Consider the following 72,089-nt stretch of genomic DNA (forward strand, 5'->3'; position numbering starts at 1 on the left):
CAAACTACTACACTGGATATATGTTTGTGAAAATCTAGTAAGGGGGTGTCCAGCACCTGAAGTTCTGATTTCTTCCTGGCCTGTGTCCAAGTAAGACAGGGCAATATGAAAATTGGAAGTTTCTCTATATTGAACTCTTTTGTAGAGACTCTTTTGTTGACAGTCCTAAAATCAGCCATGGTGAAGATTTCTGGATAAGCCCAGTTAAGACTTTTCTGTGGAGAAAGGAGGTGCCACTACAATATTACAATATATAATATACAAGATTCTTTAAGGCCAAGTAATATTCCATTCTTCTTTAAGGCCGAGTAATATTCCACTGTGTATATATACACAATTTTTTTTTTATCCATTCAACTGTTGATTGGCATCTAGGTTCCATAGCTTAGCTATTGTGAATTGTGCTGCTATAAACATTGATGTGGCTCTGTCACTGTGGTATGCTGATTTTAAGTTCTTTAGGTTTACACTGAAGAGTGAGATATCTGGGTCAGATGTTTGTTCCATTCCTGGTTTTTTGAAGGATCTTCATACTGTTTTCCAGAGTGGTTGTACCAATTTGTAGTTCCACAAACAATGTATGAGTGATCCCTTTTTCCCACATCCTTGCCAACATCTGTTGTTACGTGTATTCTTCATAATTGCCATTCTGACTTAAGTGAAATAGAATTGATGTAGTTTTAATTTGCATTTCTCTAATTGAGAGAGATGTTGAACATTTTTCATATATTTGTTGATCATTCATATTTCTTCTTTTGAGAAGAGTATCTTTACTTCCTTTAACCATTTATTGATTTTTTTGCATTAAACTTGGTGAGTTCTTTGTATATCCTGGAAATTAATGCCCTATCTAAGATACATGTGGCAAAGATTTTTCTCCCATTCTGTAGGTTCTCTCTTCATAGGCAGAATCAATATTGCCAAAACAGCCATACTACCAAAAGTGCTATACAGATTCAATGTAATTCCCATCAAAGTTTCAATGACGTTCTTCATAGAAATAGAAAAACTTTTTCTATTTCCATGAAGCATTGAAATTCCTTTGGAAAAATAACAGGCCCAGAATAACTAAAGCAACCCTTAGTGAGAAAAGATAAGCAGGAGGCATCATAATACCAGATAAATACAGTTATCTCATAAGGTTCCATAAACATACATTAGAGAAAAGATAGCCTCTTCAACAAATGATACTGGGAAAACTGGAAATCCATATGCAATAGAATGAAAGTTAACCCATACCTCTCACCCTGCACAAAACTCATCTCAAAGTTGATCAAGGACCTCTAGGCATTAGACAAGAAACCCTGCACCTACTAGAAAAAAAGTCAGGCCCAACACTTCAATATATTGGCACAGGAACTGACTTCCTAAGCAGAATTCCTAATTATTCTATTTTAAAGCAATCTTTTCCACCCCAACTCTAAGAGCAAGGACTGCTGAAATAAACGTGAGCATGTAATTAAATGGAATATGTACCTGGACTGTTGTTATTAGTTCTTTAATTTTTGTAGCAGTATGCTCTACAAATGTGGGCTTTTTAAGGAATTTCTCAAAAGACAAAAAGGACATTTCAAACCTAAGAATGTAACTGTTGAAAAGAGATTTGTCCAGGATATATAACATTAAATTGTCACAATACAAATGACATCTTCATGTTATTTCACAAAATGACATTTTAAAAAAAATTTAAATGCACTTATATGTGACCTGCTGATCACACTGTTGAACATTTATCCCACACCATTAGAACTTTCTATTTTCACAAACTCTTGTACAGAAATAATCAAAGCAGCTTTATTTGTAGTGGCATAACATTGTAAGCAACCGATACTGGAAATGATCATGTTCTTCAGTAGATGAATGGATGGTTTCTAATATCCACACAATGGAATACTATCCAGGAATACAAAGGAATGAGCTGCTGAAACATACAATAGCCTTGGTGAACATTATGATTAGTGGAAAACAGTGTTATAAGGTTTTATACTGCATGATTTCATTTATGTGACATGCTTGAAGGAAAGAAAATGTAGAGATAAAAGAATAAGTAAGTGATTAGCAGAGGACAGGGGTATAGATTGGGACGGGTGATGTATGCAAATAAAAATACCTCAAGAAAATTGTTTTGTGATGTAAGATAGTTTTGTATCTTGATTGTGAGGACAGTTTCACAAATTTCTATGTGTATCAAAACTGTTCAAAACTGCATACACACAAATAGATTAACATGAATATTTTAAAAGGTGAAACTGAATAAGGTCTATTATGCAGTTATTAGCAATGTATCAAAATTAATTTCCCTGTTTTGATGTTGTGCCACAGTTACATAAAGGATCACCATTGGAAGAAAGGATTAGAGTACTTGAGATTCTGAATAATTTTTGAAAATTTCTATGTAACTAGTCCACATTTTAAAAAGGATAAAGTTGATATATTTAGTTGCAAACTTACTGAGTTTCTGTATCTGGTTTTTAAACATTTTTAACATAATAGGAGAATCTGAACAAGTATAATATTCTTTGCTGATGTTGATGTTTGATTTATAGAAAGTACTATATATTTCTGGTATGAAGTCATTGATCACTGCTACACTAAATTGTTCCCCAGGAATAATGTTCCCAGTCCAGTAAATATCACTTAGATTATGTGTACTGGCTGCTAAATTGCAGTTTAAATTCCAACCATACTGATTTGTTTGCTGTCTTTCAATGCTTACCTGGATGGCAACCTCCCATATCACATTTTTCTTACCCTGACCACAATGCCTCTTCACATGCCACAGCCAACCCATCCCCATTGGCTACATAAAAATACCTCTTCTTTGTTTCATGACTCTACAAACCTTTCACATTCTTCATTGTGCATTATCTGAAGTTATTTGTTAGACATCCCTTGCTAACCACACAGTATGTTATTTTTGTTTCACACATTTGTCTACTTAATTGACTCTCCTTTATTTATTGTTAGTAAAATTTTTCTGAAGTTTGGTTAGGCTGTTTTCTAATCTCTTTCTGTTTGTGAAATGTCACCCAAGCTAATAACTTTTGAATGGGCTTGAACCCTCCATCTCTACTACACATTTGCATCTTTTGGTTCTCTCTCTTAAAAAATCTCAAAAATATTTTGTTCTCTCATGTTTGTTCAGCTGGTTCAGTTCTTTGTCATCCTCTGCTCTATCAATTCTATAGTCTGTCTTCTGTCTTGGCCTCCCTCATCCATCATCGATATCATCTCTCTGACACATAAAGAAAATAGAGTGTCACTTGCTCTACGTTCTTTAACTTTCCTATTCCCTCAAACCATTTCTTTGGTTCTGAACTCACACAGGTTTTCATTTTGCACCAAAAAAACTAATTAAGCAGAAGCCCCTCATTGGAATAAGTAAGAACACAAATGGGTCTTTGTGAATATTAGAACAGAAAGCCAGCTTTTCTACCTGCATGTTTAAAATCTAAAACATATGGGTAACTTTCTCATCAAAAGTGCAGAATACCATCACTCCAGGCTCTCCTCAGACCATTTGCAACTAAATTGAATGATCCAGCACTTGCCAAAAGCTCAGCTGAGAATCTAATAGCTGAGAAAGAGGGGCATGTTCGGTAAACTCCATCCCTGAATTAAGTTAAATCGCACATTCGATGTACTTGGAATGTGTTAGTTTGGCTTCTCAGTAGAGAATACCATCACTGAATTCTGATTTGCTGTTATGGCTGCAGATTTTTAAAAAATAGGTTATATTCATAGAGGTAAGATATTAATTTATAAAAGACTTGCTTATCATTCAAAAATCATAGCTAGTGAAGGCATGGATTACAGAATTTACATAATGATAATAAGATTAATTCTGATCTAAGTATTGCCCTGGAAAAAAAGTATTGTAAGAGAAACTTGTTTTAACTCACAGTGTATTTTTGGTATTATATTGATTAATGTGATAATCTATTTTAGGATAAACTTTTGTCATTTCTTAATGATGAAAAGAAACATAGCTGCAATTCTGTCTCCTAAGAGGTTTATGGATTCAAGCACTCCGGATGTGTGTTTAATTAATTTATTTATTTTTTACTTGATAGTATTTTAAATGATTTGAAAGAATCAAGTCCTTCATTTTAAGGACCTTTAACCTTTGAAGATTAGTGTCATACATTTTAAGAATAACAACACACTTGTAAAATCCATATTTGGATCTCCTACTATCAGAAACTCAAAACTTCCAAAACTGAAATCATTATCGTCATTTTATGTTATCCTGGCTTCCCAAACTACTAGTTCTGGTTAATAACTTCAGTATTGTTTTAAGAATCTGCGACTAACCTTCTGGCTCTCAATATGCAAGCAAGCACCATCCTTTCCTACTAGCTCTATACAATGTCTTGCATATATGAGCCTCCCAGTTTTCATGAGAAACTGGGTCTGTGGTGGCACTGGGTCCATGTTTAATTATGAGGATTAACTTAACGCAAAGTTCTATGCCTTCAGACATACCCTTCCGGAGTTTATTCTGTGACAATTGGCCTGATCCTTAACTGGAACCTTTGCTTCCAAACCTTTGCTGGTGAGGTCTGTTCTGGTAATTTCAATCATTTCTTAACAATGACTTTAGTTAGGACAGTTACTGAGGACATTTTAATGAGGTCCTTTCGATTTTAGGAATATTTGTCTTGACTGTTTTGTTTTTTATGTTATTTTAATTAGTTTTTGAGGAAAATAATTCTGTAGCAAAAGCCAGGTCCATGGATGGGAAGAAGATAAGAAAAGAGATGATAAGTGTGATTTCTTGCAGTTTTACAATCCAATATCTCTGTAAGTTGAAAACATGTGAATTTTAATATATCTTTTGTACCAACTAGCTACATTAAAATGTTAAAGTTCATGTCACATTTGATCATTTTCTATTACATTTTTCATGCTTTCCTCAACACCAACCTTTATTTTGTTCATCTCACTGGGTACTGTCTTTTCCTAATCTTTATCCCTAGCTCTCAGTTAAATCACTCTGACCAATACTTCAGACTTGAAATTAACCTTTTCTTGTCAGGTTCTGTAGAATGCTGTCAAAACCTCTCATGATATGTTCTTTTTCAGTCCTTTTTTCATATGTACTGTAAAAAGTGACATATCTTGATAACTTCACTGCAGTCACCTTATAGATAAAATATATGTTACATAAATCTCTGTGTCTCTTACAGTGCTTGACATAATGTTGTGCACATTGATAGGACTCACTAAATACATGATGGGTGATGAATGAATAAATCATTGTGCTAATAAAAGTAGACTGAAAGTTTTGATATTTTACTAGTTTCATACCTAAGTCTTTATGTAGTCAAAATACTGTCTATTAAGATGATCTATTGCTCTAACTTATTTTAAATGTACAACATCTGATTTCATCTTAATAGTACACCAACTACTTAGTAAATATCAAGTTTTGCTGGAAAAAAAGGGAAATGAACCATAATAAGATTAAACTTTTTTTTCCTATGGTAATGGAATTATTACGAATTTTAGCTGAGATCCTTCATGTCAGTACTCATTCCACCATATTAGCTTGTTTTTCTTATTTTTAGTGTAAAATATATATCCACTATTACTTTAAAATAAAACAGTATATCATAAATAATACTTGCTATAATACTTGAGGATTCCTCAAAGGTTTTTGATTGAACAAAGAAAAATTTCAGTTGAGTAACTATACAAATTTTATTTAGTAAAAATTTAACACAGCACTCATAAAATATACTTAAGACATAAGTAATTCCCTCTTTAATTAGTTAATCTGCTGATCTACTTTGAATAAATTTGTATTCAGTAATCACACTATCCAAAGGATAATATGAAAAATGTATTTCTATTTGTTTATAATTTAAAAATCAGTACCAAGTGAAAAATTGTCCTGCAGCACAAAAGTATGGACATTCAAATATTTTATATGCATTATACATAAACAGATACAGTAATTAAATAATTTGTCAAAAATAATAACCTTTGTCAGCTGATAGAAGTAAAATGGATCATGATTTATTTCATTTTTTATTTGTAAAATACATTATGAAATAATTGATATGATTATAGCAAGAGATATTTATAAAATTTTTTTTTATTTTTTAATTTAATTATCAAGTATGGATGAAGTATCCACTATCTGAACTCTTTGTGATTCATATAAGCCTTTCATTTTAGGAACACAAGCAGTACAATTAGATTAATTGACAAAAGCACTAATATTAAGGTAAAAAAATAATGAATTTACTTATGATAAGTTAAAAAATGGCTTTAATATGATGTGATACTCAATATCACAGTATTTCTTACAATAGTTCTATTTCAAATACAAACAAAATCAAGATTATGCATTTTCTTATTCTGAATTATTTTTAATTAAAAAAGTATCAAATTTAGTCTTATTTCTACATATACTTTTGATTTTCTAGCACTGTTCTGAGATACCCAGAAATTCATACTCTTACCATCCATGCTTGGATCTTTTGTCCTGTCATCCCCTCAGTACACAACTGATTGATCAGTGATATGAAATGGCACCTGGGCTTGAGATCCACCAAACTAAGTTCAACTCCAGTTCCTCAGTTCATTGACTGGACGTCTCTATCGACAACTGGACTCCAATCATCATAAAATATAAATATATATGTTTAAAGCATTTTAATGTATCTTAATAATATTCAGCTCTACAAATACATGAAAAGATCAATGATGAAAGTCCTTCTTAGAGTTGCTGCAAGTATTAAATTAAATAGGCATGTAAAATGATTATCAGAACTGTGGGGTAGTGCTGGGCAAGGTGGCGCATGCCTATAATCCCAGCTGCTCAGGAAGCTGAGACAGGAAGATCGTGAGTTCAAAGCCAGCCTCAGCAAAAAGTGAGGCACTATGCAATTCAGTGAGAATCTGTCTTAAATAAAGTTCAAAATAGGGCTGGGGAGGTGGCTCAGTGGCCAAGTGTCCCTGAGTCAAATCCCCAGTATCCCCCCTCCCCCTAAAAAGAACTGTAAGGTGATAACAGTTAATTGCAGCTATTACTATCTCTCATTTTAAACTTCTCCTAATCTGTCAATTTATATACTTCTTCCTCTTCCATGTATATTTTAGCATTAACAGACATATTATATTCTAATTAGTAAAAAGTTCACTTTTCTTTCTTTTCGTATTTAGGCACTAATTACTCACATTAGTCTTTATTATTAGTGTAAAATAAAACTGGCAATTTCACTAATATTGGAGACCTAAATGTGTCCAGTATTGCCCTATAGAATGTTATATTGTGTTTTTAGAAAATCAATCAGATCATTAGTTGTGTATTAGAGGTAGATGAATAGGACATGCTGAAAAATGAAGATGATGATATTTCAGCTTTTACTTTAAATATAGAATTGAGTAAACTGACTTAGAGAAACATTGCACAAAACAAGTATTAATTTTGACTTAATGCACAGAATTTGAGGAAAATACACCCAGAAGAATCAATAAGGATCATGTTGACTTTAACAGATGAGTATAATTCTAAAAATACAAAAAAGGAAAATATCTCAAGTTTTGATTGTAATCAGACAATAATCTCTAAAGATTAAAGTCTTAATAAAATAAATGACTATTTTATTTGAACTTACATGTGTATGTTTTTACACATATAATGAAATGAAGACACTTAGTTGTTTTGATTTTTAAGCTTTAAATAACATTTCTCACTTTGATCTAAATATGCTCTCAGGAATATCTTTTTAAATTCATATTTCAAAAGGATGTTTTCCAGTCATTTTATGCCAGCATTATGAAAAAAACATTAGAGCCAGTGCCTGAAGAAAAATGAGTGGCTTGGTTTTCATTCATTAAATCATAAGGAAAAAAACCCACAAAAAATTGTATGCATTAAACTGCATAAATGATAATACAGTAATCCTAGCTCTAATTCTAACAGGAGCTGTTAAGAACAAACCATATGTTATGTTCATAAATGTATTAAATACACTCAAATGAGTCTCAATTATGGAAAAAGATTTCTAAATTATAATTTTTAGATTATGAATAGAGAGCTGATCAGAATTGAAAACCCAAAATTCCAAAAGTGTGCATATTCTGCCATATCGTTAGTATTCTAGCGTGAGTAAGCAACAAACAACTCCTTTGCCATGTGCCCTTTATATCTGAAAGGCCACCTGCCAGTTCCTTCCCATTTTTCCTTCAATGGGTTATCAGATGAATATAAATTAGTACAGTTAGGAGATTTTCAATAAGAGCTGCATTTCCTACTCCATTGTAAAATGGGTCAGATGGCAGCACTTACTTTGATACTGCCAGTCAGATTCTAAGTCATGAAGTGCAACTTGCAAACCATTGTCCCCAAATGATTATCATAATACACAGGCTAGGCAGCATGACAATGATTGAGTGTCAATTAGTAGAGTCCAATGCAACCAGTCCAAATTGCTAGAGATTTTTAAAACAAAACATGTGTTCCCAATTCCCTTTAATACCCAATTGGCAGCAAGTCACTAGCAAAATCTGCTGCACAGGGCTAGTTGCTAATGTCTTTCTAAAAGGTAATGAGCAGATGTGAAAAAAAGCTGGTCAAGAAAGCACACTGTATACTACTATTTTAGTTAACTCAAATTCTTTATAAGAGTGAAAATATATGCAGATAAACTACAGTGAGATTATTGTCCAATTTTAAAATAACAAGGAGGAATTAGGGGTCCTCTTGTGGAATTGCATCAACTATTAAGAATAGTAGTAATTTAAATATAACCATATAAATTTTTTTAAGTAATTTTTTTGATGTACTGGAGATTGAACCCAGGGCCTCCAACATGCTAGGCAAGTGCTCTGCTACTGAGCTGTACTACAGATATATAAAGTTTTATTTTTAAATGTAATAAATCTTTATTTTTATTTCTCAGTTTAGACGATGGACTTAATTTAAAAACTACACAGTTATTAAAATACTGATCTGAAAAAGAAAGTAATGTCCATCCATTACTCTAAGTTAAATACCAAGTCAGAAAATACCAAGTATTGGTGGGAATATGAAAAAATAGGAAGTCTAATATTTTGTTCATGGGGATATAAATTATTACTGTCACTTATAACAAGCATTTACTGTTATCATGTTAAATTCAAGACATGAAGCCTAACAATCTCATTTCTCTATTTCATAAATTGATATTTATATGTAAGCACCAGAAACATGTATGAATCTTTCATATCAAATTTTAATGGTCTAAAATTGAAAGAAAAATTGCAAATCAACAATACAATAAATAGAGATTTAGACACATCTACTATGGAAATAAAAATATGTTAACTATAGCTACTACCACAAACATGGGTGAATCTTAAAACCAGGCAAACAGAAAGAGTGAAAAAAAAAACCCACAAACAAAGTGCATGTATAAAGGCATGAATTGGCGTAAACATATTCTATATACAAAGATATGAAAAATTGTATTCTATATGTGTAATAAGAATTGTGATGCATCCCACTGTCCTAGAGTTAAAAAAATAAAATCAATAAAACTAAAAAAAATAAATAAAATATAATAAAATAAAATATAACCTTAAAAAAAAAGACTGATAGTAAATTGGGAGTAGGAAAGTAATTAAACAAAACAAAACAAAAAAGCAGTCATTTTGGATGAGTTTAAGTCAGCACACTATTGCCTGTCTACTAAATCCAGCTCACTGCCTGCATTTGTAAATAAAGGCTTACTGAACACAGTGACTAGTCAAAATCTGTCTGTGGTCACATTCCTGCTGAGCTCAACCTTTGCTATCTCCATGCGGGAATGTGGTTAATCTTGTTGCTGAGGCCCCACATAAAGAAAGGCTAAGGTAGCAGGAGGTCTCTCATCAAGGAGATAGAATTTAGTCTTTACTGGACTGGACCTGGATCTTTTTTCCTACTTCCAAATAGAGCCTGTGCAAGAGATTTTGACCCTATATTTATCTAATTAACAATTATTTTTCACATGAAAGTTTATCACACAATTCACCTCCTCAATACAACCTACAAATTTGAGTTAGGTCTTACTGTACAGAAATTGGGAAAATGCTACCTACTGTAACAAATAAACTTGAAAGAAATTAAAATACTTTAAAAATTCTGACTCAATTATAGAAGAATAATTCCAACATACAACTGTATGAAGCATAATACTTAAAATAGCACTCTGCTTCTTTATACCAGGAGTTTTCCCAGGCCTGTTCTAAGTTCTCAAACACTAAAGAGACATAGAACAGGAAAAAAATATGCTAGAATGATATCTGCAATTATGGAAAGGATAAAAAAAATGTGAAAATCTTGGAACTTACAGACAAAAAATGTCAGAGTCTGTAAACAAGTCAAAATAACACCTGGCATTTTGCCAGGGGAATGTTAGAGTTCATAAACAAGTCTGGATGGTGCCTGGCAAAATGCCAGAGGGAGTGGTTTGAGAAGTAACAAAAGTGAGCCATTAAGTGTGGAGATTCCTGATTGGTTGACTAATGTATCTAGTTTATGCTAATTAGATAAGCTGTGTGGAATGTATAAATACTGCTCCTGTCCTGCAATAAACGGCTCCCACTCCTGCTGTATCAATCTACACAAGTTGTCCGTCACCCCCCGGTTATTTTGCTGCAGCCGGACTGCGGCAAAAAAACAATTGCATTAGAAAACAATCATAGCTGACTTTGATGAAATAGGAGAAAGAGAAAAAAAGTGGTGATAAGAACTTTAAAAGTAAAAAAAAGTGACCAGATTCACAAGACTGCAGAGTACATTGTCACCTCCTCTTGATAAACCTAGTGAATTCCATTTATAAAAGTTATTTTCAACTGGTAAAAAAACCTAAGTTACTAGGCATAGTAACACTCATAATCTAACTTATTTTTCTGTTATATCTATAATTAAAATCACAAGTTTTTTTAATAAATTTCCCCTTTCAGTTATAAAAGATTAAAAAACTACTAGTCTTTATATTGAAGACCTAAATGTAATTAAATGGGTCACATTAAGTTAATCTTGTAAATATATCTTGAAGAAATATGTATATATTGATACTTTATTGTAGTTGCTTATGAATTTAATTTCATTGAAAACTGCAATTATATGAGAAAATTTCATGTATTCTGAAATAGAACTTATAATGTTAAAAGTTAGTTAACTCTTCATTAATTGAGGAAAACATTAAGGATGAGGGGAATAAAACGTAAAGACAATGTTAATTGTGTTGAATGGGATTAGTATTGCATAGTCTTACAAATCGTAATCCACTTAATTTTTCATAGTAGCTTTATTAGGAGAGATGGACATAAAGTGAAAGAATTATTTTTATTGACTATCTCAGATACAAAATTCTTAAAGTTTTGAACTTAACAGTAGAACAAAGTATGTGCTTCTTCAGTTTCAGTGCACGTAAACTTGAATATTACTTTCCAGACAGCATTCTTAGTAACAGAAAGAGCTCTAATAGAAAGTCTCATAGTTTGGTTGCTACCAATGAACTTTGCCTAAAATTGTGATTTTTTTTTTTTAAATATGAAAGTTGAATATTTTTCCCTATTGCCAAGTTAAGAACTTAAAACTAAATATTACTGCAGCAGCATTTGTTAGTAGGCTAATCCTTCTGCTACATTCAGTCATGTGCAAGACTGACATGAGGACTCTAAGAAGTATACTTGATGACAGTTCTGGCAAATGGAGATGAGAACTTATAAATGCTCCTGACAGCACCATCAGGAAGTGACTTCTGCATTAACAGCATCTACTCAAATTCTTATACAATTGCTTAGCCTTTGTCGACAATGACTGACCAGAAAAAGAACACAACTAAAAACCAAGTATAACATTTTAAAATGTTAAAAACATTTAAATCTATATCTTTACTATTGCATTTTTTTTTTAGTAGTTGTAACAATTTTGGCATGAGAAAATCAAGTTCATAGATATTTTTTGAGATCTGGAGAAAAAAAATTTAAATACCACTTGGAAATATATCATGTTGGGAGCAAGAGCCAATATGTTCTTAGATTATGTAATTTAAAGCAATAAATTAAGAAATATTGAAGATAGGCTCAACATGATCAATGGATACAAAAAGGGCATTGAAAAGACCAAAGCTGTCTTCTTCTCTTTTCCCTCTGCAGACTTTAATGAGCAGAATTTGGTTATGTTAACCTTTCCTTTTCAAGTCATCATTTACCTTTTAATGATGTTTATATTTCTCTAAATTCCCTCTAGTGACTGTGTGTTTTTCCTCCATGTTGACATAACCTTTAATATGGCTTCACTTCTGTGTGTATCTACAATAACTATGCTATCTTGTGAATAAAATGTTCTGCCTGAGTCAGGAACATATTTTTGGAGTTATACTGTTTATAATGTTTAGCAAGAGCCCAAGTGCACTGTTTTCAGGTAGCCTATTCATTCTGAAATATAAGTAAGCAAATTAATCAAACTCTTAGGACTCCACTACTTCCTCCTAGCATCACCCAGTTAGTTTCCAGTATCACAGCAAAAGCTGTGTGGAAATGCTGAGTGAAGAAGCTCCTCTCTCCTCAGTCACCCTCCTTTTCTATCACCAGCACTGTCACTATCACTCCACCCTAGATCCATGTCATCTTCCTCCTCAACATCGCCTCATCTCCAAAACTGCTATCATCACCTACACCGTCACCTCAACACCAGTAGCACCTCCTCAGTCACAGCCACCGTAGCTACCAGCATCACCACATAGACCTACACTGTCATGTTGTAATAACACATAGTGCCTCTCAGGAGTTGGAGAAAAAAAAAAAAAAAACAGTTCTCCCTTCCTCAAGCAAGGAAATCAACTTTCTAGTCAATTATCAAATTACTAAGAAAGCTAAGAATAGGAAAATTATTTGCATTCCTGATTTCAAAATTACTTTTGCCATAAGGTATTCAGAGAAAAATAATAAAATATATCAAAAGGAGTAGATGAAGGGGGCTAATATACTACTTGAAGAGGCAGTGTGATTTTAATACATTGGTCTTTTCCAAACTATGCGAGTCTTTATGCAATTGTTAATACATTTTAAAATTCAAATCAGGCTTCTACAAGAAACAACGCATGATATTAATGTAAGGGTAGACCTATATTCTTTGACTAAAAAGTAAAAGATGACTCTAAAGTAAAGCACAACGTACCACACTGAAGATAAAGATTTTGTTGTTGCTGTTTTATTTTTGATTTTAACCAACAAAGTTGATAGATGACCATAAAACTGGAGAAATAATGTCAACCTATTAGAGGTCTCTCTGACATAACATTAGTCAAAATTCCTGTGTTTCACAAAAAGCGATCACAATGCAAATTTCTTACATTATTAAGAATAATCTGGATACCTATGTTCATGCATAAAATGACAGGATATTTTAAGAAATCACTATATGCAAACAGACCTAGCAATGGAACTTCACAAATATAAGAAATTATCTCCCAGTTTGGTAGACTATAGGAAGGAATTACCCTTGAAAGAATATGGAATATTTTCTCTCAACTATGGTATTACTTCAAAATTCCTGAAAGGAATTTTAAAAAGTCTTCAAGCATTGTTATTATAAATTTCGAATCTAATAATGATTCTAGTTTAGAAATTTAAAATAATTTGCCATATGACCCAGCAATCTCATATCTAGTATTTATGAGTGAGAAATGAAATGATATGTTTCCAACCAAAAATTTAAAAATTAGGATTAGAAATAACTTTGCTCATTACTGCCCCAAACTGGAAACAACTCACATTACATCCTTATTAGCTTATAAATGTACAATTGTGGTACATCTATATAATGGGACTTCAGCAATAGAAAGGAACAATTTAGACTAAGTGAAAGAAACCAGGTATAAAAAGCTATATATTGTACAATTCCATGTATATAACATTTTACAAAAGGCTGACAAATAAGGTTGCTACGAAATCTAATTTTGAGATTTATTTTTTAAGTAGCAAGAGACAGATTTCAAAATCGGTAAAAATCAGTGAGGAGTAGCTTTTTTATGGCATATGCTATAACATGTAGAATCACATTAAAAACACATAGAACTAATGATCACACTATAACCAAACTAAGCAGAATGACAGTACATTATATTTCATAAAGAAGGAAGAAAATTTTTTTGCATGTGCAAATGTAGGAATTTGGCATGGGTTATGATTTGGATATGAGGTATTTCCCCAAAGCTCCTATTAATGCAAGAGTATTCAGAGTGAAATTATTATATTATGAGAGCTAAAACGTAGTCATCTTTGTTTGAATGGACTCTCTAGGTGGTAATTGTAGGCAGGTAGTGCATGGATGAAGGAGTTGGGGCATTGTGGGCATGCCCTGCAAGGGCGCATCTTTCTTATGGCCTCTTACCTTGCTCTTTCTGTTTTCTTTCTTATACCATCATGAGCTGAGCAGTATTCTGCTGGACCATTTACCTTGAGCCCAGAGCAACTGAGTCAGCCATCTATGAACTAAGACCTTTGAAACTATGAGCCCCAAATAAATTTTTCATCCTCTAAGTTGTTCTTGTTAGGTGTTTTGGTCACAGTGACAAAATAATAATAATAATAATAATAATAATAATAATAATAATAATAATAATTGACTAAAACAAGATGTAAAAGAAATGTGCTAAATACCAAATTATTTCTGAATTATCCCCCCACCCCATTCATATGTTGAATCACTAATCTCCAGTGTGACTCTATTTGAAAATATCAGTTCAGGCAGTAATTAAGTTTAATGAGATCATAAAGGTGGGATCTAAATCTGATAGCATTGGTAGCCATATTTCTCTCTTTCTCTCTCCCTCTCCCCCATCTCTGTTTCTCCCTCTCCCTCTCTCCTTCTCCCTCTCTCCCTATCCCTCTCTCCCTCTCCCTCTCCCTTTCTTCCTCTCCCTCTCTCCTTTCCTGCTTCCCAACAGCATGCTTTGAGGAAAGATCATGATTTGAGCACACAGTAAGGAGGGGGCCATATGAAAAGAAGCAAGTCCTCTCCAGAAACCAAATGCCCAGCACCTTCATCTTGAACTTCCAGCCTCTAAAAGTATAAAAAATAAACTACCAAGTCCATTGTTATATTTATAGCACTTTGAGCCAAGACAATTACAATTATTTTTCTAATTGTAAGACACAAAAAATAAGCGTAAGAGATGAAACATACCTCATTATCAGTTAGTATAAGTAGAAATGAAAATATATCAAGTTGGCATGCTGAAAAGATAAAGATCATGTTATCTCTAAATTTTTTATATTCTCCAAAGGTCAAAACTACTGCATCGTAAAAACTGTAATGTCACAAAGCTTTTAAATTGTGTGTCTTTTAATTCAAGTTTGCAATATATTATTGGAAACCTTAAATTGCTGAAACACGAAATGTCAAAATCAGGCAATGTTATTTGCAAACTTGACAATAGCCAAGACTTTTTTAAAAATATAAACCTAACCAAATGCCAGATTATGATGATGATAAAATTACCTATGAAACAAATTTTTCAGAGACTCACAAATGAAAGAGAATTGCATCAACCAATCTAAGAAATGAGATGATATATATTTCTTTTAAATATTTCAATTTTACTTAGGTTTTTCCTTTCAAACGTGTTAGTCAAGGGGCCTTCTCAACATTGTAGATTTGTATTTAAAATATCATTGAAGTTTAATTTTAACTTTTATTTTAAGCAAAGGCATTGAGAAATTCCTACTATGATGGTTTTATGTCTGTGTTGTGTAAAAAAGTAGCTTGAATAATTATAGTATTAACGACTATTTATTAAAGACTTATTATTTTCCAGATTTTGATATCTCTTCATTCTCATAATATCCCTGTAAGTTTCTCCCTGGTAGTGTCCAGTTCACCAATAAAACCAATATCTGTTCAACATTTACTCTGTACTAAACTGTACTTCACATGAATTGACTCCATTGATGTCTACAGCAACAAGAAGTTCCCCAGAGTTCAGCCGGAATCTATTAGCTAGCCATTACTGGTAGGTAGAGTCTATTCCTCATTTATGGATAAACTGCCCAAACACAGAGATATTAAGTAAATTACACAATATCATACAGCTAGTGTGGGTTGAACTATTCATGCTTTCAATATTAATCACACTATGCTGCAAGGAATAAATTCTTCAAAGTCTTAAAGTGACACCCAACTTATCCAAAATTGACATCAAAATTGATGTATTTTCACTATATACCCTCACTTCATGATATATGCATACTCACTACAATGCCTTTTTAAAATCAGAATATTTAGTAAACCATGTAAGACAGTGGCAAATTTATTAATTTTGTTTTAATACTAGAGTTTTAAAAACATGACATGTGATAAAATATGTATGCAAAGTTATCCATTGCATTCTATGCTTATATGAATATCTGCAATTATGAGTATTATTAATAAACATTTACTTAAGGTTTTAATGGAAGTGTTGTCATGCTGAGTAAAATATAAAACTATACTATATCTTAAAACATATAATCATCATAATTCTATAGATACCAGGATCTTACATGACTAAAGACCATAGTTATCTCATACAAGCTTGAAATATGGGCTGTTTAAACTATCTATTATACTGAATCAAACCGGCATCTGGCCAAAGAACTATGACATTTCACAATGGTTTTATAGGGCAGTCACATGCTCTGAATGGTGCAATAGAACAAGTGCTATTATTGATTTTTGGACAGCTGGTGTTTAAAATTATGGGATTCTTACTATGCTTACCTCTCCACTTCTGGTAGATTCTTTCAAAACATTATAGGAAAATATTTGTCTATTTTTCATAGATTATATTTCTATCATTCAACAAAATTGCATATTGACTTACATTTATAATTATTACTGCTACATATACAACCTTTTTTAAAATGGTAGCAAACATTAATTTTCAAGTAAAATGTGATCTGTCTGTATGTTATAACTTTCATTAAAAAAATTTTCACTAAACTATAAAAACAAATAAAGTCAGAAGGAACTTAACTAAAGCATATAAGTTCCAACCATTCAACTTACCCAAACACTTAACATGTCATAAGCAGAGAACAATACCCTGTTAAATGACTAAAGTTTTAATTCTTACAATTTTACTTTTACTTGAGAAATATAACACTACCTATTCATGGGATACTGTGTAATATTCTAATCTATATATGCATTAAAGGAAGATTTAATCAAGCTAATTAATGTATCAATCCTCAATGATTTATCTTTTTCTTTTTTGTGTGATGAGAAGTTTAAAATATATTTTAGCAAATTTGAAATATGTAATATATTATTAACAAGTGTACTCACGATGAATTACAATATATTAAGTTTATTCTCCTGCTGTAACTAAAATTTTATACCCTTTGATCAACATCTTCCTTTTCCCCATTCCTCTTCTTTGCAAAAGCCTTATCACCTCTTTACCTCCTATTTCTGAGCTAGACTTTTTAGATTTCTCATGTAAGTGAGATCATACAGTGTTTGTCTTTTTGAGCCTGGCTTATTTCACTTAACGTAATGTTTACCTGGTTAATTTATATTGCAAATGAAGGATTTTTTTAAGACAATATAGTATTTCACTGAGTATGTAACACATTTTATCTTTTCATCCATCATTGAGCACTTAGGTTGCTTCCATATCACAGCTATGGAGCATAATTCTAAAATGAACATCATAAGAGTGCAAATAGCTCTTCAACATGCTGATTTCAATTCCTTTGGTTACTTCAATTTCAATTGAAATTATTTCAATTCCTTTGGTTATAAATTTGCTAGATTAATTTTTTAAGAACTCAAAGTACAAAGCTACTAGAAGAAAAGACAGGGAGAATGGACTACAATGCTGCTCTGACCCATGATATCTTGAATAGGATTCCAAAAGCAAGATACCAGACTGAAAAATAGATGGAATTTCATCAAACTGAAAAGCTTCCATGCAAAGGGAAACAATGGAGTGAAGAGACAACCCATAGAATGGGAACAAATATTTGCAACACATATCTGTTAATGGAAAATATTAAAATATTTGGAATATTATATAAGGAATATTCAAGTATTCCTTATATAAGGAACTCAAATAATTCAATTATAAGAAAACAAATAACTTGATTAAAGAGTGGTAAAAGGATCTGTACAGATATTTCTCAAAAGAAGAACTATGAATAGTCAACATGTATACAAAACTTGTTCAACATTTCTAATTATCAGGGATATACAAACTGAATTCACATAGAAATAGCACAGCTGTTAAAAGGACTACTACCAAAAAGGTGAATAAAAGATGTTGGTGAGCTATGGAGGAAGAAAAAAAAAAAACTTGCATATTGTTGGAGAGAATGCAAATTATTATAGTCATTTTAGAAAAATTGTGGAGGTCCCTTAAAAAAAAAACAATGAAAAAGACTTTAATTCAATGCTTCAGTAATAAAGAACTCTGTATCTAAAAGCAATATTTTTCATATACATACTTCCCTGGCTATTTAGTTTTACATTACCCTGAAACTTCTTGCCTTAATTCTTGATTTTAAAATTCTGTATGACTGAAAAAGTCCTCATTTCTGATTCCATTATATTTGCCTCATTCTTAAGATCCATGTGGGATGCTTCATCGACCAGGAAAAGAATGTTTTTATTGTTTTTGCTTTTGAACTAGATCTAAGTAAATCAGAAGAAAAAAATCTTGTCCTTGAGATTACCCTCTTCAGCTTGTTCTGAGAAAACTGCTCATGTTCATGCAAAAATAGCCAGAGGGGTATGATGCTATGAATAATCCAAATCCCAGAACAGGGCTGGGCATTCTAAGAACTCAATAGATGCTCACTATTTGTATTAACCAACCTTGTTTCTATGTTGCCTCTGCAGTTAGAAGACAAACAGAATAAGCCAAAGAAGTGTCATAAAGGAAGCAGGGGTGATATTACTGAGAAAACTTCATAGGTGCTATTAACCAAGTATATCCCAGGACCAGCCCTGCATCTTCACTCAGTTTTCCTTTACTATAAACACCATGGTTTGAACTGGTTCAACATGTCTTCACATTCATGTGAGTGGAGAAGGAGACTATATATGTTTTTGCATTTTCCACTAAATTAATTGGATTTCTCTTTTGAATTATTAAGATTGTTCCAATTTACACTATGGCACCACCAGGTTCATTTTCTTTTGCAATCTTTGTGTCCTCCTCTGCTTCAATTTTGATAATGGCTATTGATTTTTCTTCAAGTTTAATGAAATTTAAAAAGTCCAATCTAACGATATGTCTCCCAAGTGAAAACTTAATTTTTAAGAAATTATATTTCTCAGTTGTACAAATTCCATCCACTCCTTTATTAAATATTAATTTTCCTACAAAATGTCCATTCTCAACCACTTAGAGCCATCATTTTCTTGTTTGCTTTAAGATATTTCTTTATCTTTAACCATGGATCCACATGGGAAACATTTTAAACAGAAGAGAGATAATCATCAAACATTTTGTATTTTTAAAGTTAAAGGATATATATATATATATATATATATATATATATATATATATATATATATTTCTTTTTCCAGCTGCTTTTAATAATTTTCTATCAGAAAATTATTTTGATATAAACAAAATTTGCATTTTAACTTTTACTGTACTTGCAGAGGTTATCAAATAATTTTTCCTTTTATTTAAAATTTTAATCAATAACCCCAATCCACTTTGAATAATAAACCAACCCTGCATTCCTATAATAAATCATAGAAAATCATTTACACTGTTGGTTTTTATTTGTTAATATGTTTAGATTTTGACATTAATGTTTGTGACTGAAATGACCATGCAATTTCCCACTCTAATATCATTGTGCCTGGTGTGGGAATCAAAGATATCTATTGTAATAAAATGAAGGTAGAATGTCTCTAGTATTTGACTATGGGATTATTTTTGAAAAATGGGATACATCATATACTGGATGTCTTATAGAACTTGACCTTATCCTAACCAGGAAAATTGTGTTATTTGTGGGGAGATTAACTAATAATGTGCTTTCTAACAGGAAAATGAAAATAAAGATTACTTTGTGGCTAGTTTTGGTAATTTATAGTTTGTTAAGTATACATTCATTTATTCAAGTACAAGTATACCAATATTAATTTGTTAGAACACTTTCTTATTTTGTTTAATCCCTGAAATATCTCTAATTAAATTGTTTCATTAGCTAATATTGTTTTTTAATGCCTTCCTATATTGATTTTAGTTTTCATTTCTTTTCTATTTTGTAAGTCCTTACAAATACCAATTTTTGTTATTGTCTTTATTGACCCTTTCTTTTGTATGTTTTCTATTATTTGATTTCTAACTTTATCATTCCCTTACATTTATATGTTTAAGATTCATTACATGTTTCTCTCCACGATTTAAAGCACTGGCTTGGTTCATTAGTTTTCAGTTATTATTTTCTAATTTAAATATGTATAACTTTAAATAATATATTTATTGATTTTGCTTATTGTACAAAATTGATTTGTTATAGCTTTGTGACATAATAATAAACAAATATTTGGTCTATCTCCGTTTCACACAGAACTTCCAAACTCTTAATTTCCTGAGTGATACTGGTGCTAGGAACAACTTTTGTCGGATTATTTGGTCTTTGACCCAGGTTGTTCATACAGAGCTCCTGAATCCCTTGAATTTTCTTGGTGCTAGTAGTGTGTTTTGTTGTGATGGGGCAACTCTTCGTGTGGTCCTGTAGAGTTTCAGAATTGGGCAGATCACCAAAACAAGCCAGGGAAGCCAGGGTTTGAAATTTATAACTCTTAAGTGCCACAAGCTCCAGAAATGAGAGCAGGGATGGCAGTTGATATTCTGATACTGCCTGTGTGTTGAAGGATCCATAAAAATTCCCAAACTACAGGAGCCCAAGAACTGCCACGTTGCTAAATACAGCCATCCACTGGAAGGGTGGTGTAGCACATCTTCATGAGGACAGAAGCTCCTGTGCTCCAAATCCTTCAGGGCCTATCTACTTCTTCATCTGGCTGTTCTTCTGTGTCTTTTATGGTATCTTTATAACTAGTAAATATAAGTAGAAATTTTCCTGAATTTGTAAGGAATTTTAGTAAATTATCAAACTGAGGAAAGAGATTATGGGAACCTCTAAATTTAAAGCCAGTTGCTCAGAAGTGCAGATGACAACTGAGGATTGCCGTAACATCTAAGTTGGGGGTAGAACTGTGGAACTGAGCCTTTAACCTGCCATTCCTGCACTAACTCCAAGTAGTTAGAGTCAAAATTAAATTGCAGATGCCCAACTGTTACCCATAGAAAATTTAAGAATTGTTTGGTAAGAAATACTCACACACTTGCTCTCAGAAATGTTAGTATAGAAAAATAAGGTTTTTTTTTTCCTTTATTCATGTTTGTCAAATCTTATTTTCTTCTAATTTATGTTAATTGTATCCTTTCTCCATAGTTTAGCAGTTTAAATATATAAGGTTTGTCTTTATTACCTTTATTTTTATTTCTGATTTAATTATTCTGCAGTACTAAGGAATATGAACTGTGTGAAATAATTCTTTATATTTTTAGAGTAGTTTGTGATCTACTATGTGATCAAATTTTGTAAATATTTTACATGTTATTGAAAATAATATTATTTTCTAATTGTTGACTGACACTCCAGTTTTATTTGTGAAATTGTATATCAACCAATTTGTATTTTTTGTGTAGGTGAAATTCATTTATTCCTACTGATTTTTTATCAAGCTGCTTTGTATATACATTATTAAGAGATATGTAATAAAATAGTCATGATAGTAAAACTTGTAATGTTTTCCTTGTAGATCTCTTAAATATTTGATTTATGTTTTTCTTTGAGGTTTCTATTTCTAAACTTCTTTGGTGATAAAAGTATATTTTTAATCTAGAAATGTCTTTTCTTTATTATTAGAATTATGAATTACTTAAATGTAGTATTCTCATTTGTTAGTTTTATTTTCCTCTCAATATTTTAATCTAGTTTTCCAAGATAATCTGAATATTTAACATGAATTTCCTTCATTATTTCTGAGAATTCAGTTTCTAATTAAATGCTGTTCCTCAAAATTTGATTTCTTTCTTTTGGCTCTCTTAAAACACATTTGTCTTTATTGTTCTGCACTGTTAGTGTAAGCTGCCCACACTGCTATTTCCAGTAAGTGAAGATTTTGTATGTTCTCTTTTGCTCTCTTTATTCTCTTTTGCTTCCTTTGGCTCTCAATCATGGCTCATTTTTCTCTTGTGTGATGTATGATTTTTTGAGAACTAGACATGTCTATCAGACTTTTAATATAGTGATTTTTAAAAATGTTTTCTTTGATACTTTAAAGTTGTTAATGTGATGCTATTTATTGTTTCAGTACAGATGTACACTGTATAATATTTTAATCAGGTTAAACATGCTGTTGACTCAAACACCATTTCTTTATCATGAAAGCATTCAGAATCCTTTCTTTTAGCTTTTGGAAATACACAGTACATGATTTTTGCCTATAGTCATCCTACTGTGAAATACTATACCAGACCTCTAACAAGAAATTTGTACCCATTGATCAACATTTTCCTACATTGCTCAGTATCTGGTATCCACTATTCTCCTCTCCAACTTCCATGAGATCAGCATATTTGCCATAACTAAAAGAGGCAAGAAGCTTCTTAAATGTCATTTTATAAATCTTAGGGCTTGTTTTTCATCTTATTCTGTAATATGTACCTTCCACTTCAAAATTTTTGGCTTCCTGTGGGGATTCTTTTATATTCTTACCTCAGGCTTTATTTCTACCATGGGTTATATCCTCAGTTCATGTTTTGAGGCTGTCAATGTGGATCCTCCCGGTAAACTGGGTTCCCCACAAAATTACAAGTGGAAGACAAACTTTAAACTCTACTACTTTCCAGTTACTCTGCTATCATGTGATTCTGAAGACTTAAAATTTCTCTTATCTTGTACCTTTACAGATCTGATTCCTTTATGGGTAATTTTAATACTTACTTGTTGTTTTTCAGTTTGCTTTCTCCTGAGAAATAGAACAACATGAAATCTTCAAATATTTTCTTTCTCCTGATGGATTTTACATTGTTTTGTAAGGATTTGTCTTTAACTATTGTTTTATCAAGAATTAAAATTATCCTAAGTAATGCCATGGGAATATCTATTTTGTTTTGTATTCTTTCACAAATTTCCTTCTAAAAAAGGTTACTCAATATGGAGATGCTATTGGAAATCTATAGTCTTTTTATAACAATTTCATATATTTGCATTCAAGTTCATTCATTGGATGAGTTTTCATTGAAACTAATATGCAAGTAGATTAAGTTTGTGATAACTGCTAGGTTTGATCTTCTTCTAGAATATTTAATTTCCCAGAATATTTATTTGAGGTACATTTCAATCAAAATAATTTGATACTCTTTCTAAACATCATGGTATATTCTGAATGCATGTAGTTAAGACTTAACTTATTCTTGGGTAGATTTTCTTCCCTTTTCCCATGGCTACCGTCTCATGTCCTAACCCATCAGAAAATTACATGTTAACTTTCTTTCCATTAATTTACATTGCTGATATTTTTTCTTTGTTTTCCTTTCAGAAGTGAATAAGGAAAGGTTTTAACTCAATCTATTATTAGTTAAAAATTTTAGTTTTAAAAACTAGGTTTCAAAATACATCTGGAAATGTTTCACAGTTTTCAATGAGAAACAGAAAAGATAGAAAAGGTGTAGTCTCCAACTTTCTTAACTTTCTCTCTTTTACTTCTCTTTAACTTAAACAACTTCATTGTGTCTGAGAAGCCCAGAAAAGACCCTTCATAAACTACTAATACAATAGAAGACTAAGGCATTACTATTTCATATGAGATGAGAAGACTTAAAGGAATTACCTTCCATATCCCACTTCTTTCTACAGCCTACTTAATTGTAAATCTTCTGAAAAGTATAAAGTAATAGATTTTTCTCCCAAATATATCCAGAAAACATACACCTAGGATCTAAACATGTTCATTGGACACATGCTGTAGTCATCACTATCTCTATAAATGGTTTTCTAATTTCCCCAAACAGATATTTACTGAATAAGATAATAATTATTAAGATCAAAACAATTTTCATTAATTATGTGATTGATACCTCTTATTATAATCATAAAGTTTGCTCAAAGAACACAAAATTTCATCCATAATATGCAAAAGCAGTGAGCTCTTCTAACCAGTTTGAAATTTACATAGTTAATTTTATTTATTTTTACTAGAAAATGTACTTTTCTAAGTCTATTAAGATAGAAACAAAGCCATAATAAATATTTTTCTCATCATGCATATTAATTTCTTAACAATATTCTCAGAAGATTCTTTCTTTTGTTTGAGAAGCATTGCATATCACTGTCAAGTTCCTCTGGCTTGAATTTTCCCAGGATACATATAAGGCTTAATTCAAGGCTTGATGACTGCCAAACCAGCACTGACCTCTCAATAGGGGTGACATTAAAGTTATTTTTGTGGTTTGTGCTTCTGAAGAAAGTAACATGTAACTCTGAAGTTCCCATCCAGTGCATACTTTCATAGCTGCTTGTTCATCTTCTTTCTTTTGTGTCAGTGACTTTTAGAAGGGAAAAATTACCTTTAACTCTAAGCTTTGCTCTTTTAACACTAGCAGATTGTAATATATATTTTTTCATGGCATCTACTAACACATAAAGATGATGGTATTATGACACATAAGAAAGAAAAAAAAGAGAATGAGTATGAGAGACAGGGCATTGGCTACTTTAAGGGATAAAATACTTACACAGTAGAATTTTTATAATAAAAACACTCACTTGAGAGGAATGAGTATTATTTTTTTTCATAGGTATGATGTTCTATTTTATTTTATTTTTCTAAGGTTTGATGATCTTCACTACTCTATGTAATATAATCTTACAAGGCAAAGGCAAAGTCTTGCGAACCACATTCCTCCTTGAATAATATAGCACTTAGTCTCTTGTACCATAAATGTCAGTAAGCACTGATTTATTAAAATGCATGCAGGTAAATGTGTTTATTCTTTCAGCATAAATTGCATAGTTGCTTAATTTTATTTACTACTGTAAAATACCTGTAACATCACTACAGATAGGGCAAGTAAATATTCAAATACATACTTTTGATAGATTTCTCAAACAAAAGGTGTATATCCATGACAACCAAGCCACTAAGATCAATCAAGATGTGAATAAGATACATTTTAGCATTATGTTTATAAAAAAAATCTGACTTATACTTACTGAGGACAAATTTATGAATGTGTAAATATAACTATATTATGTGTTGCTGATTTTATGATTTACTTGATCAAAAGCGCTACAACATTCATCCCTGAGAATGATACTGGCTAGAATATATTTTTTCTACTCTTTTTAAAGTTTTTGCTGGAATAAGAGAGAACAGAAGAAACAAATTCCTTGACTAGATTGTCAGATACAAAAGGGAAGCATTAAGTCCTTGTATTCCTGCTTCCAAGAAGAGGAACTATAGGGGAATAAATTTTCATTATATTAACTCTTTAAGAAAAAATCAAAATTTCTGTGCCTTAGTTGTTCCTGCAATTCTCGTTTGGTTATTGTAAAATGTGAATTATATTTAGTTAGCTCAGTTTTATTGTAGATAATTCTATGGTAATTTTGAATACTAATAATGTCTATATATTCTCTTCTTCCGTATTACTTCTTAGTAACTTCTTTTTTGTTTGTATATCTTTATAATAGTAGAATTTCCTTAACTGTTAAGTACATATTGTACATATTATTTAATTCATGTTGAAATTTGGTGTAGACTATATGTATGAAGATCAGAAAATATTAACAAGGATTAAGAATACCAGAAGAGCCTAAACTACTAGGAATCCCACTCTAATGATTTATATAAAATTATCTACCAGTTTATTCAGGCCCCAAAATGTGAAGTATCATGAAAGACTGCCTTCCCTGCTTCATTTAAAGACATAGAGATTAACTCTTAAAAGGCTATGCAGCTAAATAACTCAAATTTATTTTCCCTTATGCAGCCAAATAAACTCATTTTTTTTCTTTTTATTTTCCCTGCCCCAATACTCATGGCCCATGCGCAAATTAAAATGAATCAATAACATATGTACTTATCTCTAGGATCCAATACATATGGTCACATGGACACATGGTCAGCAATAAACATTAAAAATGTGAGAGATTTACATATCTGATAGAGCAAATCTTGATGTAACAGTATTTTTTTTTTAATAAAAATGTCCTGTGATTTACTTATATTTTACATGGAGGACCATCTACTAATGCCTAGGATAATGGTGACTGACTAAATATAAATCTTTTTCCACATTCTCCCCAAAATGTTATACATATCAATGAGATAAACAAAAATAAAATTGTACTCTTGTGATTTTCTTTATTTCAAATAGAATGAACACATCAGCCTAAAAATATCTGTAACTAGAGAGATAAACACAAAACACCATGATTATAAATAGTTTGTGCTGTCAGTACATGAATGTAAAGCATGAGGTGGTAAAATAGGGTGTATGAAAAACTGTACCATGGAAAAGAGGATCATTAAAATTCAAGGAAACTGTAAAATAAATGTCTTATAAATCCAGTATATTTCAAGACTATAGAAAAACCGTGTAAATGTGCAGAATTTCAAGACATATGGTGGTCTTGAATCCCTTCTGAGGAATCCAGTAGAGAATGAATTGCATTCAACTAAGACACAAATGAAAAGACTTTTAGCAAGAGAGTGGTGAGTGAGCATTTAACATTTTAACTATAGATTAACTGTAAATTAGAAATAATTTAAGCAACTTTTGAAGAAAGCATTTCTTATTCTGAGTCTAAAGGGAAAAAAAAATGTTAAAAGTCTTCAAGTTAACATGGTGTGTGTGTGTGTGTGTGTGTGTGTGTGTTTATAATAGTATTGGTACAGTGATTCTGAAACTATATTATGGGTATTGTAATTTTATAAAAATAATGATATACCTTGATGCTATTAGAAGCCAGAGTTCTTATTCTGGAAGAAAACAAATGCAAAGATGGAATGGCAAAAGTCAAAAAATTAATTTGTTGGGGTATATAGCAATAAGAATTGCTAGTACAAAGTCATGAATTTCAAATACCTAGCTCTGTCTGTCTAAAGACAGAGAGGAAATCATGTCCTGGGGGAGGTGTAAAGGAAAGGTCTCCCTGCAGCAGAATGTGGACCAACAGTTGTAGAACAAATGATAAAACAGAACATCGCTATTTCTCACACCTTAAAATTAGAATGGATTCAGGCAAGAGTGTTTAAGACATTCTAAAAGTAGAGAGTGAAAGTTTTACAAGGAACATATTTTTTATGATCCCAAGGTATATTCTACAAATTACTTCTTAATTACAAGTGGAACAGAGTACCTTCTGAGTGGATACATCTTGTGGATATTACAAGATCAGACCATTAATTATTATATCAAGTGCAGTATGATGTGATGATGCATTTAATAATCAACTATATCAGTTTTTGATAATTTTGAAGAATTATTAACAAGTAAAAGGAAAAAATCAATGGCAATTGTCTTAAGAAATTTAACAATGAAGGGCAGAACAGAGATTTGTAGCTAAAAGGAGATACAGGGTAGAAAGAAATATTTCTTAAACGTGGTAGATTTTGAGCATGTTGATATACTAAATGGGGAAAGCCATTAGTGTCCTGGTAAAAGTGTTCTTAAATACTAATGCTTACAGCTGGGTGTAGTTGGCACAGGCCTATAATCCCAGCAAGCAGGAGTATTGCAAATCCAAAGCCAGCCTTAGCAAAGGCAAGGTGCTTAGCAACTTAGTGAGACCCTGTCTCTCAATACAATACAAAATAGGGCTGGGGATGTGGCTCAGTAGTCAAGTGCCCCTGAGTTCAATCCCGGGTACCCTTCCAACCTCTCGCCCTCCAAAAACACTAAAGAGAATGTTTTTAACCTTTTATTGTTTATTTCTCTCTCTCTCCCCTCCACCTCCCGCCCCTGCACAAGCACACACACACCTACATACAATGAACATTTTCAAATTGCCAAGAGTTTAACCTTTATTAAATCCCTGAATATTTAGCAATAACAGCCATGATGCAAATATTATTAATGGAATCTCAAGCATCCTTGGAGGAATTAGCACCTTTGATGCTGAAGGAAAAAAAAAGGGGGTTAAAAAGGAAAAAAAATAATATATATAAAATATATATATATGTATAAATGGAACTGCATTTATGGTTGTTATCAAAGGAAACAATGTAACTTCACTAAAATCCTAGATTATCTCAAAAATAAGAGGCTACATGTTTCAGTGAGATAAAAGAAACACAGTTTAGATTACGTCTATGAGGAAAAGATAAATATCACAAAAATATAATAAGATAAAAGGAAAAAAAGTAAAAACTATTAGAAACGTTATCCAGTCCAACAGCAGAGATTATACTCAATGATACTTTCTTCAACAATATTCAGCACTTGTATTGAGTAAACTTCAATAGTTGGTTGGTCCAGAGTTAGAGGTCTACAGGGCACATAGGATGGAAGCACATGGTCTTAGTAGAGTCAGAGGCAATAGTGCATATTTTATTTAGGAGAAGACCATGGTGCTACTGTTGAATAGCCTGAGTAAATGGGTATCTGTTTAGTCTGCTTCTTGTTTCAGTAGAGAAATTTCTTGGCATACATCTAAGGCCTTGACTTGTCCCCACCATAATAAATTCCATCTCTTTTTATTTCCTAAAGCACTTTGTTTATGCAAGTATTCACTTTCTGTTATAAGTCAAACTCACCCTCTTCCTGGAAACATATATAGGTATACAAAATGCTTTTTGGTGTCCATTACTTCTTAATCCCTTATACTCACATCTTCCAGCTACAGTCCCCTTTCTCTGCTGTCCTTGATGTGGAAAAACACTGAATACTTGTCTATATACAGACAGCTTTGACTTCCTAGCCATGTCTTTTTTGATTTATGTTTTTAATTTTCAGCAAATATTTATTTTGTTTGTACTATACGCCAGTGACTAATTCATACTCTGGAAATGCAGAAGTAAACCAAATAGATTACATCTATGATCTTTTGAAGTTTATATTTCAGTTGGGATTGAGGGAGATGAAAAAAATGAACAAATACATATTTGGAGATAGTTGATGCTTCTCTGAATTATAATTATGCAACAGGCATTCAATGAAGAGTTAAAAGATGAACTAAAATTCATATTAATATTTCCTATTAATGCTAGACATTGGTTAATAATGATATTTTCTTATTATTAATGAAAAAGCCAAACAAAAGTTGTATGCTATGTATGTAGAGCTTCCCTACAAATAAAAACTGAAATTCTGTGTACTATAATGATAACCAATTTTGTTCTATTTGAAAATAAGTAATATTCTCAAGAGATTTTTAAGATGCATGTATGCATAAAAAAATAGCAAAACAAGTACTTGAACATCTATCATTTGTAGAAAAAAAAATGGAAACTGTTAGTGTCAGAAACCTCTGACAATGCTTTTTCATGATTTTTTTTTTCCTGTAGGAAGGGTTATATTACTATGGAGCTCAATTCAAAATGAAAATCTGGGGCCCCTTGTTCAAAAGTTATTGTGAATTTCAAATTGCTAATGGCATATCATTAAACCAAATGCAATGTCTTCTGAAGGCAGAAGCTGTGAAATGGCACAGGTCACTTCCCCAGATGAACTGAGTGTTCCTTCCTCCACCCCAGAGGCAATGCTTGCTTTCCCTGCATTGATAATAATCATTCCTTCACTTGCTTTACAGATGTACTATCATTCATGTTGGGTTAAATCATATAAAGTTATTTATTTTTATAGGTCACTTAATATTTTTTAGTGTACTCAGCTTTCGAAGTTTACCCAAATAAAATCTTACCATATTAATAGTTCTGACTTGTTCTTTGTGCTTCACCATTTTACTTGTGATACCAGTTGCAGGATTGTTATAAACAACCTTGTCATGAAAGGTGTTGATGTTGCCAAAAGTTTTTATTTTCTGAATCTAATAAACTGATTTTTATTCTTCATTCACTTAATGTAGTGTGTAACACTGATATATATGTATATCAGAGATAAATATTACTTGATTGTTGTGTATAATCTTTTCAGAGTTCTGTTGGATTCTATTTTTTGTTGAGCATTACTGTATCTGCATTCACATGGATCTCAACGTGTAATTTTTATTTGCAGTATTTTTTTTTAATTTGAAATCAGGATAAAGTGGACATCACAAAATAAGTTTGGAAGTGCTTTAAAAGGGTTGTCAGTAATTCTCTTGAAATGTTTGTTGGGATTCATAAGTAAAGTTGTCTGGCTCTGGGCTTTTCATTATTAAGAGAATTGTAGTTACTGATTGAATTTCAGTTTCTTCATTCATTATTGAGATATTCATATTTTCTATTTTTTCATCATTCAGTCTTAGTAGGATATACATTTACAGGAATTTATTTTTATTCATGGCTATCAAATATGTTAGCACATAGATATTGGTATCATTCTCTTATAATATTTTATATTTCTTTTGTATCCATCACAACATCTCAGATTTTGTTTCTAATATTATTAATTTGAGTCTTTTTTAATCTAACTAAAGCATTATTAACTTTGTCAATCTTTACAAAGAATTTTTTTTTTATTTCATTTTTTTTCTTGTCTTCATGTAAATCTTTCTTCTACTAGATTTGTACTTAGTTTATTCTTTCTTTTGTGAAGTGTAGTGTTATATTATTCCTTGGAGATTGTTCTTAATATAGAAATTTATTGCTAAAGATTTTCCTTTTATTACTACTTTTGCTACATTCATAAGTTTGGGTATGTTGTGTTTTCATTTTTATTTTTCCTGAAAATATTTTTTTCATTTTCATCAATTATTTCTTTGATTTGTTGGTTATTAGGGAGTATGAAATTTAATTTTTATAAATTTCCAAATTTTCCAAATTCCTTCTGTTATTTACTTCTAGTTTCATTCTGTTTTAATTGGAAAAGATACTTGATGTGATTTTAAAACATATTATGACACTTTATGGCCCAATATGTGATATATTGTGGCAATTATTTCATGAGTGATTGAGAAGAATGTGTATTTCACTGCTATTGATACAATGTTCTAGATATGTTTGTTACATCCATTGTGCTTATATTATTGTTCAGATCTACTGTGTACTCGTTGATATTCTGTCTGAATGATCTATTCATTCTTGAAAGTCTATTATTGAAGTTCTTTACTCTCATTGTATTTCTTGGGTATTTCTCTTTTCAGTTCTGTTGATATCTGCTCTATATAGTTAGGGTCTCTGATATTATATATATGTACACATTGTACACACATGCATACATACATGTAAATATATATATGTAATTATATATTCCAGATGAATTTATTTCTTATATACTTATATACTGGACTTCTTTGTTTCTTCTGTAATTTTCTTTTTTATTTAAAACCTATTTTGGTTAATATAAGTACTGCTATCCTTTCACTTTTTGGGTTATTATTTGCATAGACTGTCTTTTTCATTTTCTATCCCTCTATTATCAGCCTTTGTGTATTCTATTGATCATCTATATATCAGGCCAGAAATAAATCACTTATTATGAAATAGAAAATTAGAAAATTGGATGGCAGTTTCCAGGTTTTTGGTAGAGGGGAAATTATTGCTTAACAGGTATAAATTTTCAGTTACACTGGATGATTAACTTCCAGAGAGTTTCTGTACAACATAGTAAATCCAGTTCCTATACAAGAGTGGGTTAATAGTATTAATAATACAATATTGTGCACTCTCAAATATACTAAAAAGAAAAATTTCATTTTAACTATTCTTAATACACACATGCATACATGGAGACAGGAGAGAGAGTTGAAAAAATAGACATCCTTAGTATATCAATTATTTTGATGGTATCATGAGTATTTGCCTATTTTTAAATTCATCAAAATATATATCTGTGCATTTTGAAATATCAATTATAACAATAAATCTAAAGTAGCATGCAAACCTACCTCATTTTTAAGATGTTGTAGATTTTTTTGGTCTTTATATTTCTAAATATATCCAATTTTCAATTTTGCACAAAATTATTAGCTTTTCATTGGATTTGCCATGCACCTGTATATCTACATAGAGGCAACTGACATATTTAAATATTTACTCTTCCCAGTCATGAACAGAAGAGAGATTACTGTTAATTTAGATTTTATTTAATGGTTTCCAATAACTTCTAGACTTTTCTCTATACAAGTGTTATACGTATCTCTTTAGAATTTTCTTATTGGATTCATACTTTGATGTGGTTAAAAATGACTTTTTAAATAAAATTTTATTTTACCTCTCTTTATTAATGATGCATATCAAAATAGCAGACTTTCTTGACTGATCATTTACAAATAAACTTATAATTTATAACATAAATTTTAACACTCTTTAATTTATTATGCAATTATACTGCAATTAAATAACCTCAGTCATTTTCTTTGGTCCCAATCTTAATTTTTAAAATGCATTTTCATTTACTATGTCAGGATGAATATGTCATTACTTACATAAAAGTAAAATTTTTACTTCGGTGACTATAACTTTTATTTATAAATAGACCCTCATTATCTGTATTAATGATTTTGGCCACAAATATATATTTCAAGCAACATTAATACATTGTAATAAAAACTACTTAAAACTTAGGAATTGAGACCTGAGACCGACCGGGAGAACAGGCCCAGCGGCCCGCCGGCGTGGTAGACACATCACCCCAATTGGAGGAGAGGCACAGCCGCCGTCTGCGCCTGCAAGGTAGGTAGACCTGCAACCTGGAGAACAGGCCCAGGGGCCCGCCAGCATGGTAGACAGATCACCCCTATTGGAGGAGGGGCCCAGCCGCTGCCCGCAAGGTAGGCAGACCACGCGACCTGGAGAAGGGACCCAGCATCCCACCGGCATCATAGGCAGATCACCCCAATTGGAAGAGGTGCACAGCCGCCGCCCGCACCTACAAGGTAGGCAGACCTGCGACCTGGAGAACAGGCCCAGCGGTCCCCCCCACACACACGGTAGACAGATCACCCCTATTAGATGAGGGGCCCAGCCACCGCCTGCAAGGTAGGCAGGCTGCGTGTCCAGGAGAAGGGGCCCAGAGGCCAGCCAGCATTGTAGATAGAGCACCCCAATTGGAAGAGGGGCCCAGCCGCCGCCTGCACCTGCATGGTAGGCAGACCTGTGACCTGGAGAACAGGCCCAGTGACTCGCCTGAGCGATAGACAGACCTCCCCAGTTGGAGGAGCCCAGCCTCCCGCCAGTGAGGTAGACAAACCACTCCAACTGGAGGAGGGGCCCTGCCGCCCGCCCGTGCGGTCACCTGACCGAGCTCTTGACAAACATAAGGTTTCCCCAGCATCCCCACCTCATCAAACACCTTATGAGAAAAACTGATGGAACTCATCTTGGAAAATTCCACCCACCCTTAAAACCCACCAACCGGTAGACTGGCATGGCTACCAGTGCGGTTCTGCAGCGGATCAGGCACCTGGTTTACATCTCAGAGAATAAGAGTAGAGAGGCCACAGGTGGAAGCTCAACTCCTTTTACACTGACTACCACCACCATCCTGAACCCAGAGACTCAAGCTAGGAATAGAAAATGCCACCAACTGGAAGAAATGAGAACAGAGTTCTGAGAGACATTTTTTTTTCTTTCTTTTTCTCTCTTCTCTCTCTCTTTCCAGCCATTCACCCAGTCTCCTCTGCCCTTCCCCCTCGGGTCTTCGTAACCTCAACATATGTGAAACCAAAAATTGTACACGAAAAAGGTCTTTAACAACTGAATCACCAGAATAATATACTATACAGGAACTGCATATGCCCCACCTCCCTTCCCCCTTTTTATTCCTTTCTTTGTTCTCGTATTTTCTTTTCCCACTCTCTTTTTTCTCTCCCTTTCCTTGTTATCTGTTTTCCTCCCTCCCACTCCCTCTATCCCACTTGCAACCCCCTAAATTTTACTATTCATAAGTAGGGTAATCTTATAAATACAGATAGGAATTTGAATCTATACATTCTTCCATAAATTACCCATCTATTGGTTAGAGCTCTCCAAAGTTACTAAGTTAGATTAACCCCATACCCTCACTCCTTTCTCCATAAACATAACATCCTACACCTGAAATCCAGTTTTCTTCAAGCTACCAGAAATGGTAAGCCTTTCATGAAACTAATGACTATATTTGTAAACGATAATCATAACCAACATTTGGTAGACATAGAGTCTAGCTATAAATGTAGTAATAAGGAAAACGTGTGCTTAGATGATGTACTATTGATATTTAGAACTGTTAACATTGTCTTTCTCCACAAGAGGGAGAATTTGCAACTATACAAGAGCAATATAAATATATAGGGGGGAAATTCAATAACACAATAGTTTCACCAAGCAGAAAGAAAGGAGAGCAGTATGAAAAGACAAGGAAAGAAAGGACCACAAGCAATGCAGGTCAACTCAACTTTAGAAGAGGTAATAGCTGCATCAGATGGAATGTCAGATAAAGAATTCAGGATATACATGCTTCAGATGATCTGGAGTCTCAAGGAAGACATTAGACAGCAAAATCAGACAATGAAAGATCACTTCGACAATGAATTACATAAACAAATCCAAGAAGCAAAAGATCAACTATACAGGGAGATAGAGGTTATAAAAAACAAACAGAAATCCTAGAAATGCAGGAAGCAATAAACCAAATTAAAAACTCAAATGAGAATACTACCAGCAGAGTAGAAAACTTAGAAGATAGAACATCAGACAATGAAGACAAAGTATTTCAACTTGATAAGAACATAGACAGCTCAGCGAGACTGTTAAGAAACCATGAGCAGAACATCCAAGAAATATGGGATAACATTAAGAGACCAAACTTAAGAGTCATTGGGATACAGGAAGGTATAGTGGTCCAATCCAAAGGAATGAGCAATCTGTTCAATGAAATAATATGGGAAAAATTCCCAGACTTGAAGAATGAGACAGAATCCCAAATCCTAGAAGTCTACAGGATGCCGAATGTGCAAAATCATAAGAGATCCACACCTAGACACATTATAATGAAGATGCCCAACATACAGAATAAGGAGAGAATTTTAAAAGCTACAAGAGAAAGGAAGCAGATTACATTTAGGGGTAAGCCAATCAGGATAACAGCTGATCTTTCAACACAGACTCTGAAAGCTAGAAGATCCTGGAACAACATATTTCAAATGCTGAAAGAAAATGGGTTCCAACCAAGAATTGTGTATCCAGTGAAATTAAGCTTCAGGATGGAAGATGAAATTAAAACCTTCCACGATAAACAAAAGTTTAAAGAATTCGCAGCTAGAAAACCATCTCTTCAAAACATCCTCGGCAAAACATTACAGGAAGAGGAAATGGAAAATAACAATGAAAACCAACAGTGGGAGGTAGGACAGTAAAGGGGGGGAAAATAATCAAAGAGGAAAACAAACCATGTTTAGTAACAGAAATAAACAAATATGGCTGGAAGAACAACCCATATCTCAATAATAACCCTAAATGTTAATGGCTTAAACTCACCAATTAAGAGACACAGGCTAGTAGAATGGATCACAAAACAAGACCCAACAATATGCTGCCTACAGGAGATGCATTTGATAGGAAAAGACATACATAGGCTGAAGGTGAAAGGTTGGGAAAAATCATATCACTCATATGGACTTCGGAAACAAGCAGGAGTGTCCGTACTCATATCAAATAAAATAGATTTCAAGCCAAAGTTAATCAAAAGGGATAAAGAGTGACACTACATACTGCTCAAGGGAACCATACACCAACAAGACATAACAATCATAAATATATATGCCCCAAACAATGGTGCAGCTATGTTCATCAAACAAATTATTCTCAAGTTCAAGAGTCTAATAGACCACCATACAATAATTATGGGAGACTTCAACACACCTCTTTCACCACTGGAAAGATCTTCCAAACAAAAGGTGAATAAAGAAACTATAGAACTCAATAATACAATTAATAACCTAGACTTAATTGACATACATAGAATATACCACCCAACATCAAGCAGTTACACTTTTTTCTCAGCAGCACATGAATCCTTCTCAAAAATAGATCATATGTTATGTCACAGGGCAACTCTTAGACATTATAAAGGAATAGAGATAATACCATGCATCTTATCTGATCATAATGGAATGAAACTGGAAATCAAGGATAAAAGAAGGAAGGAAAAAAATGCATCACTTGGAGAATGAACAATAGGTTACTGAATGATCAATGGGTTATAGAAGACATCAAGGAGGAAATTAAAAAATTCTTAGAGATAAATGAAAACACAGACACAACATATCGGAATCTATGGGACACAATAAAAGCAGTTCTAAGAGGAAAATTCATTGCTTGGAGTTCATTCCTTAAAAAAAGAAAAAAAAAACACAACAAATAAATGATCTCACACTTCATCTCAAAATCCTAGAAAAAGAAGAGCAAAACAACAGCAAAAGAAGTAGAAGGCAAGAAATAATTAAAATCAGAGCTGAAATTAATGAAAATGAAACAAAAGAAACAATTGAAAAAATTGACAAAACTAAAAGTTGGTTCTTTGAAAAAATAAATAAGATTGACAGACCCTTAGCCATGCTAACAAAGAGAAGAAGAGAGAGAACTCAAATTACTAGCATATGGGATGAAAAAGGCAATATCACAACAGACACTTCAGAAATACAGATGATAATTAGAAATTATTTTGAATCCTTATACTCCAATAAAATACAAGGTACTGAAGGCATCGATAAATTTCTTAAGTCATATGATCTGCCCAGATTGAATCAGAAGGATATAGACAACCTTAACAGACCAATATCAATTGAGGAAATAGAAGAAGCCATCAAAAGACTTCCAACTAAGAAAAGCCCAGGACCTGATGGGTATAAAGCAGAGTTTTACAAAACCTTTAAAGAAGAACTAATACCAATACTTTTCAAGCTATTTCAGGAAATAGAAAAAGAGGAAGAACTTCCAAATTCATTCTACGAGGCCAATATCACCCTGATTCCTAAACCAGACAAAGACACTTCAAAGAAAGAAAACTACAGACCAATATCTCTAATGAACCCAGATGCAAAAATCCTCAATAAAATTCTGGTGAATCAGATACAAAAACATATAAAAAAAATTGTGCACCATGATCAAGTAGGTTTCATCCCTGGGATGCAAGGCTGGTTCAATATATGGAAATCAATAAATGTTATTCACCACATCAATAGACTTAAAGATAAGAACCATATGATCATTTCAATAGATGCAGAAAAAGCATTCGACAAAGTACAGCATCCCTTTATGTTCAAAACTCTAGAAAAACTAGGGATAACAGGAACATACCTCAATATTGTAAAAGTTATCTATGCTAAGCCTCAGGATAGCATCATTCTGAACGGAGAAAAATTGAAGGCATTCCCTCTAAAATCTGGAACAAGACAGGGATGCCCTCTCTCACCACTTCTGTTCAACATAGTTCTCGAAACACTGGCCAGAGCAATTAGACAGACGAAAGAAATTAAAGGCATCAAAATAGGAAAAGAAGAACTTTAATTATCACTATTTGCAGTGACATGATTCTATACCTAGCAGACCCAAAATGGTCTACAAAGAAACTATTAGAGCTAATAAATGAATTCAGCAAAGTGGCAGGATATAAAATCAACACACATAAATCAAAGGCATTCCTGTATATCAGCGACAAATCTTCTGAAATGGAAATGAGGACAACCACTCCATTCAAAATATCCTCAAAAAAAATAAAATACTTGGGAATCAACCTAACAAAAGAGGTGAAAGACTTATACAATGAAAACTACAGAACCCTAAAGAGAGAAATAAAAGAAGATCTTAGAATATGGAAAAATATACCCTGTTCATGGATAGGCAGAACTAACATCATCAAAATGGCGATATTACCAAAAGTTCTCTATAGGTTTAATGCAATGCCAATCAAAATCCCTATGACATTTCTTGTAGAAATAGATAAAGCAATCATGAAATTCATATGGAAAAATAAAAGACCCAGAATGGCAAAAACAACTCTAAGCAGGAAGTGTGAATCAGGCGGTATAGCGATACCAGACTTCAAACTACTACAGAGCAATAGTAACAAAAACAGCATGGTACTGGTACCAAAACAGGCAGGTGGACCAATGGTACAGAATAGAGGACACAGAGACCAATCCACAAAATTACAACTATCTTATATTTGATAAAGGGGCTAAAAGCATGCAATGGAGGAAGGATAGCGTCTTCAACAAATTGTGCGGGGAAAACTGGAAATCCATATGCAACAAAATGAAACTGAATCCCCTTCTCTCTCCATACACAAAAGTTAACTCAAAATGGATCAAGGAGCTTGATATCAAATCAGAGACACGCCGTCTGATAGAAGAAAAAGTTGGCTACCATCTACATACTGTGGGGTCGGGCTCCAAATTCCTCATTAGGACACCCATAGCACAAGAGTTAATAACTAGAATCAACGAATGGGACTTACTCAAACTAAAAAGTTTTTTCTCAGCAAGAGAAACAATAAGAGAGGTAAATAGGGAGCCTACATCCTGGGAACAAATCTTTACTCCTCACACTTCAGATAGAGCCCTAATATCCAGAGTATACAAAGAACTCAAAAAATTAAACAATAAGTAAACAAATAACCCAATCAACAAATGGGCCAAGGACCTGAACAGACACTTCTCAGAGGAGGACATACAATCAATCAGCAAGTACATGAAAAAATGCTCACCATCTCTAGCAGTCAGAGAAATGCAAATCAAAACCACCCTAAGATACCATCTCACTCCAGTTAGATTGGCAGCCATTATGAAGTCAAACAACAACAAGTGCTGGCGAGGATGTGGGGAAAAGGGTACACTTGTACATTGCTGGTGGGACTGCAAATTGGTGCAGCCAATTTGGAAAGCAGTATGGAGATTTCTTGGAAAGCTTGGAATGGAGCCACCATTTGACCCAGCTATTCCCCTTCTTGGTCTATTCCCTAAAGACCTAAAAAGAGCGTACTACAGGGACACTGCTACATAGATGTTCATAGCAGCACAATTCACAATAGCAAGACTGTGGAACCAACCCAGATGCCCTTCAATAGATGAATGGATAAAAAAAAATGTGGCATTTATACACAATGGAGTATTACTCTGCATTAAAAAATGACAAAATCATAGAATTTACAGGGAAATGGATGGCATTAGAGCAGATTATGCTAGGTGAAGCTAGCCAATCCCTAAAAAACAAATGCCAAATATCTTCTTTGATATAAGGAGAGTAACTAAGAACAGAGTAGGGAGGAAGAGCATGAGAAGAAGACTAACATTAAATAGGGATGAGAGGTGGGAGGGAAAGGGAGAGAGAAGGGAAATTGCATGGAAATGGAAGGAGACCCTCATGGTTATACAAAATTACATACAAGAGGAAGTGAGGGGAAAGTGAAAAAAAAAACAAGGGAGAGAAATGAGTTACAGTAGATGGGGTAGAGAGAGAAGGTGGGAGGGAAGGGGATGGGAGGGGGATAGTAGAGGATAGGAAAGGCAGCAGAATACAACAGACACTAGTATGGCAATATGTAAATCCGTGGATGTGTAACCGATGTGATGCTGCAATCTTTATATGGGGTAAAAATGGGAGTTCATAACCCACTTGAATCAAAGTGTGAAATATGATATGTCAAGAACTATGTAATGTTTTGAATAACCAACAATAAAAATTAAAAAAGAAACTTAGGAATTGCTTATTTGAATCATTTATTTAATATTTCCAGGTGACCACTGACTATGAGTAACTGAAATTGTGAAGGACACAGCTGTGGATAAGGGGGAATTACTATAATTAGACAACTAATTTTTTTTTTATTCTGGCAATATCACTTTTGATTCATTTAGACCATTTTTATGTAAGGTAACTATTGATATGTTAGAACACTAATCAGCTTGTTCTCTGATACTTTTCTTAGCTTTTGTTTTTTCTATCTTATGTGTTACACATATATTTTAAAACAATTTTGACTTATCCACAGTGTTTTTAACAGATTTATTGACACATGATTGATAAACTAGAATGGTACATATTTAAAGCATCCCAAATTAAAGAGTTTGTACATATGCAAACACCATGACACTGCAAACACAATAAAAATAATAGATATCCAGTGACCCTCAATGTTTCTTTTCTCTTTTCTTCTTGGTAAGAATGATTTATATAATATCCAATCTTTAATGTTCATAATACTATATTATTAACAATAAGCACTGTGTTTTACAGTGGATCTCTACAAATTATTCATTTAGAACATCAGAAACCATTGAACAACTCTCCATTTCCCCTCCTCACAGTCCTTTCAATGGTATATAGAATAGCATTATTATGCTTTCACCTTCTATGAGTCTACCTATTTTGAAAGGTTCTTATAATTGGACTCATGAAGAATTGTTTTCTTTTGTGCCTTATCCGTAGTGTTTTGATAGGAACTCTTTGTATTGATTATTCAGTGATTGCTCTACATTAAGTGTACATACCCTATCACCATACACTGGTGCTAACATATTATCAGTTCAAGTATGATATTCTTACCTCTTTTTATGTCCCCCAACCTCCCCCCGTCATAATTGTCTTCAATATTTCATCTACATAATTAGAAAACTACCTTGGAAAAATACAGTTTTTACTTCAGCTATCAATTTCTCAAGCAGAGAAACATCTTCCCCGTATATTTGCTTTTCCTCCTATTTCTTTATCCCTATGGTTTCAAGATTTCTTCCACTCTTTCTCTTCTGCTTAGGAAAATGATTCTGGCCATCCTTTTAGAGTAGATCTGCTAACAACAAATTCTCTTGCTTCATTAATCACATCATGTATTGATTCTGCTTCTTTCCTGGTGGGTATTTTCAGTGGGTATAGAATTCTAGGTTGACAGTTCTTCTCTTTAGCTCTTGAAAGATACTGTGCCCTTCCTTCTGTCTGCTATGGTTTCTGATGAGAAGTCACTGTCATCTGAGTTATTTCGCTCCTGTTGATAATGCTTTTTTTTTTTCTCTCAGACTGTTTTCAAGATCTTTCTACACAGTTAGAAGTTTGATAATGGTGCGCTTTGGCATACATTTCTGTAGATTGTTTTCTGTTTGCGAGTCAAGTCACATTTTTCAAATTGTAGATAGTCTTTTACCAAATTTGGGAAATGTTCAACTATTGTTTTCTTGAATACCTTTTCACCAACATCTACCCCCACCCTTCACATCATCTCCTTTGCTTTGGAAACTCTGATGAAGAAAAGTTAGACCTCTTATTATAGACTCTATATGTTCCAAACTTTGTGCATTTATTTATTCAATTTTTTTTCTCTGTTTTTTTAGGGAAGTGGTAATCTTGGCATTGACATCTGTTGGCTAACTTTTCTTATTAAACCTGAGATTCTTTTGATTATGATATGATGAGTGATTTATATTGAAATCTGAGACTTCAGGTTACATTTACATCTTCCATTTTAGCAAGACTCCTCTAACACAACTTTGGTAAGGTAAGGGTCACTGCTTCATTACTGCTAGTAAGCCAAGCTCCAAATTTGGCATACATTGACAATAGGTGGCAGTAGTCTCTTTACCAATAGGTGGGAATGACAGTTCTGATTTGCCATTAGGAATCTCCTGATGTCATGTCCACAGGGAGAAAGGTTACCCTATTACTGCCAAATGGTGGTGGAATTCCAGATTTTTTAAGATGTTTCTACTGACACCAGAGAGATTAGTGTCCTTATTACCTCTCAGCAGGGATAGAAGTCCTGGTTCTTCCCTCAGCCTTGCCTCACACTACACAGGTTGGAGTTTAGGGGCTTTCATCTTGATGGACAAGGGTAGATATCTAAGCTTTTCTTTTGACCTTAGCTGAGGCCGTTTTAAATTGGGTCACAGTTTTCTTGGGGATACTTGGCTAGATTAGAGCACTTATTATCACAATATTTTCTGCCTTGCTATGCTGGCCCTTTGATTAACACAGATTTTCTTGTGTCTTTTTATTGCCAGGATTTGTTTACATTTCTAATTCGCCTACTTCTCCAACGCCAAATCTGGACGTGTGGAAATGAACTTTCAGAGAACTCACTACTATTTCTTGTGTCCTGAGGTTTCCTACCTAATCTTCCTTTACCTCTCCACCTTTCTAAGTCTCAGAACTATACACAATTTTAATTATAAGGAAAAGAATGCCTATCTGTCTTTTGAAAATCCTAGAGTCCATGTTTACTAACCAGCATTTTCCCTGCTTCTTAGTGCACATTAAACACTTGTTCAATGTCTGATAATATAAGAATCTCCTAAATCTCACTACCTACGTGTGCAAATTGCCATGGAAATATTTATAGCCCAGGATTTCTGTGACTAGTAAATTATATATAGTGAAGAATGATTTTTGCATAGTTCTTGGTGTTTAATAAGTATTCAACATACTTTAGTTATGCTAATAGGAGCTGAACTTCAAAAGATTTCAACAGAAAAAATCTGGTAAAAAGAATAAGATAAAGATTAATATCATGAATAACAGTAGAATGAAATTAATATTAAACTTTAATAAAGATCCATAAGTGTTTTGAATACAAATTATGTTCCAGAGATTTTATAAGAGTTTAATGTTTAATTCTAAATATCATCTTACAGTGACATAATATTATCATGCCATTTAATGGGTGAGAAATCTCAGGAAAAGAAAGTCCCATTACCCAGCATACATAAAAGTAATATGTAAACAGGATTTTTAACTCTGTCCAAGCAAACACATACTAGAGTCTGTTCCTTTTCTAATCTGAAATATCTGAAAATTTCCATGCTGATATATTCATGGGAAGTATGTGCAATATGACTTTTTGACTCATTTGGACAAAATAATTTGGAGATTTTTTTATATTATTTAAAGATAATTATGAATATGCAATCCACCCCCATGCTATAGTTTTTATCTCAGCTACAGAACAGGAGCATAAAATGAATTATTTTCAATACTGGAAAAAATAACTAAAAATAATGGTTTCATGTTTAGAAAAAGATTTGAATATTAGAAAGAATAATAATTCTAATACAAATTAGACAATGCAGCAGTATCTTGCAAAAAAAATAAAAACTGAAATCACCATCACTCTAGATATCAAGAATAAAGCATTATTTAACAGCACTAATGCATTGTTACTTTATAAATCTCTCCCTCCATCATCATGCTAAAACTCAGAGAAATGAGTGTAGAAATGTCCTGTGACTATAATCCTATTCAACTGTGGAGTATGCAATTCTGGATATTGAGGTTGCCTTCATCTGCAAAGTAAAATGACTAGTGTCATAAACTTATTCCATTTGTTCACTTGCTTTTTTAAGGGATTAGAGTAGGAAGGTGTAGAATAGGTATAGGCATAAGTATAGTAGGAAGGGAACATGCAGACTGTGTTCAATTTTACAGAAAATATGTGTGTCCAGTCAATAACAAACGTCAGGTTTTCTGATTTAGAAAATTGCTTATAAGGTGTGACCTAGAAATTTGCTTAACATGCCAATTTTTAGCCTCATTTCAAATCTACATCAAAATTCTAAAGGCAGAGTCCAGAGACCTGTGCTTTAATAATCCCTCCACAAATCTCTTATAAATGCTAAAGCTTGAAGACCACTTGTGTAGAAGCCACACACCAGCCTCTTGCTGACTTCATTCCTCTCAGCTGATTCTGCTAACTTCTACATGTCAATCAGTGCAATGGAATTATAAAACCAGTCACAACAAGAACAGAAACTTAAGAGGCAAGCCCTGTAATACATTTTATTGTTTGAAGCTGAAATATGATTTCATTCCAGGAACACTGGACTCCATCTTTCCCATTAACTTAGATCCTGTCAGTGACCCCTACCACCTTTCTCATTTCCTTGATTTTGCAAACTGTTTGGATACATTTGTTTTCTCCATTAACAATTAATCTTCCTTTGAAGTTCACTTCTCTCTTGAAACACTATTCCTTCCTTCCTTGAATCTCAGACTGATTGACCAATACTCTGGTTGATAATTTGTCCAGATTCAGTCAAGCTTGAAATTTGGGTATATTGCTTTTTTGTTGTTGATATTCTACTCTACTTCAGTGACTGAGATTATGGAGATAAATAAATATTCAAATTTACTATTTTTGTAGAGTACATAACAAATATCAACATAACATTAATTATGAATGTTCATAGTGGAGAAGTTTATGAAATTGTAGCTTATAATAGGATAATATATTCCAGATTGGAAATTCCCAAAAGACTACCCTGATAAAATTAATTTTCAGTATCCTAGAGCAGATGAACATGAAATAGGTAGATGTAAGACATGACGGGCAGAATATGGAATATGTGTAAAGATCCCAAGGAACCCAAGTTATTCAAGCATCTGAAAGAAGTGTAGTTGGCCAAAATTAATGTGGGTATTAGGTATGGGAGGATATATATTTCTATGGTTTTTGGCCAGAGAGTTAGAGACTAAGGGCCTTGCAATCAAGGTAAGTGATATTAAACTGAATGACAAAGACAATACAAAAAATATGTGATTAAAGATGAGTAGCATGAGGACATTACACGTTACGAAGTATTGCTCAGAAGACTGTAGATACTGATTTTCAGGAGAACAAAGCAGATGTCTGGAAAAAACCAGAAGGGTACTGAGGTCACTTGAGGAAGAGATGATAATGCCTTGAAATAGATTCCTCATTGGAATTTTGCAGTGGATTTGCAAAATGACGTTACCAGGGACAATCAAATATAAACCTGGAAAATACTATTTATATTGGTAATCCTAGTATATTACTCTTAATTTCAGTATTGCTACAATCAATTTAGTTCTAGAAGTATTTTTCAAATATTTTACAGCATTTGAAATTTTAAAAATATTCTCTAGGTACCTCATTGAATTTTCTCCAAAATGTATAAAAAGGATTATTCTTGAGAAAGAGTTAAAAATCTTAACAAGTGCCAGTTTCATCATAATAAGTACCCGTTAGTAATATTCTCAATATTGTACACAGTGCTATTTTGGACTTGAAATAAAAATTTTACTTTCTTTAAGATACTCAATGTATCACCATGAGGCTGAACAAAAGCACTTGAAATACCAAGTAATTTGTTATAATTCTTAATATAATTAATTTTTAAAAAGTTTTATTTCTTAATTTACAAATTACAAATTCCTTGACAGCTTAAAACACTTTAGGAAACCTTTTGTCATATCTGGTGTTCATTCATTTTAGAGAACACTGATAAGTAAACATAGTGGTCACAATTTTTACTTTTACCATTAATTATATTAAAATTTAATCAAGATCATGAAATATCTTTTTTTCCTACTAGTTGTATTCTGGATCAACTTTGATATATGTATCAATAATCATTATTGCTGCTATATGAATGGTATTTCATGTGCATTGATACTATGCATTTCTTGCATTAAACTCACAAAAAAATCAACTGATAAAAATCTCTTCATTTCTTATCTTATTTTTGATATTAAATTGAAAAACAAAAGGCAGTATCAGCTTTAAAATGTAGAGAACTTTAAAAAGTATGGCTTCCACACTTAGAAAGTAGATGGACGGACTACAATTGAATATTTCCCATGGTATCAGCAAAGCACTGAGGTTTCAGAGAATGTAAATAAACTAAAACCTGGAGAGAAATAAATATTTTCCACAAGAAAGAGGACTAGAATCACTGGAAGATTTTCTTACCGGGGGCAGAAATCACAAAACACTCCTCTATAAATTACTAAGAAAATTCAGTTAGGAATCTTAAGAAATGGCTTAAAGTTCAGGGTGGGCTAGCATGAGTGTGAAAATCCTGCTACTGGAAGGCAGAGATCCATGCTCCCTTTCATGCTTTTCCATAAAGAAACTCATAAGACTTCATGGGCTCACAGGGAAGTAAAGAAAGAACCAGGCATAGTTTTCTTTCTGCTGCTGACTGAGGAATGGAGAACAGAAGTCAAACTGTATTCATAACCATTTTCTTAACTTCACTAGAGAATAAAATCTGTAATCTGCACTAGAGGAGCCCCGCTCCCCAACAAACAAAAACAAAAGCAAAATATTTGAACATATAACCTGAAAGCATTGGTAGCAACGTAACATAGCTTGGGGAAGGGAACATGATAAAAGAAAAATCTCTACCTTTTTTTTTTTTTCCAGTAAAGGAAATGAACCCAGGGTCTTGTTCATGCTAGGCAAGCATTCAGCCACTGAGCTACATTCTTGCCCTGAAAAATCTCTACTTTGTGTGAGGAATAGTAACACATGCCAACATCACATCTATAAGAGGACAGGAAGTTTGTGAAGACTACAACCATGGGTTCATATTTACAGTGCCTTCCACAAACCATGGCTTAATCAAAAGATGCCATCACCCACTTCCACACACATGCACACACACACACACACACACACACACACACCATCAATAAAATAAAAAGCATTAGGTAAAACTAAAACTCAAATACAAAGTTACAATACAAAGTTTCTTCTTTCTGGAAGCAGCACAGGGTAGATACAAAGCCTCATGGGTACCGTACTCACTAAAGCATTTTGAGGTCTCTGGTCATGAGTCAAACAACAAACTTCAACCCATCCAAAACTCCCCATTAGATGCAAATAAACCCATATACTAAAGACCTAACAAGAGTAAAGATGTAGTCATCTCCAAGCATAAATTATTATTTTTTATTACCTACCTTATATAAGTATCGCTTTCAAAGAACAACATATAAAATTTTGAGATGCAAAAAGCACAGTATGAAGAGTCAGTCAGTCCTCAGACCAGATGTAGATATGATACAAATATATCCTGTTGCTATCAGACAATGACATAAAATAATGACCATATATATATTAAAGACTCTAGAAGACAAATTGACGATACGATTCAGCAGATCAGTAATTTCAGCAGAGAGAGAAACTATAACAATCATCTAGAAATGATAAAAGTTTAAAATTCAGCAATAGAAACAAAGAACATCTTCAACAGGCTTATCAGTAGACTTAGACAAGAAAACAATCAGTGCATATAAAGGTAGTTAATAAATGTTACACAACCAGAGTGTAAAAGTAAAATAGAGTAAAAAATGCACAAAAGCAAACACAACCAGACCAGAACATTCAAGAGTTGTGGACAATTCAGGATTTAAAAGAGAGAAATAATAGATAAAATCAATAAAACCACAATCCAATCATTTGAAAAGTTTCATAAAATTGATGTACCTCTACTCTAGCCAGGCTAACTCAGAAAGCAAAATAATAAGAAGAAACACATTGCCAGTGGCAGGAAAGAAAGAAGGGAATTCATTACTGATCTCACAAGCATTGAAAGTATAGTAAAATGATAAGATGGTAACTCTAGGTTAATGAAATTAGTACTTTACCTGAAAGGCAGAATTTAAAAAAAAATAATTAAGGAAAAAATATCGGAATAAATGTCTTCTATAAATATGAAATTTGAGAACTCTAGGACTAAATACATTCACAGGTGAATTTTATCCAATGTTTCTTTTTTATTTATTTTAATTAGTTACACATGACAGTACAATGATCTTGACATATCATATATTTGAATCAGATGGGGTATAATTTCTCATTTTTCTGAGTGTACAGGTTGCAGAATCACATTGTTCATGCAGTCACATATATACATACAGCAATAATAATGTCTATTTTATTCTGCTGTCCTTCCTTTCCCCCTTCCCCTCCTCTCCCCTCCCCTCCCGTCACTTCTCTCTACCCAATCTAATGTGACACACTTTTTTTTCCCCTCACATCGTCATATATGTATTCTGAATAATGATGAGGGTCTTCTTCCATCTTCTGTGCAATTCCTCTTCTCCCTCCCTTTCCCTCCCACCTCTCTTCGCTATTTAGTTTATCCAATATTTTAATAAGAAATATTGATTCTACATATCTGTCTCTATAATAGAGATGAGGAAAGAATACTCACCACTTTTTTTTATGATGTCAGACTTACCCTAATTTCAAAATCAGGCAAAAGTAAGAAAATATAAAACTATAGCTCACGAACATATACACAAAAATCCTTTACAAAATATTATTTAGTGAATCGAATTCAACAAACTATTTTAAAAACGGATTAAAAAGTGTAATTAAGTGGGGTTCAGCACAGAAAAACAAAGCTGGTTTATCAATTAATGTTAAATTATGTGTTATGGAGTGAATTGTATACCCCCCAAATTTTTATATTGAGGATCTAATGTGAATGTATTTGGAAATAAGAACGTAAGTGAATATTAAGATTAAATGAGATCGTAAGCTACAATCTTAGTCCAGTGCTCTTATGACAAATGGAGAAGATACTGGGGTTACACATAGCAAAGGCCACTTGAGGATACAGAAAGAAGACAGCTATCTGCTAAGCCAGGGAGAGATCTCAGGAGAAGCCATGCCGGTTGACACCTGGTATTGGTCTTCCAACCACTAGGACTGTAAGATAATAAATTTATGTTTTTCAATAGTCTTTTTTCTGTTTTGCTGTAACTATTCTAGCAAAATAATGCATCATGTTAGCAGAATAAATTAAACATCAACAGCAAAAAAAAGAATGAATGATCATTTCAGTATAGACTGCAAAAAGATGCACAAAATTTCCCATTATTCATGACAACAATATAAATTCCTACAAAGATAAGAAAGAAAGGGAACTTCTTTCTCCTAGTCAGGATCATCTATTGAATCTTAGAGCTTATACTACATTTAATAGTAATATACCAAATATTTCCCTTCAAGCTAAAGATGTTATCTTATTACTTCTAATCAAAATTACATTGGGAATTCTTGCTAATGAAATAAGCCAAGGTAAAAATACAGACAATATAGATATAAATTTGAGTCTAAAATTTTTTATTTTTTTATTGGTTGCTCAAGACAATACAATGATCTGGATATATCATACATTTGATTCAAATGGGGTATGAATTCTTATTTTTCCACATGTACAGATTGTAGGATCACGTTGGTTATACAGTCACATTTATACATACGGCAATACTAGTGTCTGTTGTATTCTGCTGCCCTTCCTATCCCCCTCCTCCTTCCCTTCCCCTTCATAATCAAAACAATTCTGACAAAAAAAATATATCTGGATGGTTCACATTTTCTGAGACTTTTTATATAGCTGAAGCATAATATTACAGTCTGCGTGAAAAATGTAGATATGGACATCAGTGTAGGAGAATACACAGTCCAGAAATAGATTCACAAAAACATAGGCAATTAATTTTAACAAAGATGCAAAGAACATTTGAAGGACAAAGGACAGAATTTTCAACAAATGATGTGGAACAACTAACTTCATATGCACAGTAACTAACTTGAACATGTCTCACATTTTATATTAATGATATTCAAACTAAATCATGATCCTCAATGTGAAATGTAAACCTATACAACTTCAGAAAAATGTAGGAGAAAACATGTATGACCTTGGATTTCAGGATTCAAATACATAACAGAAAACTCATGATCCTTAAAAGAATTATGGATCAGTTTTATTATATTTAAACTTTTGCTTTGCAAAATAATCTATTAAGAGAATGAAATTACAAATTTTAGATGAGGAGAAAAGTATTTGTCAATCATATATAAAGGGTTCACATAAAAATTAAGAATATTTTTAACTCAGCAATGAGAAAGCAAATCATAATCGTTCCTTAAGGAAAAGCAAATTAAAGCCACAATGTTAAACACAAAAAACATTAGAATGACTAAAATATAGGAAAAAAAAACCTGTTACTATGAAATGTTAAAAAGAATGCAATAGAAAACAATAGGAATTCCTATTTATTGGTAATAGGAATGCAAAATAACAAAGGCACTTTAGAAAACAGATTTAAAGTCTCTTATAATTTTAAACATACAGTTAAAAAAAACAGTGATTCCAGTACTGGACATTCATTAAGTAAATCAAAATTTTCTGTTAATAAAAGACCTACTTGTGAAAGTTTATAGAGACTTTATTGATATTGACCAAAGACTGAGATTTGAAAGATGGCCCTTCAACAGTTGAACGAGTAAATAACAGTATAGTCATGAAATGTATCACTCTTCAGACCTGAGAAAGTGGTCTAATAGTTCAGATTAATTTACAATGTATTTTTTTTTACTTGAAAAAAGCCAAACTAAAAAGGCTGTATATCCTATGATTCCATTAGAATGGAATTCTGAGAAAGGTGAAACAGTGGGTTAGAAGACTAATCAATCATTGTAGAGGTTACCAAGCACATCATTAGTAGAGGAGCCCCATAAGAAAATTTTTTTGATAATAGAACTATTCAATATGATACTTCAGTTTTGCATAAATGATTGTAAGCATTTTCAAAATCAAGAGAACTGTAATACCCATGGAATAAGTGTTATGCAAATTATAAGAAAATCAAAAAAGGACATCCATCCAACTATGAAATTTAAACAGTAACATAAACTAGTTCTGTAACAAATATATCCACAATTCGAATGAAATCTGATTAAAGTATATAATTTAGCACTCTTTGGAGAGGAGAATCTGACCTAAGTAACTCAAAAATAGCATTTTGACCAGACAACTAAGGCTAAAGACAAAAGAACAATAAACAAACAAAACTCAAATCAACTATATAATAACACTGTAGTTGGTAAACTTGTTACTCACAGGGCTTTACTTAGCAATTCTGAAATTAATTTGCATGTATGCAAACAGTTAATTGCTAGTGTTAGAAACTTTATCATTGTCAGAGAAAAAAGGTTACTTTTAAATACATAAATAAGCAAAGAGGAAGATGTAAACAAACCCAATGATGATGGATTAAAGTAGAATATGCTGGTTTGAAATCATGTATATTTTAATATGCATGCAGATAAATACAGAAATATGAATAAGTGTGTGATATATATTAGCTTGCATACATGTATTTACTATCTCTGTCCATAGAGAAGGACTTGAAAGAGTGACTCCACAAGTAAAAGAAGTACTATTAGTCCCAAGATCTTAGATTCTAAATTCCAATCTCCAATTAATGAATCTTATGACTGATACTAAGTCTGTGTTTGAGAAAATACAAGACAAGCCTAGAAACTGCAGTACTAAGAATAAGGGAGTACTCGAAAAATGAGTCTCCGTATATGTTAAGAACAACTTCCAATCATCCAGCACAAAACAACTCCTAATCTCCGAAGATGGAAAATTTTAATAGTAAAATAAATCATTATAATGTTGTATTATAGACTGTCCCAAAATCTCAATGACTTGACTTAATTTTTCCACTTTATGACGGTGCAAAAGTGACAGGCATTTAGTAAAAATCTTACTTTGAATTTTGAATTTTGAACATTTTTGGAGCTACTAGAATGGTTAGGATACTCTCTTGAAATGATGGGCAGTGGCAGCAACTGTAGTCATGAGAATAAACCACCAATACTCTTCAGTGTACTATGTTGCTAAGCTATGATGTTCAGTTAGGTGTATGAATGTATTTTCACCTTAAAATGAGTTTATATCTTCCACATTGTAGATTGAGAATCATCAATATTATTCAAAGAATAAAATACATATCCACCAATGTACACTGATGAAAACAAATGATTCATGAAAAAATGTGAAGGTAAATAAACAAATTTTCTCTTTAGTGAATTCCAAATAAGAAAGAAGGGAAATAGGTTACCATTTGGACACCAATTCATTGCTGCTGACAGAATCTAAGGAAAAATGCCATGACCAGCAGGTCAATATTATGGAGAAAAATAATTTCATTACCTCAAAGTATTTCTAACATATAAATTCTTAATTGCTCATATTTTGTAACAGATGACAATAAAGAATTTGATGTATCTCTGTCTCCAAGAAGGAATCCCCCTCTCTTGAATAAAGTATAAAATGAATGACTTAATTCTAAAATAGATAGGGAAAGGGATAATTAATTATTTGATAGTGGAGAATCCTGGCAGAAAACACCTAAGTTATACGGTCAAGGTGCAACTGATCACCTTGACCAAGTATGTTGACATCCTATACTCCCATGTGATGCAATAAGAAGAAAATTCATAGTAATCCCCTTCAAAATCCCAAAATGACAATCAGAAAGAATCAAACAGACCCAAACTAAGGGACAGTCCTAAAAAAAATGCTATCAGTAATTTCCAAAAATGTCAATTTATGAAAGATAAGTTGTTATGATTTAGATTAAGCATCTCCCTGAAGCCCATGTGTGAAACAATGCAAGACAGTTTAAAGGTGAAATGATTGGATTATGAGAGTCTTACCTCATCACTGGATTAATCCCCTGCTGGGAATTAACTAGGTGTTAACTGTAGGCAGGTAGAGGGTGGCTGGAGGAGGTGGGTTTGGGGGGCATGCCTTTGGGGTTTATATTTTGTCCTTGCTGAACACAGCTCTCTCTCTTTCTGGTTCCTGGTGCCATGTCACCAGCTACTTTCCTCTGCCACTTACTTCTGCCATGGTGTTCCACCTCACTTCAAGTCTGGGAGAATGAAAGTGACAGTCCATAAATGGAGATCTCTGAAACAGTGAGTCCCAAAGTAAATTTCTCATCTTCTAATTGTCCTTGTCAGATCTGTTCATCATGGCAGTGAAAAGGCTAAAACACAAATAAAACCGGAAATTTTTACAGATACAAAGAAAAATTAGGAGAAATGAGGACTAAATGCACTGTGGTATTCTGGATTACATACTAACACATAAAGGGGTCATTAGTGGAAAAAAATATTGAAACCTGAATAAAATATAGAATTAATAAATAGTATTTGTAATATCAAATATATTATTAGGATATTTGGTTACAAATATTATGATATAAATGCAATAATATAATATTATTTCCTAGTTTTGATAAATGTATCATAGTTATATAAAATGGATGCTGTGGAAAGATGGAACTCTTTATATAATCTTTATAAATCCTTAAAGTTATTTCAAAGATAAAGGTTTAAAAATAACTTATTGAGCCTTTTCTCTTTATAGTTTCTACATATGGTCTAGGACTGACTTGTACTCTTGATATTAGTCATTTCATACAATCTAAATTGGTGTATCTGTTAAGATATATTTGTCTATGAATTTTTCTTCTCTATCACATACCACTGATAGTATGCAATGACCAAGAGTGCAATTTTAGAGAGTAATTATGTCAATTGCTAGTTCTGTATTCTCTCTGTGCACATTATTTGCCTAGATTTCCAAAACTCCTAGCACTGGTTTATATCTGTTAGTGCTATATGTGGAGAGCAACTTTGACTTACTCTTATATAGTAGGAATTTCTTGCATATAAATGCCATTTTTTTTGTTTTAATTTGAAAATAGTAGTTTGTAATTTCTTGGTAAAAATAAAAATAATTCCATTAGCTTACTGGAGGGATTATTGTACTTATTCAGAAACACCTGGCCATCTGTGATGATTTCAGCCATTTTTTTTTAAGTTTTATAAAATACATTGTACTCTGAATTGAATCAAACTAGTCATTCTTCTTAGTAATTACTTTTACAAGTACACTAAACTTTCAGATTCTCCTAACACAAAGAGATTAACATCATGTAGGTTTTGTGATGTTTCTGTAAACTGTGAATAAACTTTAATTTTGAGTTCGACTAGTACATCACTCCTTTTCACTTCTTCAGTGAAACACATAAAAGCCATAGATACATCATTATTAATTAGTTTTTTTTAGATTTATATTGCTGCATAAATTGTGAACACTTGAAGGGCTTAAAACCACAAACAATTATTTGATTGTGTTCATGGATTAGGAATCTAGACACAATTTTGTTGCATCTTTTGTTCAGGATGCCACAAGTTTTAATTAAAGTATTAAGAATGCCAGTGTTAGTTTTTCATCATTGAAAATACCTGACCAAAATACCTGACAAAAAAAAACACTTAGAGGAATAAAAGTTTATTTTGGACTTATGATTTCAGAAGCTCAGACTGTGCTTAGCTGACTCTACTACTTGTGGGCCCAGGGCAAGGTATAATAACATTGCAGAAAGGTATGGCAAAAAGCTGCTTAGTTAAGGCAATGGGAAGCAGAAAGATAGGAAGGGGACATAGAAAGAGATAGATAACCCAGTTTATGACACCACTGACCTAACTCCTCCAGCCACACACCATCTGCCTATAGTTATCATCCAGTAGTTCATTCAAATTATTAATCCATCAAATGTATTAATCCATTGGTAAGGTTTTACAACTCTCACAATCTAATCATTTCCTTTCTAAGAATTCCTTCATTGACAAATGCATGTTCTTATCAGGGACATTGAAGATCCAAACCATAACCTTCCATTTCTAGCTCTGAAGAGCTCATGTCTATCTTTCAGTGCAAAATGCATTTAATCCTTCTCCAAGAGTCCGCAGAGTCTTAACAGTTCCAGCAATGCTCCGAAAGTTCAAGTCCAATGTCTCCTCTGAGAGTCAAGGCAAACTCTGGCCTGTGAGCCCCTGTAAAAACCAAAAGTAGTTTACATGTATCCAATATACAAAAGCATAACCATCCCTGTTCCAAAAGGGAAGGCATAGAAAGAAGGAATGGAACTGAAACAAGAACAAAAATTAGTAAGGCAATCATGTCAGATAGTTTCACATCCAGCATCTCAGAAGATATGAGCACCAAAGCCTTGGGAAAGCCTGCCCCTGTGACCTTACTGGTTACAGTCCCCATGGCCTCTCTCTTGGCCTAGCATTCCTACCACCTTTGCTACAGCTCGGGCTTTATTCTCACAGCTTCATCAATTGCCCTTTCAGGGGTTGCCTGGAGGGATTCTGACCCTGCAGAATCCTGGCCACTTTTCCTGACCTCTCAGGCCTTCCTTAGAAATCTCTGTGGAAGTGTTCATGACCTCCCTACTCCAGCATCCTACATTTCTACAGAACTACCACCATGTGGACAATGCCAAGGTCTCCTATTAGCTCAAGAAATATATGGATTCCTTTGGGCCACAACTGCAGCACCCATTGCCTATGCAGCTGAGCAGGGTGAAATGAATCCTGTGGAAACATCTTCCTAGGAACCCCTGTGTGAGTAGGGTGCCTCCAAACTCTTTTTGAGTTTTCACAGTTTAGCCCCTTGAGCCTTCCATAGGTGTGGTCATAGTGATTCCTCAGATGCCCTCAAGGCAGATTCCCTATGACCCCTGAGCAAAGTACTTGGGTTCTGTTTACTAGCAGTAATATTTTCAGCAACCACAGCTTCCATGGTTTCAATTATACAGGTGCTTTTCTGACCAAACTTAAATCGTTTTTAAATCATTCTGCTATGTTATCTGCCACTGATTCTCACAATAAACCTGGCTAAAACCCATCGGCAATACCTTTGCCACTGACTGAAATTGTTCTGCCTTTAAATTTTCTCCACAAGATTAATTAGTCCATCACCTTTAAATCAGACTCACAGAAAGACTCAAGGCATAGACAAAATATAGACAAGTTCTTTTTCTACCCCCCTTAGGATATAACCCAAATGGCCTCTCATTTCCCAAAGAGTCCTTATTTCTATCTGGAACCTCATGAGCATGGTCAGCATTCTTATGGACATTCTGGTCTTCTGAGCTCCCAACAAAATTGACCATTAAGTACTGCTTATAACCTTACAAGGATTCTCCAGCCTGCATTTCCAGATTTTTCCAAACTCCTCCACAAACTAGTACCAATTGCTTCTGAATGTTGTGGTCAGGTTACTCACAGCAACAACTCCACTTCTCAGTACCAATTTTATGTTAATGTTTTTGTCAGTGTGGCCAAAATACCTGAAAAAGAACATGTTATAGGAATAAAAGTTTATTTATGGCTTAAAATTCTGAATGTTCAGTCTTGACGTAATGCCTTCACTCATATTACTTGCCTAAAGTTCCATGCAATAGTCCATTCGTATTATTAATCCAGTGAGTTGATCAGTCCACTAATGGATTCTCATTCCCTAATCATTTTACTTCTGAACATTCCTGCACTGCCTAACACACAAGCTTTTTAGAGAATATTAAAGAGCTAAACCATTACAGCTGCATCCTCATCTGGAATCTAGATTGGGAATAATCTGTTTCCAAGCTCACTTGGGTACCTAAAGAATTTGTTTTCTTTTATTGCATGAAGGATGGCTCTAGATTTTTGCAGGCTAGAAACTGCTCTCAGTTCCCAGAGGCTCTCCACAGTGCCTTGCTACATGTGTTTCTTCAACTTTGTCATTACTTTTAAGAAGTTTGCAGAGAAACTAATTATTTGCATTCTATCCAGGTAAAGTATTATATAAAGATCACATAATCATGGGTACAATATCCTGTCACTTTTTCCATATTCAATTGTTTAAATCCAAGTCATAGGTTCCATTCATACTCAAGGGAATGTGATTACATAAAGGCTCATCAGTAGGTATGGATCACAAGGAATCACAACAGAGTCTCTGGCCATATCTAATACATAAATCTATCAAAGCACAGATCATAAGAAATTATGTTTGTTGAGAGTTTTCATATTCAGGAAACAATGCTAGCTTAAAAATTTCTTTAAAAAACATTTGTGGGCTTTATGATTACTAATAAAATAATTGTATGTGGAATTAAAATTAAATTTACATATCTTATGTATTCACACAAATTATTTTTTCTCTGAAACCAGCAAAATTTCTATCAGTCACTTAATAGATCACCTGGGAAGTCCAGTGTTCACCACACTGTTCTTTAAGAAACAGCCCCTGGAGCATAGATAGATCTCTATTTAGATAATTGTCCCTGTTATTTCTTCAAAATAAAGATGTAGATTTGGAACCATTTATTTAATGGTAAAATCGTTTTTATTTTTTCTCTTTAATAGAGTCCTTTTGGAGTAATATTATACTGAATGCAAAAAATCTGGTAAAATTGTTGCAGTATCCAACATCTTACTCTTTTCTGGTAAAATATTTTATGTTCAAGGGTGAGTACATATCATTGTTTGATTCATTACTATGCCAGAGCTTCAGCCAAGTTGTGAAAATGTACAGGAGCAAGTGAGACAAGAAACCAGATTTTCTGACTATTTAAAGCAGACAGTATTAAAGTGTAACATGGCAACTGTTCATGTAAAAGATGGATAAGAATGATCCCAAAAAAGGAGATAAAGTTAATCACTTATTTTTGAAGAACTTTTGGGGTAGATTTGCTTAGCTCAATTGCTAGAAGCAAATACCATCCTCAGCTCCATAAGGAAAATGAATATATTGTACTTGTAGTTCTTTTGCTAAAGACATGTTGCTTTCTGTGCTTTCTGTGCTCACTGGCCCATTTCAAATATAGACATTCAGTCTGCTAGAGCACAGGCTATTGTCCTTAAGTTATTTCTTTTCCCCAGCCTACAAAGCCCAAGTATGCCATTAAACTGCGTAGAGAAATAGATACAAAAAGGTATTAAAAATATAAATGGAGTACTTCAAATATGGTACTATAATAAGAAAATGATGTCTCTTTTTATATGCCTCGATGAAACACAAAAGTAGGTGATTACAGTCAAAGATTTATGCAATATTATAGTATTTTTTTATTATATTAGGTTTTAAGGTATAGTTTTCCATCTTCCTTGAACTAACTACTACTTCAGGTGGTAGAATTAACACATAATATACTGTTTAATTTCTATAGCTAAACTTTTAAATGGTATAAATGTACATGCCTCTGAAGCACATGTTTGCTTTATTTATAATATATCCACAGCATTATCAAGATACTGGTAATGTCTCTAGATATGCTTAAGTCATTTCATATAAAGACTACTATTGCATTCACTTTGTTCAGATTTGATAGCTAGTTACAATAAACCTCATCTAACTGTGGCAGAAAGAAATAAAATTAAATATTATTGCCATATAATGATTTTATAGTTAAATAAATTTTACAAAGGTATGGGTCTTTCATTGTTTGCTTTCCCTTTAACAATGTTTCCCTGTGATTAAGTCAGAGATCAGATAACCTTATGCAGTATATACCCAATAGCAACATAAAATTCAACATCTGCTGTAATATTCTATAGACTTATCCCACTTTACATATAAAATGAATACAAAATAGATAAACCAAATACAAAATGTAAACCGTGACCATTTATCACTTGCAAATATTAATGGAAAGAACAAAATAAATAGAACAAACCTTGTGATGTCAATAAAGAATAGATAAATCTACAATTTTACATTTTCTGTTTAGATTTAAGTGCTGTTGTTAAAGCACAGATGTTCTAAATGGATTTATAATCATTTAAATTAATATACATTTCTACTGCTGGCTGGATTTCATATTCATTCATTTCTATTTTCTGAAAATTCCTGCATTATGTTTTTCAAACAAAATGCTTATGTTATGGGGGATAAACTGGTTGTAGTCTATTAATAGATTTAAAAGCTACCAATTAGGCACTGCAACTTGCCTTTCTAGTCATGTTAGATATTTTTATTGTCATTAAGATTTCTATTAAATGTTGGTTATGACATGGTTTAGTGATGAAAGCAACTGTAAAGAGTTTGAGAGTTATGTAGCGTAAATGCTCTAGTTGAAGTAAAATTGGGTTGAAAATTTAACTTGTTTTATAAAGTTTATTGATCCATATACAGGTAATGTCACAGCCTTTAGACAGAAAATGTCTTCCAAAAGTTTTACTTGGCTTAGATCTTTTGAATGTGGACAAAAGTAAGATCTGTGTTACATAGACAAGAACCAAACTAGAAAAAAATCAATTTGTTCTACTTTCAGAACATATTTAGTCAAAAATCACATAAAGAATTGCCAAGTTGAAACTTACAAATTTAAAACTCTTATATCCTCCACAACCTTGGCAAATTAGACTAAGATGAGTAAAATATTCCTTTACATTGCATGCTTTTTATCCATTTTTATAGCTTTTTACTCCCTCTCATCATTGTATACAATAATTATTTTGCAGTTTTGACAACATCATTTGGCTTTATTAGAAATTATGTTTAATTTCCTACTCAAGAATGGTATTTGTAATATCTGTTTGTGTGTGTCCTACATTTTTTTTCTAGGCTTGGCTTATCCCTATAGGGATATCAGACATTAATCATACTTACCATTCTTAGCAACATGATTCTCAACCCTTTAGGAACAAAGATAAATGAGTATATGTTGTAATATTTTATCAGCAGATACAAGTTACGGAATTTTTAAAAATGGAATATTTTCTAGTTCTCAAAAATCATAGATTTCAAATAAACAAATCCTCCATTTCAAGGATTTCTGTAAAAAGGTTGACATCTATTTTTCTTGTGCACTTTGCCATTTACTTGAGTGGAGGCATTTGGTAGAGATACCGTTTAGTGCTGGGAATTTTACTAGGTGTTATGGATATAGTTGAGAGATGATCATTTGTTCCACCAAAAAGCATACTGCCCAATAGAAGAGACAGAAAAATTCAAAATATTTTAAATGCTATGACTGAGATAGTCACAGTTCATAAGGAGCAAACAGGAATTCAAACTGAGATGGAGACATGACAGCAGAGCCAGAGAAAGCCACCTGGATGAGGCAATACCTGAGACTTCTGGCATGGTCAAAAAAAATGATGCACTGAGTTTCAACTGCAATCTTCTACCTCCATAACAACTTCAAAAAATATACAGTGAGTTTATTAAAACAGATATGGTCATAAAATTGGATAAAATCTGCTGTGGAAGTTTAGGAAGCTCAAGAAGGAATTACATCAGATACCCAACCTGACTTGAGAAAGGGCTCAAAACAACAAATAACTGGTTGATGTTGAGAACTTTAACCACCTCTTTTTGTATCCCTGCTATTGTCTTGAATGATTCATGACCTCTGAGTACCATTTGGAGAAGTTCTCCTGTGGATTAAAGACATTTTTGCCATAGGTATGATCATTCAGCTCAGTTTTCCAGAGTGGAGCTCTATAAATGGTAGTGGCATTATGCTAAATAACTATAAAAAAGATCACATTATAAAACAGAAGCATTTGAAAGGTAATCCAAGTCCCTAATACCATAGGTGTTTGCCCTTCCTCCTAAAGGGTTAAGGTAGTAACAGCAAATTGAAGTAAGAAAGTAGGTGCATGAGGAGGTTGAAAAGAATGGTCATATGTTTGGAACAGGTGCAGACCAGTTGGCTAGTGCTTGCTCATTATTCATCACCCAAACTATGTAATTCCAGCAGCTCTGACATAAGTTGATGCTCCCTGTCTGAACAGAGTTTGTGAAATAAAAAAACAAAGAATAAATTACCTGTGCAGTATTATGCTGAACTTGCTCTAACCAGTATAGCTTTATGCTGTGAACCAATTTGGTACATTTTCTGATCTTTCTCTTCTTTTCATTTTTAAGTGGGAGAATATATTTTGCAATTCAATGCTGTCATTCAGCATAAAATCATCATATAAAATGACAAGGCAGGGATATGTTGTATTCTAGGATGCTAAGGAACACAAACAAAATGTTCTATGAAAGTCAAAGTTAAATAGTGGGAACTTTGCCTACAGGAGACTATATTCATTCTTGTACTACACTAACTAGATAAGAAAGAGGACTTGAAAGACAGATTAGTGCAGGTCATCAGACTCACACTAAAGGCATGCCTGCATATTTGCAAATCATGACAGATCTACACATAAAAAAAAACCTGGAGTTCATAGTTGAACCTGAATGGGAGGAGGTAGCAGATATAAATAGATAATGGGGAATGATCAAGAGATGACATACAAATACTAGCTCTATAAATATGTCTTCAAATTTGAAGTAAAGAAAATAAATTGCATTTCATGGAAGAAAAATGCTGTAGGGAAGAGATAAAAAAGTATATATATATATATATATATATATATATATATATTACCAGGAATCTCAGTCAGAAGACATAGTTCTAAAAACTATAAAAACAATATCTCTGCTCTTGTTCTTTTGGTTTTTTTGTATTGGGGATTGAACCCAGTGGTGGCCCCACCGAGCCACATCCCCAAAACTTTTATTAGTTTATTTTTTCTTATTATATTTTGGTACCGGGATTGAACCCGGGGGCACTTAACCACTGAGCTACATCCTCAATCCTTTTTTGTATTTTATTTAGAGACAGGGTCTCACTGAGTTGCTTAGGGCCTTGCTAAGTTACTGAGGCTGTCTTTGATCTTGCAGTCCTCCTGCTTCAGCCTCCCAAGCCACTGAAATTACAGGTGTGTGCCATTGTGCCTGGTTAAATCTTTTATTTTCAAGATGAATGTTTTAAGACTACAGTTTACTTTACTGGGGTCTTAAAAATCTTAGAAACAATAGCTTCTACAAAAAGATGTAGGTAGTTTTGGAGATGAAATCATTAAGACAAAGATGCAAAGTATATCACAGTAAAGCAGAAAAAAATTAAGATGCCCAAAATGCAATGGCAATTTTTTTTTCTGTTTATATTGGTTCATTATAATTATACACAATAATGTTATATGCAACATGCATATAACAGTTTGATAGTATCATTCCTAATACCTTCTCTGTCCTTACCCTTCTTCTTCCTACTGATTCCCTTTCTCCACTTCTATTTTTTTTAATTGGTGCATTATAATTATACATTAAAATGAGATTCATTGCAGTGTATTTGTATATGCAAATAGCATAATTTGCTCAGTTTCCAGTATATCTCCATTTATTCCTCTCCTTTCTTCTCCTAACCCCCTTATTATTTCTCCTTTCTATTTTCCAGAGATTTCTTTTTTATTCATTTTTCTCTCTAGCTTCCACATACGAAGCTTTGCCTTTTCACTTAACATGATGTTCTCCAGTTCCATCCATTTACCAGCAAGTGACATAATTTCATTCCTCTTTATGGCTGAGTAAAACTTAATTGTGAATATATACTGTATTTTCTTTGTTCAATTATCTATTGCATAATATAGTTATTGTGAACTTTTCTTACAAATATTGGTAAGTATGCATACCTACTATATACTAATTTTACTTCTTCTGTATAAATAACGAGCAATAGCAAAATTTAACGTAATATATAATACGTAATCTGTAATTTAATGTGTTATGAATTTTGAATATTAGAGGCAGAACAATATTAAAGAGAATATCGTATTACTGATGATCAGGAAACTGAAGAATCACATCAAAATTACAAATGAAGGAAAAAAAAACAAAGAAGAGACTAAAAGCATAAGAAAGAAGGCAATAAATAAAGATAGAAAATGTAAAGTCCTAAGGATTGGTTTCACAATAAGAAAAGAGAAATAAGAAATGAAAATCCACTATCTAAAATTCAATAAAGGTGATAAAAAATGGAAAAGGAGGAGGAAGATGGTAGTTACAAAAAAAAAAATGATGTTTCTCTTATTTAGTATCTGCTAATACAGGTCCTACTTACAGGTGAAATTATGTAATACTCAGAAAATTTAGAACTTATATATGCTCTCTGAAAGTACTATATCAATAGTCTAACACTCCACATAATGTTATTTTAAAAAGTATATTCATGATTTTAAAATCTTAAAATTATGAAGAGAGACAGAGAAGAGTATATCAAAATTGTCTATTTCATATAAATATGGGCCAGAAAGTATTATTTTGTTTTTTATTTTGATATCTGCAGAAATTTGTGAAATGGGCACATTAAATTTTAAAACTTGAAACAATCACTAGCTGAATTAAAAACTGGATTTCTATCTTCAAAATCACCATGGAAGTAATCTGATTCACTTTTAGATTCTGAAGGAAGTGACACGCAAATACATGAAAAAGTAAAAATCTGAATAATTATTTCAAATTAAGGAATGGAAGAAATTTTTAGATAAAAATAGGTGAGATCTTACTGAAGAACTACAAAGAATTTCCTGTCATCTCCCCCCCTTATTGAAAAGAAGAGAATGACATGGAGAGCAAAAAATGACAAGGACAAAATATCATTACCAAAGTCAAGCTTGAGGAGACTAGATTCTGAGGCAGCAGATAAAAATGTAAACACTGCATGCTCCAGGAATGGATGACTGCATCAAGGAAAGCCCCAAGGAAGTCTTCCTCCTGGGAGTTAGCAAGCACAAACAACAGTTTACCCTAGGGCAGGACAGGAAAGCACTTTTTCCTAGACCAGAAAACAGAAGAAAAATAAAGAAAACAAAACAAAAAAATACATGTATTGTTATACACAAATAGGTATTTGGAAATAGATGGATAGATAGATAGGCTTGGATGTATAATGCTTTATTTATCTTATTATTTCACATTGTGTTTTATTAAAAAAAAAAAAAAAAAAAAAAAAAAACTTCCCGAAAATTTTAAACAAACAACAAAATACCAGTGAGATAAAGGAAACTTTATGACAAAAATCTTCCTCTAACATCCCCTACAAGTATATTTGTACATTAGAGGAAGTTTCACACACAAGATTGTAAATGGAAGCCCTGAGCATAATAGCAAACATCTGGAAACTATCTAAATGTCCATCAAGGGGAGACTAATTATATAAGTGATGGTGCTTCAAGACAACCATATAGTGTACACTATCGGGTTTAAATGAGTTAGACCTCACTGTGCTAGAAGATGTGTAATTAACTAAATGTAGTTAAGTAAAAAAAAAATGAATACGCAGATTAATGCCAGTGACATTCCTACATGTTCATACAGACCATAGGTAGGCATATCTATGCATGAAATATTTTTGTAATGAAGATCAGTGAACTATTAACATGATTTTATGTTGGCACTATACAACAGAAAGACTGAGATAATTTTTTTCATTGAATTATTTTTATATTGGTTGAATTTCATGTGTAACATTTATTTTAATGCATCTTATACTAGAAATCTCCCTGACAATGAAAGAGTTGACCATACATGAAAGGATTATGAACATATTAAAACTGCCCAAATATTTTCAATTAAAATATCTGTCATCATGTGCTAGTATCATACTTCATTATTTTGATAAAAATTAAATGTAAGGATTGTCCGATTTTAGAAGACAGACCAGACTAAAGATGTGAGATGATTTGTTTTCTACTCTAATACTCTTGGTCAAAAAACACAATTTTGTCCTTCCTGAGAGAACTTCTATGGAGCTCAGGCTCTACAAAAACAATTGGCCAAATGAAAGTCATTAGCCAGTTGGAACTTGACTGTGCAGGCATTTGGGTGTTGAGTTGGAGAATAGTGGCCAAAACATAACAGATGAGGTTAAAGAATTGGCCCCAGATCTCCAGATACTAGAGAACCATTGGGATACAACACACAACAGGAGCCATACAATGTTAAAATGTGACCTTGAATGGAGTGAGGGAAGAGAAGCTAAATCGTTTTTTACTGATTTGATTTTTACTAAAATAAAACAGGATTTTGAGGAGTAGATTCATGTAGAACTTGGCTATATGGCTCAGATGCATCTTAAGGCAGGTTTTGCCTCCAAAAACGTAAAAACATTTAAGCATTAGTTCTTGGTGTCTGCCAGAAAGTATCTTCAACTCTTTTTTGACAGACTGTTGGCTGGCACCCCAAGTCTATAAGCTTTTTTTTTTCTCCATAATAATTTTTTTTTGTGAAGCATGTGGCCCCAACTATTTGCCTAACAATTCTTAGTTTTTCTCGTGAATGAGTTTGGAACAAGGACTAGACTCTTACCAGTGAAATGAATGAAGTAATAATATGTACAATGACACCTTGGATGCTTAAAGAAAAATGACTTGCTCTAATCTCCATTTTTCTCCTATCCTGGTCTGGAGCACAGATGGTATCGAAGTAGTTTCAACTGTGCTGATGTGAAAAATTCCCTAGGAGATTCCCCGGCAAAAATGTGTAAGATACCCAGGACCTTGACTTCCTTCTGGAACAAAATTTTTAGAATGAGGAATTAACTCATATTGCATTGCAACTCTTGTGCTCGTGGGTTACTTGTAAAGCAGTTCACGCATTATCCTACGTAATAAATCTTTATTCTAAACAGAAGACTGAAACTCTGATACAGTGGACTAAAGTCAGAAGCAGAGTCAGTAATTGCTTCTAGTAATTCTGATTACCTTTGCCCATATTCCTTCTCAATATTTTTTTTGAGCTGTATTTTAACTTGAATATTTTCCTCTTTCTGATGGAATTAGAATAACTACTTGTCTCGGGGTTAATTTTAATTTTTCTACACTAGTGGCACTCTGAAAAAGGACTTTCTAAGAAAATGTATAAAATTGTTCATTGTCTGAATTATACAGAGCATTCAGTGGGAAAAATAGCCTTTGAAAGAAAGCCTTAAATGCATCCATATTTGAAACTAGACACTTATTATGTTTTGTTAAAGTACAGGTGCATTCATGTCATCAGAGCTATAAAAGGTGAATTAAAATAATGGGTGGAAGTACCCCACACAGTATTGAGCATTAGGGAGTCTCCATAATATAATTATTCCCTTTCTTATCTAGATATTCTCCAATCTGTAGTCCGAATTTTTAATCTAATTATTTCCTTTAAAACAACATCAGTGGGGCATTGTGATTCACGCTTGTAATCCCAGTGCCTTGGGAGGTTGAGGCAGGAGGATCCCAAGTTCAAGGCCAACCTCAGCAAAAGTGAGGCACTAAGCGACTCACTGAGACCCTGTCTTTAAATAAAATACAAAATAGTTCTGGGGAAGTGGCTCAGTGGTCAAGTGCCCCTGAGCCCAATCCCTGGTAACAAACAAAAAACAAAAACAAAAACAAAACAAAACCAACATCAACTAAAATCATCATAGCTAATATTTTTCCTAATGGGAGAAATGAAGAAAAAATATATAAGGCAACGGATACTGTTGATAAAAACTTTGCTTAAAATACAAACAACTCCTACGATGTGCTTAATGCCTGATCTGAATCAGAAAGTGAGGCAGTAGCTCTGAGTATTGCAGGAGGTGATAGCCAAGAAAACTAAGAATTATAGTAACTGCGATTGAGTTTGAATATATACTTCAGATATTTAGTTTGGAATTTACATAGTCAAAATTTATGCTCTCCTAACAAGTATTATCAATTTCTCACACTTGGATATTATAAAGGTCTTTATATTAGCTTATAATTCTTCAATAATATTTACAATTAAAATGTATGAATTATTATTGTAACAAGATAGCATATTAATGAGAATTCACATTAAATAAATATGATATGAATGGAAGTTGAATTCAAGTTATTGTTATCTATTTTATAGGACAAAGAACATTGGAAAATTCTAAGTAGAAGATAGATTAGGCATAACAACTCATTGTCTTGTAGATTTTACTTTTTTTGGTGGCCATCTTTCCCAAAAATTTCTTTAAGTAAACTATTCTAATCTGGAAATGTTATTCTACTCTTAATATACTAAATAAGTTTCCATAGGTGTGTGTTTTGGCCTAAAATTTCTAATAGTAAAAATTTCTCACTCCACTCTTATTCAGATGGCCTTTCAACCTAGCTGGTACTTCTCTACCACTGACCCTTCCTCAGACATATTTTTAGGATTAGTATTTGATACTTTTTAAAAATTCTCTTTTGATTTCTACACTTAAAGGAATTTTGAAACATTAAATATCAGAATGATATTCATTTGGCAGATACTATTAATGTTTTTGGAAGCCTTCTTATGAAGCTACTGAGACAGAGTCTAATGTCATAAGCCCGAAAAAGTTTGAAACCAAATTTTTAAATCAGACTCTGTGACTTCAAAGCACTCTGTGATATAGAATATCATGGACTTTGGAGAAAATTTTCACATGTTCAAACCAAGGGAATGATATCACCTTGAGAACTGTAACTAGAAAGCAATTATTCACTTTCCTATAACACTATCAATGGCATGAGAAATATATGGTAAGTGGATTTGGAGTTACAGGAATGAGGAATACTGACAAAGTCACAGGCATCGTGAGATTTTATCCACTTAAAGGAAATACAAAAAAAAAAGATTATTGAAAACAATAGGAAAATGATAAAATAGGAACATGACAAAAGTTAGAGGCAGTAGATTTCCCATATTAGGCCAGCTAAGCCTCTCTGAGACATGTAATCACTAAAATCCAGCCATGAAGTTATCCAAAGAGAGAACATTGCAAGCAAAAGATACAGCAAGAACAAATGATCTGAGATAAGAGAAAGACTGGAAGATTTGAGAAGCAATCAGGAGGCCTGTACAACTGGAGGGTCCTGTGTAAAAGTGGGACAATATAATGTGAGGTCTAAGAAAACTGGGGCCAAATTGCATAGAGCAGAAAAAGAGCTTAGATTTTCATGCTACACTCAATATGAAATCACTGGAAGGCTTTAAGCAAAGAATGATATATGTGTTAAAAAAAATCTAAGAATAGGTGAAAAGTGAATTTATTGGTGTCAGGAGAAACAGTGTGCAAGGAAAGATCAGTGAGGGTGAGGAGACTGCTATGTTAGTCCAGAAAAGAAAAGATAACAGATAGAACATAGACGGGGACAGGAAAAATTTCATGGATTTGGGGCTCCGTTGGTGAAATAGTGTCAACAAGATTTGCCAATAGATCAGATGTGGGGAATGAAGAATAGAGTGGTATGGTTTGACTGTTTTTGTTCACTTCATGCTGAAACTTAAACCCATGGTGGGGCCTGATGGGAAGTGTTTAGGTCATGAGAGGTTTGCCCTCGGGAATGAATTAACGATGCTGTAAAAATTGGTTTGTGGGAGTGGTCTCTCTCACTTTCTCCCTTCTAGAGGATACAGAGTTCAAGCACCATCTTGGAAGTAGACACTCGGCCTTCAGCTGACAACAAAACTGCCAGGCCCTTGATCTTGCACTTCCAACCTCCAGAACTGTGAGGAATTTCTTTATAACTTATGCAGTCGTGGTTATTCTCTTGTAGAAGCACAAACAGATGAAGAGAGAAAGGAAAGTAGGAAGATCCTTAGTAATATGCATTAAAGTCAAGTAAGATTGAATTCAAATCCAGGGTATGCTATGCGCTAGTTCTATGCCTTTGGTAAAGCAACTCAGTTTCCTTGGCAAATTGAGACCATAACCATCTTCAGATATGATGAGTGGATTGATTTAAAAAAGTAAAATTTAAAACCTGCTGGGTGCAGTGGCACATGGTTGTAATCCCAGCAACTCCAGAGGCTGAGACAGGAGAATAGCAAGTTAAAAGCCAGCCTCAGCAAAAGTGAGGTGCTAAGCAACTCAGTGAGTCCCTGTCTCTAAATAAAATACAAAATAGGGTTGGGGATATGGTTCAGTGGTCGAGTACCCCTGAGTTCAATGCCATATACCAAATAATAATAATAATAATAATAAACCAAATCCTCAGCATAATGCCAAATACATAGTAACTAGTCACTAAAGGTAGATATTAATGTTGATATTATTTTTACTAGATACTTAAAAGTACCCATTTTTGCTGAAATCATGATTATTTCAAATTTGTTAAATTGTTTCAAGTTTGTTAAAAACCAAAAGTTTAAAATCTGAAATGGAAAATGATACATCAAATAGTGATTGGTAGTTACTTACTACAATAATAATTATGGAAAGAACACAAAAACTAAAAATAAACAAGAAAAAGTACTTGCTTTTGAAGATCTTCAAAGGCTGGCCTGGGAAACATGCAGGTAAAAATAATCACCTTAACATGAGTTACATACAACATTGTAGGTACGCATGAACTACTGTAGCAGGTATTCTATGGGTAAAGAAGCATGTATTTTTAGAGGAAGGAGAGAAATGTTAAGAAAAAAAAAGATTATGAGGAAGAGGAATAGATTTTTCTGGGTAATACCATAGAAAAGGGAGTAAAAAGTAGGAAGTCACTCTAAATTCAAAGAGCATCATTAGCAAAGAGATGCTGGAGAAAAATGCTTGGTGAGTTTTCTGAATGGAGAATAGTCTAAGGTAATGAGGGGTGGGAAACATGGTGAGCAGGACCAGGCCCCTGACCTCATTTGTGTAGCTCCAGGGTAGCTGAGGCAAGAAAGGTAAAGGGCTTTAAAAGCCACTCTATGGAGTGAGATGTTATTTCTACAGCCAAGGCAGTAGCAAAGCTATCCAAGAGTTTTGAGAATGGTTAAATTTATGTTTGAAAAATATTATCCTTTTGGCTTTTGAAGCCTATGTCAGAGAAAAAGTGTCTAAAGCACAGAAATGAGTTTAGAAACTGTGTGTGTGTATGTGTGTGTGTGTGTGTGTGTGTATCTTAATGGAGGTAGAAGTAGTACACACTAGGTAATTATTATATTATTATACACATAGAGTTTTTATTATGCTTTATTTTTCCCCTTATAGTCAGTCAAGGTCAAAAAGCAAGTTAGGAACATAAATTCAACCCTGAGCTCTGGATTCTCAGTTTAATACTTTATGTGGCTAAATAATGTGAAAATGTGCCTGGATGCTGCCTGATAGAGGGAAGGTTCCATTTTATACGTAAAAATTACCTTTATATGCACAAAATAAATTATAAGGGCTATGCCACTTTAATCAATCTGTATTGCTAGAAATAGGCTCCATAGCTATTAAAAGACTTCTACTTCTCCAGACTTCCTCATGCCATGCAGCTTAGTCATGCTTACTTGAGCACATGGAGGCATGAATAAACTTTAAAAGAGAAAGAGGAATACGCCTTCACTGGTTTTGTAAACACAGCAGCCTATGTGTTTGCCCTAAAGGGAGAGATCTGCCACTCTGTAAGTTAAGCCTGAGTGAATCGCCAGGCTTCTAGACAGATACTTGAGGAAACACATTAACAAAGTTTTAAAAGAAACTCATTACCCTCCTTCCAGAGTACAGGAAGTATAGGGCAACTGGCTATTTGGGAGGAAAGGATGAAAGGTTCAAACAGAATGGTTGGGTGCTTTTTGTAATCACTGAAGTCTGTAGAGGTAGCATCATACAAAGACCTATTTTTAAAATGAGGAATCAAAATTAACATAGAGTCCCTGGTCCAAGGTCAATGAGTTATGTGAAGAAATCTAGACTGCAACCCTGGCCCCCTGGTGGCACAGGTGGTGGATTTTTGTATGCTTTAGATCCATGTGAAGACAGCAAGGACAGGGATTGTGTGACTACCTCCACTGGAAATGTCTATCTACACAGGTATTTCCCCTTCTTGCTTTCTTTCTGCAATGGAAAAAAAAATACATTCTTTACAATCTCAAGCTTAATTTCCAACTAATGCATCTTGTTATTCACTCATCAAACATTTTTTAAGCTTCTGAGTTAACTATTGTGACAAAGTCCTAAAGGAGTTCATAATCAGAAGATAGAGGAAGAAAGATATCAGACATACAATCAACAAAGAGTGGGGAAAGTACTTCAACAGTTTTTAAAGAACAAGAGTTGCATTCATAAAATGGAATTATTAACATTTATCCTTGCCCTTTAAATTACTGAAAATGCATTGCTTAAGATTTTGTTAAGCCCAAAGGAAATGACAAGTACTAGATCCTGATGTATTCGGACTCATTGCTTAACCTTAATATAAATGAAATGAAATATCCTGCAAAATACCTCCTGGTCTGCCAAAGTTTGAAATTCTCATAATTTGGAACACTAAGTTATTAGAAAACAAAGACAGCAACACAATTTTAAATGAGTGTATCCCAGTTAAAATCACATTAATTCACTAGTAGGATTCATTTTCTTAGATTAAATTGTTGATAGATCAGAACCTTCAGACATTAATGATGAAAAAGGTGATCCAGTGAGCATTTGGACTGTCAACAGATATGTCTTCCACACTCTTCTCTGGTGTCTCAGAAAGAGTTCTCAAGAATAGAAGGCTGACAAAGGATTTTTGAAATGAATCAGTTTTTAGGAATCCTGCCCTCTCAAGAGAGGAAAAGACAATAGGCCTCTGCTTTCCCTCAAACCATACGAAGACAAATGACTTTTAAAGTAAATCACTTGAATTTACAAATCCACTTGCTAAGAGTAATTAATGTCATTTCAATTTTTATACAAAGAATTCACTCTGGTCTGATATCATAAAACCTTGAAGTTGTGAACAAGTTGCTATTTACCTGTGAAAGAGACTTTAGAAAACTACAGGTTTTCAAGTTGCATTGCTTTCAATACTTTGTTCTTCTTCCTTTTACCATTTAAAATGAAGTAAACAAAGAACATTTTATAAGAAGAAAGTATACTTCTGTTAACTATAACATTTATTTATTTACTTATTTACTTGGGGGAGGAGTGCCAAGGACTCAGGGGCACGCTACCATTGAGCCACATCCACAGTCCTATTTTGTATTTTATTTAGAGACAAGGTCTCACTGAGTTGCTTAGCACCTCCCTTTTGATGAGGCTGGCTTTGAACTCGCAATCCTCCTGCCTCAGCCTCCTGAGCCACTGGGATTACAGGTGTGTGCTGTGCACCCAGCTAAATTATATATTTAGGTGTTATATATTGAATTAAAATATGACTGCAATTTCCTGAAAAGTTTGAAAATTTCCATTACATTTTGTGTATGTCACCTTATTCAAATCCCATAGTGCTTTAAAATCTCTGCCCACAGAATCGAATAACAAAAGTAAACTATTTTATACTTGCTGTGAGCTTAATTTTTGGTCATTAACTTTAAAACTTTTTTTTTCCAGTTTTAGGAAGATGTTTATTCTAGTCCTCTGATGAGTGCACTGCTGATGATGGTGTGTCTGAAGCTTCCCTGGCGTGACAAAACACATTGGCACCAGCAGGGCCTGAGCCTGATGGCTGAGCATCAGACATAGTGCATCAAGCAACAAAGTGCTAGCACTGACTGGGATGCAAAAAAAAAAAGGAAAGAAAAAGAAAAAGAAAGAAAGAAACATAAAATAAATAAAATTGCCTTTGTAATTTCTCTAACTACTCAGGAGCTATTTTTGAGATTGTACTTCTGTAGCCCTGTGCATGTCCATCTTGCTTGATGGGCCCATTAACTTAATTATGGACTGTCTTCTCCAACATTTTGCAGACCTTATTTCTATCAAATAAATTTCACAAAGTGTGTCTCACAAACCACTTGCACCAGAA

The sequence above is a fragment of the Marmota monax genome, unplaced genomic scaffold, assembly GCF_021218885.2.
Source record: "Marmota monax isolate L192 unplaced genomic scaffold, Marmota_monax_Labrador192_F-V1.1 WCK01_AAM20220418_F8-fsc00023, whole genome shotgun sequence".
NCBI lineage: Eukaryota > Metazoa > Chordata > Mammalia > Rodentia > Sciuridae > Marmota > Marmota monax.